This window comes from Betta splendens, chromosome 2 (assembly GCF_900634795.4).
Source record: "Betta splendens chromosome 2, fBetSpl5.4, whole genome shotgun sequence".
Classification (NCBI taxonomy): domain Eukaryota; kingdom Metazoa; phylum Chordata; class Actinopteri; order Anabantiformes; family Osphronemidae; genus Betta; species Betta splendens.
The window spans coordinates 23,698,448-23,770,536 of NC_040882.2; the positions used below are offsets into that span (position 1 = coordinate 23,698,448).

Below are 72,089 nucleotides of genomic sequence, written 5' to 3' on the forward strand. Positions count from 1 at the left end.
GGGAGGGCTGGCTTACAGGCTATAGAACCTGATGCAGTTTGAACGGTGCTCATGTTATAGTTACATAAGTAGCTAAAAGAAAGTGCTCCTGAATTGCTATGCTCTGCTTTTAATAAAGGGTCAAATGTCAAGCCTGTGCGTTTTCTCCTCAGAGCCATTCACAAACACTTTGAGAAATAAACACATTTTAATGAGATTCGATCCCGTGACCACTCCAACAAAACCAAGCCATACAGTAAGTCCACATACGAAACCACTGGGCCACAGGTGGATCTTCCATTGCTACATTACAATAAACGTATCTAACGTCTATGAGGTGATCTTGTGTAACACCAGCAGCCAAATTAACGTGCAACCACTTTGACTTGATTTTACGATAAATCCAGTGCTTTTATAAAGTGTCTACATTTGCTACAGTGGTGCCAGCAGTTGTTTTCGTGTCTCTGTTTTCACTGTGTTGTCAGATCACATCTTTGAAGACACTTTATAATGGACAAAAAAACAAACAAAGCTGTAAATTATTTGCATGAAAGCACCCAAGGTCTATTTCATCCTTATTAGAAAAAGGCTGGCCATCTTTAACTATGTCCAGTCTTCAAATCATCTCCACCAAGGCGCCATCCAGCTTCTGTTTTCTGGACACAGTGTAAAAGAAAGGTTGCTATATGCATATGATACACAACATCTACAATAAATAGACACACACACACACATACATATACAATATACACAGAACATATACGTTTATATTTAGCTCAGGATTCCCAATGCTGACAGGGTCACAGGTTTGCTGGGTCTGATAGTCATCATGCCTGGCACGCAAGTGTTGCAGCATAGATGATGTGTTGTTGCTCTTGTGTGCAGAGCAAAGACTGCACCCACAAGCAATTGTAATTGCAGAACCATTTAAAAATTAAAAATACAATTCAATTATGGAAAGATAAAATGTATGCCATAAACTGCATTATACCTTATTTGGTGCAATGAGAGCAAAATGATCCCAAACTTTAGAACGTCGCTTATTAGTGGTACTCGCCATGAAACTTGCCAAAACACTTTCACTCACATTCTCCAAATCTCTACCTCCTCACAACCCCATTTTGAAGCATAATGATGCATTTTATATAGCTGGTATGGCACCAAACCACTCAAATCCGTAAAACCTGTCAAGCTGTCATTGGCTCAGAATGCATTGAAACATCATGAGTCAAGTAGACACACTAAACAACTCTGAAACAACATTTTGAAGCGCAAAGTGAAACAGCAATGCCGTCCGAAGCTTCAAATGTCATCGGTCACGTGACACTAGTGTTTTGATACAAGCTCCGACGCAGCTTTTCGAATCTCTCCGCTTCATGTAGAGTGACACAAGCTCAAAAGCCTCAGTATCAATTGCCCATCACTATTATATACACACATACCGGGTTAGGCAAGATTAAAATCAATCCTTTTAATTTTCATGATTTTAGTGGTGAGGTTTATTTAATTTAATTTTTGAAATTAGTGAAAACATGTTGCTTTAACCTACCGTAGGATATTAAGTGAAGCCATTGAATTATAATAAATGTCTTTGGGTTGAATTAATAAGTTAATTATTGCACTGTTTTAAGAGAAGTAGTCTAGCAGATAAGTTGATGCTAATAGAGATTTTGAGTTAAATTAACATTACATGTAGCGTATTGAGCTCAAAATACACATTTTCTTGTTTTTTTGTTTTGGCATGACATATCATCTTAATTTAAACACTTTAATAATCTACATTTTTGTGTATGTATGATTTGACCAAATATGCTTGTCAGCCCACTGACCCAGTGTTTCTACAAACAGGTGGGTAAAAGTAAATAGGTGAAACAAGCTAAAACAAGTGTGAATTGCTGTATTCTGATTGCTGACGATTTGCGCTTATTCCAATACTAATCAGGAGTAATTAATGACGTACAGTAGCTACTACAGTTCATAGATGTTATTCAAGCAGTATAAGGGGAGGTGGTAAAGGTTCGATGTGTTTTTCAACTGAACATTCAGCCAAGGTGAGAATACATTATAGTATGATTGTGCCTGTCCATGGGGGAAGTGATGTAATGTTTCACTACACATCAGGGTAACAAACTCAGGCACACATCATGGGCTGATCTCAAAGTAAATACAAGTAAGACTGTGCACATGGGATAGAGATCTGATAGAGATCTGCATGCAAATGACTTACTTACAGTAAGACACATTTTCACTAGCATCTCAATGCATCACTAATTCTCTTGTCTCAGGCAAGTAAAATTTAAATAAAATTGAATAATTTCCTCCGGCCCACCTGACGATCTCTCACGGCACACTACAGTAGCGAGCTATGGTACACTGGTTGGAATAGTATGTATTTTGTACATCCTATTCAGTTATGTTAGCTACATGCCACATGTACTTTAAGGTGGAATAATTGATTTATTGTAAATAAATGCTTTTACATATTTTGTACAAGACATTATGGTGAAAATGAAATTAAGTAGTAATATGGATCTTTTAGATTAATATGATATTTTTCCTCTTTGGTTGGTTGACAGCACTAAGAAAGACTACAAGGAGGATTCAGAGAAACAGAAAGAGAATGTTGTAATTTGATAGATAACTAACTAGATATTGATACAGAAATTGTAGCTTTAGCAATTTAACAGCATCCAACTGTAGTATTTGAGCTTCTAAACAGTAAAGTTATATTCCCTTTCCAATTAGTCTAGTATTTAACTAAAGGAGATAGTATTTTACAAAGGAATTTAACTACTTTTGAATGTCAGAAGCAGTACTTTTAACAAAAAGCAAGAAGCAGTAAGGTTGCTGGTCAGGCGTTGGCAAGGATAGTGCAGATCTGTCAAACCATAGCCCTAAATTCTAACTGTAGTGATCAGTTTGTGGTGAATGACTGGCCAAAAAAAAATACAAAGAAAATAATTTCGTTTAAAACATAACATGCAAATTTCCCTCACTGTTATTATGAATTCCAAAACATTTAGTTAATTTTTATTGCCACAACAAAGAAATCGCAAATGGCACCTTTTTTAGAATAGAGTGTAACCTATCTTCACATTTTTATTACTGGACTGCTTTTTTTTATATAAAAGCATCTCTTACAGGCAATTAAGTATAACACAACAAAGTTTAACATGAATAATGATAACTATATTTTAAATAACATAATTGCAGTATTATGATGATGATGATAGTTCAGTTTGTGGTGTTTGTGGGTTTCTTCATTTATAGGTTTCACATATAGCAACATAACTTTTTTTTCATGTCAGTTTCTTAATTGCGATCTGAGATGAACATGAGCATTGACACTATTGTTGATTTGATAGCAGCCACGACAGAAGCACCAGGCAGGATGCAGTAATGATGCTGACCCTCTGGCTTATTCCACTTGACACTTCTGTAAATGTGGGAAAAACACTTAGTTTTAACAGACAACTCTGTAATGATAAATTAACATTTGATGAGGCAGTGTTCAACGATGCTTACGAGTGTTATCCACAAAAATGTATGTGATGTCAATGTTAAAGGAAGTGATGTTTGAAGCTGCTTTGATCAAAACTTCTCCAATTGCAGTGTCATTAGGAACAGATGCAGATGCAAAACGGAGTAATAGTCTGTTGTAAATGGAACCATTACTGCAAAAGAAATTATAAAATTAAAAAAATGCATTATTCATAGGCATTGTTAATATTTATAACAATTATTGAGTGAAATAACAAAGTACCTGAAATCAGTCACTTGGATGGACTTAAAGGAATCAAATGCTTTGTTGTAGAAAGGAGTAAGCTAAAGAAATACAAAACATGACATGTAAGTATATTCTGAGTATTGACTGCTGTTTTTGCATTTATTTTAATGATATAGCAGATTCAATATATTAATGTAATATTAAAGGACTACTTCACTGCAGATTTTCTCTGGTAGTGTAAAAAGTGGCATAATGCCTTAGCTAAAAGATTTAACATTAATTCTAAAGTTTTATGTTGTTTATAAATGTTAGTACTTTAGTAGTAGTGCTACACACAATATTCCTATTACTTGAGTTTAGGCAATAAAACCATATTATTTTTCTGTAACATGTTTACAGCTACTAATTAATAATTTATAGTTTCAGCCCCATAAATAATTTAATCACTGTTAGCTCTGGTTTATACAATTAATTAATACATAATACAATTACAGTAAAGGTGAATGCACCCCAAACTCTGTTATATGCATGTTGGACAGCAAAGTCTAATTTCTGACTCTTGGCCTATTTCTCATTTTCATCTGGCTTGCTTGGTTTTAATAATACCTTCAGGCTACATGGGATATCTGTCTGTAGGACAAACACAAGTTTAATGCCTATATTCGTAGTGTCATGTTGGTGAAAATAGTTCTGTATAACAGCGCTTTTTGTGCCAATTTGGGAGAAACACTGTGGAGGACTGTGTGCAAATATTTAATATTTATAGTTAAACTGAAGCTTTAAGCAGAGCATTTTCCTCAGCAAAAGAAATCCTGTTGCTTTTTTATGGTTCGTTTAGCCATAATTATTTAAAAATATATAAACACAAAACAAATTATGTTTCATTTTGAAGGATACTTACTGTTGTTGTTATCAGTGAGGCTCGATTTCTATATGCTACAGATGATGGATTATTTAAGTCACTAGTAAATGTTTCCTTAGATCTGAAAACAAGATTCTTTGTAGTAAGTGCTTCAGCAGAGGCAGTAGGACTCATAGTTCCAGATGTACCACTGGTGGCTGTATACACTTGTATGCTTGTGGTGCTGTTCAATGTAGGTGGCACTGTTGTCGCAGTTGATGTTACACCAGTTGCACTGTTCAGTGTAGGTGATACTGTTGTTGCGTTTGATGTTGCATTTAAATCTGTAAAAAACATTGGTTGACAAAATGGAAAGTTATGGAAAGGATTATGGTGGAAGTTTTTATTTATAGTTGCTCAGCCGTCTGTTGATACCACTGGGAGAGAACAGGCTTATTCTACAACCCTCTGTTATTTGTTTGTTGTTACTCTTTAACCTACAGTATTACACAAACTCACTAAAAGACACAATTTGTAGCATCTAACCATAATCGGTTTGTTTTTAATTAATAAAAAAAACACCGAAGGCGATCGCAAATCACTTACAAATACAGTACAGTATTTTCACGTCTATGGTGTGGATGAGTGTACTTACAAAGTGCTTGGACAGATGAGGGAACAACAGTAAGGTTGTAGGTGTTGTTGGGGTTGGACAAAGACATTACTAATAGGTTTGCCACATCAACAGCGGGTGGGACCTGGTCTACTCTGTTAGAGAAGTTAACTCCCACATCTGCTTCAGTATTAGCTGATTTGGTTGTGGTAACAGCTTCTCTGTTAAAACAAAACAAATAATTCCATTCAGTGACAATAAAAGACATTATTTGTATGTGTGCATGTGCTTGTATGTGTTACTAGAAACTAAAGCTTTGACTATTATAAAATTGCGTTACCTAAATTGTATGACATATGAACCTAGAAATGAAGCACCATATCTGGACCTTAGAATGACATTCCACTAAGGGATAAAAGAAAACAGTAAAATACATATACAATGAAAATGTGTTTTTAAACATAGCATTGTGTAAATAAAATATTTGCTTTATTAATTGTTTTGACATTGTACTCACAATTGTAACAACCTGTACTTCCAGAGTCTTAAATCCAATGCTGTTTCTGTCAGAGAGTTGTGGTGTAAATGGTACAACCAAAACTGCTGTGACAACTATAACTGCTGGGGGAGCCAGGGTTGTAGTGCTGGTAGTAGTAGTAGTAGTAGTAGTAGTAGTAGTACTAGTAGTAGTAGTGGCAGGAGGAGGAGAATGAGTTGTAGTAGTGGGAGTCGTAATGTCTGACTCTGTTGTTGTCACCCTATTCTCTGTTGTTGAAGCAGGTGTAGCACTGTGGGATGTTTGTTGAGTGGTGTCTGCAGTAGTGACGATGGGGGCTACAGTTGTTGGACTTGACATCACTTTCAGTACTGCCAAAGCACAAGTATGAAATCATGTAGATAGAGTGAAAGAAACAAACTGCAGTGGTCAGTAGATTTTATGTACAGTCTCTTTCAGTCGACTGGCAGTGACAGCAGATGCTTCACAATCAACTTTTGATAGTTACAGGCAATGAACCCATAGAACAAAATCTGTACTACGTAAACTGTCATAATGAAATAGAAATATGTTAGCTAGGGAATCAACAACAAAGGAAACACACTCACCACAAAGTGTCTGTGAGTGTTTTCATAATTGTTAAGGGTCTTGAGGTGAGATTTCAGGCAACAGTTCACTTACCAACTGCTTGAATGGAAGTGGACACAACAGTGAGATTGAAGGTGTTGTTGGGATTGGACACAGCACTTGCTAAAGCTGTTGCGACATCGCTAGCCTGTGGGGTTTCTCCAGGTGCAGCACGGTCATTGAACTCAATTGCCAGGTCTACTTTAGTAAGAGTTGTGTTTGATGTGACAAATGGGCTGCACAAAACAGAAGAACATTTCAATGACGTCATATTGATAGTCGTGAATCATATGTGCAACTGATCCATGAACTGGGTTCCTTTGCAATAAATCACTTATGATAGTGGTGAATAGCACAAAGAGAGAAAACCAAAGTCATTCAAGGGCAAGAACTCAAAGTCTTACCTGAATTCTATGACATAGGCATAGATGAAAGTAATATAGATGTGGCTGTAGACAGAGTCCACCTGAGGGAGGAAAGCAGACAGGAAATTAGAAACATATTAAAATGTTTCACTATTTACATTCAATAGTCAAGATTTTCATGTTGAAGTCATCCACTTGGCAAATATAAAGCCATTTGTCCGTTTTGACATTGTACTCACAATTCGTACAACTTCTCTTTGGAGATTCTGGAACTGAACGCTGTTGTTGTCATTGAGTTGTGATTCATATGCTGTATTCAGGACAGCTGAGAGAAGGAAAATTGTTGTGGTCCCTGAAGTGTTGAAATTAGCTGCTGTCGTCTCTGCTGTTGAAGCAGGTGTAGCACTGGCAGTTGTTTGTTCAGTGGTTTCTGTAGTTGTGACGACGGGGGCTTCAGTTGTTGGACTTGTCGTCCCATTCAGTACTGCCAAAGCACAAGTATAAAACCATGTAGATTGAGAGAAACAATAATATGTACAGTATTAGTCAGCAGATTTTATGTACAGTTGGCCTTGTCCATCGTTATGCGTCTGCACAGTCATTATTACCAATCCATAATTTCAGAAGGTGCCGGGAACAGAACCATTATTAACCTACTATGTACAGTAAACCTTTATAATGATACGAACTGGAGACTCAACAACAATGGAAACGCACAAAGAAACATTCTCACCACAGAGTGTCTGTGAGTGTTTTCATGTTTGTTAAGGGTCTTAGGGTGAGATTTCAGGCAACAGTTCACTTACCAACTACTTGAATGGAAGTGGACACAACAGTGAGATTGAAGGTGTTGTTGGGATTGGACACAGCACTTGCTAAAGCTGTTGCGACATCGCTAGCCTGTGGGGTTTCTCCAGGTGCAGCAAGGTCATTGAACTCAATTGCCAGGTCTACTTTAGTAAGAGTTGTGTTTGATGTGACAAATGGGCTGCACAGAACAGAAGAACATTTCAATGACATCATATTGATAGTCGTGAATCATATGTGCAACTGATCCATGAACTGGGTTCCTTTGCAATAAATCACTTATGATATTGGTGAATAGCACAAAGAGAGAAAACCAAAGTCATTCAAGGGCAAGAACTCAAAGTCTTACCTGAATTCTATGACATAGGCATAGATGAAAGTAATATAGATGTGGCTGTAGACAGAGTCCACCTGAGGGAGGAAAGCAGACAGGAAATTAGAAACATATTAAAATGTTTCACTATTTACATTCAATAGTCAAGATTTTCATGTTGAAGTCATCCACTTGGCAAATATAAAGCCATTTGTCCGTTTTGACATTGTACTCACAATTCGTACAACTTCTCTTTGGAGATTTTGGAACTGAACGCTGTTGTTGTCATTGAGTTGTGATTCATATGCTGTATTCAGGACAGCTGAGAGAAGGAAAATTGTTGTGGTCCCTGAAGTGTTGAAATTAGCTGCTGTCGTCTCTGCTGTTGAAGCAGGCGTAGCACTGGTGGTTGTTTGTTTAGTGGTTTCTGTAGTAGTGACGACGGGGGCTTCAGTTGTTGGACTTGTCGTCCCATTCAGTACTGCCAAAGCACAAGTATAAAACCATGTAGATTGAGAGAAACAATAATCTGTACAGTAGTAGTCAGCAGATTTTATGTACAGTTGGCCTTGTCCATCATTATGCGTCTGCACAGTCATTATTACCAATCCATAATTTCAGAAGGTGCCGGGAACAGAACCATTATTAACCTACTATGTACAGTAAACCTTTATAATGATACGAACTAGAGACTCAACAACAATGGAAACGCACAAAGAAACATTCTCACCACAGAGTGTCTGTGAGTGTTTTCATGTTTGTTAAGGGTCTTAGAGTGAGATTTCAGGCAACAGTTCACTTACCAACTACTTGAATGGAAGTGGACACAACAGTGAGATTGAAGGTGTTGTTGGGATTGGACACAGCACTTGCTAAAGCTGTTGCGACATCGCTAGCCTGTGGGGTTTCTCCAGGTGCAGCACGGTCATTGAACTCAATTGCCAGGTCTACTTTAGTAAGAGTTGTGTTTGATGTGACAAATGGGCTGCACAAAACAGAAGAACATTTCAATGACATCATATTGATAGTCGTGAATCATATGTGCAACTGATCCATGAACTGGGTTCCTTTGCAATAAATCACTTATGATAGTGGTGAATAGCACAAAGAGAGAAAACCAAAGTCATTCAAGGGCAAGAACTCAAAGTCTTACCTGAATTCTATGACATAGGCATAGATGAAAGTAATATAGATGTGGCTGTAGACAGAGTCCACCTGAGGGAGGAAAGCAGACAGGAAATTAGAAACATATTAAAATGTTTCACTATTTACATTCAATAGTCAAGATTTTCATGTTGAAGTCATCCACTTGGCAAATATAAAGCCATTTGTCCGTTTTGACATTGTACTCACAATTCGTACAACTTCTCTTTGGAGAGTCTGGAACTGAACGCTGTTGTTGTCATTGAGTTGTGATTCATATGTTGTATTCAGGACAGCTGAGAGAAGGAAAACTGTTGTGGTCCCTGAAGTGTTGAAATTAGCTGCTGTCGTCTCTGCTGTTGAAGCAGGTGTAGCACTGGTGGTTGTTTGTTCAGTGGTTTCTGTAGTAGTGACGACGGGGGCTTCAGTTGTTGGACTTGTCGTCCCATTCAGTACTGCCAAAGCACAAGTATAAAACCATGTAGATTGAGAGAAACAATAATCTGTACAGTAGTAGTCAGCAGATTTTATGTACAGTTGGCCTTGTCCATCATTATGCGTTTGCACAGTCATTATTACCAATCCATAATTTCAGAAAGTGCCGGGAACAGAACCATTATTAACCTACTATGTACAGTAAACCTTTATAATGATACGAACTGGAGACTCAACAACAATGGAAACGCACAAAGAAACATTCTCACCACAGAGTGTCTGTGAGTGTTTTCATGTTTGTTAAGGGTCTTAGGGTGAGATTTCAGGCAACAGTTCACTTACCAACTACTTGAATGGAAGTGGACACAACAGTGAGATTGAAGGTGTTGTTGGGATTGGACACAGCACTTGCTAAAGCTGTTGCGACATCGCTAGCCTGTGGGGTTTCTCCAGGTGCAGCACGGTCATTGAACTCAATTGCCAGGTCTACTTTAGTAAGAGTTGTGTTTGATGTGACAAATGGGCTGCACAGAACAGAAGAACATTTCAATGACATCATATTGATAGTCGTGAATCATATGTGCAACTGATCCATGAACTGGGTTCCTTTGCAATAAATCACTTATGATAGTGGTGAATAGCACAAAGAGAGAAAACCAAAGTCATTCAAGGGCAAGAACTCAAAGTCTTACCTGAATTCTATGACATAGGCATAGATGAAAGTAATATAGATGTGGCTGTAGACAGAGTCCACCTGAGGGAGGAAAGCAGACAGGAAATTAGAAACATATTAAAATGTTTCACTATTTACATTCAATAGTCAAGATTTTCATGTTGAAGTCATCCACTTGGCAAATATAAAGCCATTTGTCCGTTTTGACATTGTACTCACAATTCGTACAACTTCTCTTTGGAGAGTCTGGAACTGAACGCTGTTGTTGTCATTGAGTTGTGATTCATATGTTGTATTCAGGACAGCTGAGAGAAGGAAAACTGTTGTGGTCCCTGAAGTGTTGAAATTAGCTGCTGTCGTCTCTGCTGTTGAAGCAGGTGTAGCACTGGCGGTTGTTTGTTCAGTGGTTTCTGTAGTAGTGACGACGGGGGCTTCAGTTGTTGGACTTGTCGTCCCATTCAGTACTGCCAAAGCACAAGTATAAAACCATGTAGATTGAGAGAAACAATAATCTGTACAGTAGTAGTCAGCAGATTTTATGTACAGTTGGCCTTGTCCATCATTATGCGTCTGCACAGTCATTATTACCAATCCATAATTTCAGAAGGTGCCGGGAACAGAACCATTATTAACCTACTATGTACAGTAAACCTTTATAATGATACGAACTGGAGACTCAACAACAATGGAAACGCACAAAGAAACATTCTCACCACAGAGTGTCTGTGAGTGTTTTCATGTTTGTTAAGGGTCTTAGGGTGAGATTTCAGGCAACAGTTCACTTACCAACTACTTGAATGGAAGTGGACACAACAGTGAGATTGAAGGTGTTGTTGGGATTGGACACAGCACTTGCTAAAGCTGTTGCGACATCGCTAGCCTGTGGGGTTTCTCCAGGTGCAGCAAGGTCATTGAACTCAATTGCCAGGTCTACTTTAGTAAGAGTTGTGTTTGATGTGACAAATGGGCTGCACAGAACAGAAGAACATTTCAATGACATCATATTGATAGTCGTGAATCATATGTGCAACTGATCCATGAACTGGGTTCCTTTGCAATAAATCACTTATGATAGTGGTGAATAGCACAAAGAGAGAAAACCAAAGTCATTCAAGGGCAAGAACTCAAAGTCTTACCTGAATTCTATGACATAGGCATAGATGAAAGTAATATAGATGTGGCTGTAGACAGAGTCCACCTGAGGGAGGAAAGCAGACAGGAAATTAGAAACATATTAAAATGTTTCACTATTTACATTCAATAGTCAAGATTTTCATGTTGAAGTCATCCACTTGGCAAATATAAAGCCATTTGTCCTTTTTGACATTGTACTCACAATTCGTACAACTTCTCTTTGGAGATTCTGGAACTGAACGCTGTTGTTGTCATTGAGTTGTGATTCATATGTTGTATTCAGGACAGCTGAGAGAAGGAAAACTGTTGTGGTCCCTGAAGTGTTGAAATTAGCTGCTGTCGTCTCTGCTGTTGAAGCAGGTGTAGCACTGGCGGTTGTTTGTTCAGTGGTTTCTGTAGTAGTGACGACGGGGGCTTCAGTTGTTGGACTTGTCGTCCCATTCAGTACTGCCAAAGCACAAGTATAAAACCATGTAGATTGAGAGAAACAATAATCTGTACAGTAGTAGTCAGCAGATTTTATGTACAGTTGGCCTTGTCCATCATTATGCGTCTGCACAGTCATTATTACCAATCCATAATTTCAGAAGGTGCCGGGAACAGAACCATTATTAACCTACTATGTACAGTAAACCTTTATAATGATACGAACTGGAGACTCAACAACAATGGAAACGCACAAAGAAACATTCTCACCACAGAGTGTCTGTGAGTGTTTTCATGTTTGTTAAGGGTCTTAGAGTGAGATTTCAGGCAACAGTTCACTTACCAACTACTTGAATGGAAGTGGACACAACAGTGAGATTGAAGGTGTTGTTGGGATTGGACACAGCACTTGCTAAAGCTGTTGCGACATCGCTAGCCTGTGGGGTTTCTCCAGGTGCAGCAAGGTCATTGAACTCAATTGCCAGGTCTACTTTAGTAAGAGTTGTGTTTGATGTGACAAATGGGCTGCACAGAACAGAAGAACATTTCAATGACATCATATTGATAGTCGTGAATCATATGTGCAACTGATCCATGAACTGGGTTCCTTTGCAATAAATCACTTATGATAGTGGTGAATAGCACAAAGAGAGAAAACCAAAGTCATTCAAGGGCAAGAACTCAAAGTCTTACCTGAATTCTATGACATAGGCATAGATGAAAGTAATATAGATGTGGCTGTAGACAGAGTCCACCTGAGGGAGGAAAGCAGACAGGAAATTAGAAACATATTAAAATGTTTCACTATTTACATTCAATAGTCAAGATTTTCATGTTGAAGTCATCCACTTGGCAAATATAAAGCCATTTGTCCTTTTTGACATTGTACTCACAATTCGTACAACTTCTCTTTGGAGATTCTGGAACTGAACGCTGTTGTTGTCATTGAGTTGTGATTCATATGCTGTATTCAGGACAGCTGAGAGAAGGAAAACTGTTGTGGTCCCTGAAGTGTTGAAATTAGCTGCTGTCGTCTCTGCTGTTGAAGCAGGTGTAGCACTGGCGGTTGTTTGTTCAGTGGTTTCTGTAGTAGTGACGACGGGGGCTTCAGTTGTTGGACTTGTCGTCCCATTCAGTACTGCCAAAGCACAAGTATAAAACCATGTAGATTGAGAGAAACAATAATCTGTACAGTAGTAGTCAGCAGATTTTATGTACAGTTGGCCTTGTCCATCATTATGCGTTTGCACAGTCATTATTACCAATCCATAATTTCAGAAGGTGCCGGGAACAGAACCATTATTAACCTACTATGTACAGTAAACCTTTATAATGATACGAACTGGAGACTCAACAACAATGGAAACGCACAAAGAAACATTCTCACCACAGAGTGTCTGTGAGTGTTTTCATGTTTGTTAAGGGTCTTAGGGTGAGATTTCAGGCAACAGTTCACTTACCAACTACTTGAATGGAAGTGGACACAACAGTGAGATTGAAGGTGTTGTTGGGATTGGACACAGCACTTGCTAAAGCTGTTGCGACATCGCTAGCCTGTGGGGTTTCTCCAGGTGCAGCACGGTCATTGAACTCAATTGCCAGGTCTACTTTAGTAAGAGTTGTGTTTGATGTGACAAATGGGCTGCACAAAACAGAAGAACATTTCAATGACATCATATTGATAGTCGTGAATCATATGTGCAACTGATCCATGAACTGGGTTCCTTTGCAATAAATCACTTATGATAGTGGTGAATAGCACAAAGAGAGAAAACCAAAGTCATTCAAGGGCAAGAACTCAAAGTCTTACCTGAATTCTATGACATAGGCATAGATGAAAGTAATATAGATGTGGCTGTAGACAGAGTCCACCTGAGGGAGGAAAGCAGACAGGAAATTAGAAACATATTAAAATGTTTCACTATTTACATTCAATAGTCAAGATTTTCATGTTGAAGTCATCCACTTGGCAAATATAAAGCCATTTGTCCGTTTTGACATTGTACTCACAATTCGTACAACTTCTCTTTGGAGAGTCTGGAACTGAACGCTGTTGTTGTCATTGAGTTGTGATTCATATGTTGTATTCAGGACAGCTGAGAGAAGGAAAACTGTTGTGGTCCCTGAAGTGTTGAAATTAGCTGCTGTCGTCTCTGCTGTTGAAGCAGGTGTAGCACTGGTGGTTGTTTGTTCAGTGGTTTCTGTAGTAGTGACGACGGGGGCTTCAGTTGTTGGACTTGTCGTCCCATTCAGTACTGCCAAAGCACAAGTATAAAACCATGTAGATTGAGAGAAACAATAATCTGTACAGTAGTAGTCAGCAGATTTTATGTACAGTTGGCCTTGTCCATCATTATGCGTTTGCACAGTCATTATTACCAATCCATAATTTCAGAAAGTGCCGGGAACAGAACCATTATTAACCTACTATGTACAGTAAACCTTTATAATGATACGAACTGGAGACTCAACAACAATGGAAACGCACAAAGAAACATTCTCACCACAGAGTGTCTGTGAGTGTTTTCATGTTTGTTAAGGGTCTTAGGGTGAGATTTCAGGCAACAGTTCACTTACCAACTACTTGAATGGAAGTGGACACAACAGTGAGATTGAAGGTGTTGTTGGGATTGGACACAGCACTTGCTAAAGCTGTTGCGACATCGCTAGCCTGTGGGGTTTCTCCAGGTGCAGCAAGGTCATTGAACTCAATTGCCAGGGCTACTTTAGTAAGTGTTGTGTTTGATGTGACAAATGGGCTGCACAAAACAGAAGAACATTTCAATGACATCATATTGATAGTCGTGAATCATATGTGCAACTGATCCATGAACTGGGTTCCTTTGCAATAAATCACTTATGATAGTGGTGAATAGCACAAAGAGAGAAAACCAAAGTCATTCAAGGGCAAGAACTCAAAGTCTTACCTGAATTCTATGACATAGGCATAGATGAAAGTAATATAGATGTGGCTGTAGACAGAGTCCACCTGAGGGAGGAAAGCAGACAGGAAATTAGAAACATATTAAAATGTTTCACTATTTACATTCAATAGTCAAGATTTTCATGTTGAAGTCATCCACTTGGCAAATATAAAGCCATTTGTCCGTTTTGACATTGTACTCACAATTCGTACAACTTCTCTTTGGAGAGTCTGGAACTGAACGCTGTTGTTGTCATTGAGTTGTGATTCATATGTTGTATTCAGGACAGCTGAGAGAAGGAAAACTGTTGTGGTCCCTGAAGTGTTGAAATTAGCTGCTGTCGTCTCTGCTGTTGAAGCAGGTGTAGCACTGGTGGTTGTTTGTTCAGTGGTTTCTGTAGTAGTGACGACGGGGGCTTCAGTTGTTGGACTTGTCGTCCCATTCAGTACTGCCAAAGCACAAGTATAAAACCATGTAGATTGAGAGAAACAATAATCTGTACAGTAGTAGTCAGCAGATTTTATGTACAGTTGGCCTTGTCCATCATTATGCGTTTGCACAGTCATTATTACCAATCCATAATTTCAGAAGTGCCGGGAACAGAACCATTATTAACCTACTATGTACAGTAAACCTTTATAATGATACGAACTGGAGACTCAACAACAATGGAAACGCACAAAGAAACATTCTCACCACAGAGTGTCTGTGAGTGTTTTCATGTTTGTTAAGGGTCTTAGGGTGAGATTTCAGGCAACAGTTCACTTACCAACTACTTGAATGGAAGTGGACACAACAGTGAGATTGAAGGTGTTGTTGGGATTGGACACAGCACTTGCTAAAGCTGTTGCGACATCGCTAGCCTGTGGGGTTTCTCCAGGTGCAGCACGGTCATTGAACTCAATTGCCAGGTCTACTTTAGTAAGAGTTGTGTTTGATGTGACAAATGGGCTGCACAGAACAGAAGAACATTTCAATGACATCATATTGATAGTCGTGAATCATATGTGCAACTGATCCATGAACTGGGTTCCTTTGCAATAAATCACTTATGATAGTGGTGAATAGCACAAAGAGAGAAAACCAAAGTCATTCAAGGGCAAGAACTCAAAGTCTTACCTGAATTCTATGACATAGGCATAGATGAAAGTAATATAGATGTGGCTGTAGACAGAGTCCACCTGAGGGAGGAAAGCAGACAGGAAATTAGAAACATATTAAAATGTTTCACTATTTACATTCAATAGTCAAGATTTTCATGTTGAAGTCATCCACTTGGCAAATATAAAGCCATTTGTCCGTTTTGACATTGTACTCACAATTCGTACAACTTCTCTTTGGAGATTCTGGAACTGAACGCTGTTGTTGTCATTGAGTTGTGATTCATATGTTGTATTCAGGACAGCTGAGAGAAGGAAAACTGTTGTGGTCCCTGAAGTGTTGAAATTAGCTGCTGTCGTCTCTGCTGTTGAAGCAGGTGTAGCACTGGCGGTTGTTTGTTCAGTGGTTTCTGTAGTAGTGACGACGGGGGCTTCAGTTGTTGGACTTGTCGTCCCATTCAGTACTGCCAAAGCACAAGTATAAAACCATGTAGATTGAGAGAAACAATAATCTGTACAGTAGTAGTCAGCAGATTTTATGTACAGTTGGCCTTGTCCATCATTATGCGTCTGCACAGTCATTATTACCAATCCATAATTTCAGAAGGTGCCGGGAACAGAACCATTATTAACCTACTATGTACAGTAAACCTTTATAATGATACGAACTGGAGACTCAACAACAATGGAAACGCACAAAGAAACATTCTCACCACAGAGTGTCTGTGAGTGTTTTCATGTTTGTTAAGGGTCTTAGAGGTGAGATTTCAGGCAACAGTTCACTTACCAACTACTTGAATGGAAGTGGACACAACAGTGAGATTGAAGGTGTTGTTGGGATTGGACACAGCACTTGCTAAAGCTGTTGCGACATCGCTAGCCTGTGGGGTTTCTCCAGGTGCAGCAAGGTCATTGAACTCAATTGCCAGGTCTACTTTAGTAAGAGTTGTGTTTGATGTGACAAATGGGCTGCACAGAACAGAAGAACATTTCAATGACATCATATTGATAGTCGTGAATCATATGTGCAACTGATCCATGAACTGGGTTCCTTTGCAATAAATCACTTATGATAGTGGTGAATAGCACAAAGAGAGAAAACCAAAGTCATTCAAGGGCAAGAACTCAAAGTCTTACCTGAATTCTATGACATAGGCATAGATGAAAGTAATATAGATGTGGCTGTAGACAGAGTCCACCTGAGGGAGGAAAGCAGACAGGAAATTAGAAACATATTAAAATGTTTCACTATTTACATTCAATAGTCAAGATTTTCATGTTGAAGTCATCCACTTGGCAAATATAAAGCCATTTGTCCTTTTTGACATTGTACTCACAATTCGTACAACTTCTCTTTGGAGATTCTGGAACTGAACGCTGTTGTTGTCATTGAGTTGTGATTCATATGCTGTATTCAGGACAGCTGAGAGAAGGAAAACTGTTGTGGTCCCTGAAGTGTTGAAATTAGCTGCTGTCGTCTCTGCTGTTGAAGCAGGTGTAGCACTGGCGGTTGTTTGTTCAGTGGTTTCTGTAGTAGTGACGACGGGGGCTTCAGTTGTTGGACTTGTCGTCCCATTCAGTACTGCCAAAGCACAAGTATAAAACCATGTAGATTGAGAGAAACAATAATCTGTACAGTAGTAGTCAGCAGATTTTATGTACAGTTGGCCTTGTCCATCATTATGCGTTTGCACAGTCATTATTACCAATCCATAATTTCAGAAGGTGCCGGGAACAGAACCATTATTAACCTACTATGTACAGTAAACCTTTATAATGATACGAACTGGAGACTCAACAACAATGGAAACGCACAAAGAAACATTCTCACCACAGAGTGTCTGTGAGTGTTTTCATGTTTGTTAAGGGTCTTAGGGTGAGATTTCAGGCAACAGTTCACTTACCAACTACTTGAATGGAAGTGGACACAACAGTGAGATTGAAGGTGTTGTTGGGATTGGACACAGCACTTGCTAAAGCTGTTGCGACATCGCTAGCCTGTGGGGTTTCTCCAGGTGCAGCAAGGTCATTGAACTCAATTGCCAGGTCTACTTTAGTAAGAGTTGTGTTTGATGTGACAAATGGGCTGCACAGAACAGAAGAACATTTCAATGACATCATATTGATAGTCGTGAATCATATGTGCAACTGATCCATGAACTGGGTTCCTTTGCAATAAATCACTTATGATAGTGGTGAATAGCACAAAGAGAGAAAACCAAAGTCATTCAAGGGCAAGAACTCAAAGTCTTACCTGAATTCTATGACATAGGCATAGATGAAAGTAATATAGATGTGGCTGTAGACAGAGTCCACCTGAGGGAGGAAAGCAGACAGGAAATTAGAAACATATTAAAATGTTTCACTATTTACATTCAATAGTCAAGATTTTCATGTTGAAGTCATCCACTTGGCAAATATAAAGCCATTTGTCCGTTTTGACATTGTACTCACAATTCGTACAACTTCTCTTTGGAGATTCTGGAACTGAACGCTGTTGTTGTCATTGAGTTGTGATTCATATGTTGTATTCAGGACAGCTGAGAGAAGGAAAACTGTTGTGGTCCCTGAAGTGTTGAAATTAGCTGCTGTCGTCTCTGCTGTTGAAGCAGGTGTAGCACTGGCGGTTGTTTGTTCAGTGGTTTCTGTAGTAGTGACGACGGGGGCTTCAGTTGTTGGACTTGTCGTCCCATTCAGTACTGCCAAAGCACAAGTATAAAACCATGTAGATTGAGAGAAACAATAATCTGTACAGTAGTAGTCAGCAGATTTTATGTACAGTTGGCCTTGTCCATCATTATGCGTCTGCACAGTCATTATTACCAATCCATAATTTCAGAAGGTGCCGGGAACAGAACCATTATTAACCTACTATGTACAGTAAACCTTTATAATGATACGAACTGGAGACTCAACAACAATGGAAACGCACAAAGAAACATTCTCACCACAGAGTGTCTGTGAGTGTTTTCATGTTTGTTAAGGGTCTTAGAGTGAGATTTCAGGCAACAGTTCACTTACCAACTACTTGAATGGAAGTGGACACAACAGTGAGATTGAAGGTGTTGTTGGGATTGGACACAGCACTTGCTAAAGCTGTTGCGACATCGCTAGCCTGTGGGGTTTCTCCAGGTGCAGCAAGGTCATTGAACTCAATTGCCAGGTCTACTTTAGTAAGAGTTGTGTTTGATGTGACAAATGGGCTGCACAGAACAGAAGAACATTTCAATGACATCATATTGATAGTCGTGAATCATATGTGCAACTGATCCATGAACTGGGTTCCTTTGCAATAAATCACTTATGATAGTGGTGAATAGCACAAAGAGAGAAAACCAAAGTCATTCAAGGGCAAGAACTCAAAGTCTTACCTGAATTCTATGACATAGGCATAGATGAAAGTAATATAGATGTGGCTGTAGACAGAGTCCACCTGAGGGAGGAAAGCAGACAGGAAATTAGAAACATATTAAAATGTTTCACTATTTACATTCAATAGTCAAGATTTTCATGTTGAAGTCATCCACTTGGCAAATATAAAGCCATTTGTCCTTTTTGACATTGTACTCACAATTCGTACAACTTCTCTTTGGAGAGTCTGGAACTGAACGCTGTTGTTGTCATTGAGTTGTGATTCATATGCTTGTATTCAGGACAGCTGAGAGAAGGAAAACTGTTGTGGTCCCTGAAGTGTTGAAATTAGCTGCTGTCGTCTCTGCTGTTGAAGCAGGTGTAGCACTGGCGGTTGTTTGTTCAGTGGTTTCTGTAGTAGTGACGACGGGGGCTTCAGTTGTTGGACTTGTCGTCCCATTCAGTACTGCCAAAGCACAAGTATAAAACCATGTAGATTGAGAGAAACAATAATCTGTACAGTAGTAGTCAGCAGATTTTATGTACAGTTGGCCTTGTCCATCATTATGCGTTTGCACAGTCATTATTACCAATCCATAATTTCAGAAGGTGCCGGGAACAGAACCATTATTAACCTACTATGTACAGTAAACCTTTATAATGATACGAACTGGAGACTCAACAACAATGGAAACGCACAAAGAAACATTCTCACCACAGAGTGTCTGTGAGTGTTTTCATGTTTGTTAAGGGTCTTAGGGTGAGATTTCAGGCAACAGTTCACTTACCAACTACTTGAATGGAAGTGGACACAACAGTGAGATTGAAGGTGTTGTTGGGATTGGACACAGCACTTGCTAAAGCTGTTGCGACATCGCTAGCCTGTGGGGTTTCTCCAGGTGCAGCACGGTCATTGAACTCAATTGCCAGGTCTACTTTAGTAAGAGTTGTGTTTGATGTGACAAATGGGCTGCACAGAACAGAAGAACATTTCAATGACATCATATTGATAGTCGTGAATCATATGTGCAACTGATCCATGAACTGGGTTCCTTTGCAATAAATCACTTATGATAGTGGTGAATAGCACAAAGAGAGAAAACCAAAGTCATTCAAGGGCAAGAACTCAAAGTCTTACCTGAATTCTATGACATAGGCATAGATGAAAGTAATATAGATGTGGCTGTAGACAGAGTCCACCTGAGGGAGGAAAGCAGACAGGAAATTAGAAACATATTAAAATGTTTCACTATTTACATTCAATAGTCAAGATTTTCATGTTGAAGTCATCCACTTGGCAAATATAAAGCCATTTGTCCGTTTTGACATTGTACTCACAATTCGTACAACTTCTCTTTGGAGAGTCTGGAACTGAACGCTGTTGTTGTCATTGAGTTGTGATTCATATGTTGTATTCAGGACAGCTGAGAGAAGGAAAACTGTTGTGGTCCCTGAAGTGTTGAAATTAGCTGCTGTCGTCTCTGCTGTTGAAGCAGGTGTAGCACTGGCGGTTGTTTGTTCAGTGGTTTCTGTAGTAGTGACGACGGGGGCTTCAGTTGTTGGACTTGTCGTCCCATTCAGTACTGCCAAAGCACAAGTATAAAACCATGTAGATTGAGAGAAACAATAATCTGTACAGTAGTAGTCAGCAGATTTTATGTACAGTTGGCCTTGTCCATCATTATGCGTCTGCACAGTCATTACTACCAATCCATAATTTCAGAAGGTGCCGGGAACAGAACTATTATTAACCTACTATGTACAGTAAACCTTTATAATGATACGAACTGGAGACTCAACAACAATGGAAACGCACAAAGAAACATTCTCACCACAGAGTGTCTGTGAGTGTTTTCATGTTTGTTAAGGGTCTTAGGGTGAGATTTCAGGCAACAGTTCACTTACCAACTACTTGAATGGAAGTGGACACAACAGTGAGATTGAAGGTGTTGTTGGGATTGGACACAGCACTTGCTAAAGCTGTTGCGACATCGCTAGCCTGTGGGGTTTCTCCAGGTGCAGCACGGTCATTGAACTCAATTGCCAGGTCTACTTTAGTAAGAGTTGTGTTTGATGTGACAAATGGGCTGCACAGAACAGAAGAACATTTCAATGACATCATATTGATAGTCGTGAATCATATGTGCAACTGATCCATGAACTGGGTTCCTTTGCAATAAATCACTTATGATAGTGGTGAATAGCACAAAGAGAGAAAACCAAAGTCATTCAAGGGCAAGAACTCAAAGTCTTACCTGAATTCTATGACATAGGCATAGATGAAAGTAATATAGATGTGGCTGTAGACAGAGTCCACCTGAGGGAGGAAAGCAGACAGGAAATTAGAAACATATTAAAATGTTTCACTATTTACATTCAATAGTCAAGATTTTCATGTTGAAGTCATCCACTTGGCAAATATAAAGCCATTTGTCCGTTTTGACATTGTACTCACAATTCGTACAACTTCTCTTTGGAGATTCTGGAACTGAACGCTGTTGTTGTCATTGAGTTGTGATTCATATGTTGTATTCAGGACAGCTGAGAGAAGGAAAACTGTTGTGGTCCCTGAAGTGTTGAAATTAGCTGCTGTCGTCTCTGCTGTTGAAGCAGGTGTAGCACTGGCGGTTGTTTGTTCAGTGGTTTCTGTAGTAGTGACGACGGGGGCTTCAGTTGTTGGACTTGTCGTCCCATTCAGTACTGCCAAAGCACAAGTATAAAACCATGTAGATTGAGAGAAACAATAATCTGTACAGTAGTAGTCAGCAGATTTTATGTACAGTTGGCCTTGTCCATCATTATGCGTTTGCACAGTCATTATTACCAATCCATAATTTCAGAAAGGTGCCGGGAACAGAACCATTATTAACCTACTATGTACAGTAAACCTTTATAATGATACGAACTGGAGACTCAACAACAATGGAAACGCACAAAGAAACATTCTCACCACAGAGTGTCTGTGAGTGTTTTCATGTTTGTTAAGGGTCTTAGGGTGAGATTTCAGGCAACAGTTCACTTACCAACTACTTGAATGGAAGTGGACACAACAGTGAGATTGAAGGTGTTGTTGGGATTGGACACAGCACTTGCTAAAGCTGTTGCGACATCGCTAGCCTGTGGGGTTTCTCCAGGTGCAGCAAGGTCATTGAACTCAATTGCCAGGTCTACTTTAGTAAGATGTTGTGTTTGATGTGACAAATGGGCTGCACAAAACAGAAGAACATTTCAATGACATCATATTGATAGTCGTGAATCATATGTGCAACTGATCCATGAACTGGGTTCCTTTGCAATAAATCACTTATGATAGTGGTGAATAGCACAAAGAGAGAAAACCAAAGTCATTCAAGGGCAAGAACTCAAAGTCTTACCTGAATTCTATGACATAGGCATAGATGAAAGTAATATAGATGTGGCTGTAGACAGAGTCCACCTGAGGGAGGAAAGCAGACAGGAAATTAGAAACATATTAAAATGTTTCACTATTTACATTCAATAGTCAAGATTTTCATGTTGAAGTCATCCACTTGGCAAATATAAAGCCATTTGTCCGTTTTGACATTGTACTCACAATTCGTACAACTTCTCTTTGGAGAGTCTGGAACTGAACGCTGTTGTTGTCATTGAGTTGTGATTCATATGTTGTATTCAGGACAGCTGAGAGAAGGAAAACTGTTGTGGTCCCTGAAGTGTTGAAATTAGCTGCTGTCGTCTCTGCTGTTGAAGCAGGTGTAGCACTGGCGGTTGTTTGTTCAGTGGTTTCTGTAGTAGTGACGACGGGGGCTTCAGTTGTTGGACTTGTCGTCCCATTCAGTACTGCCAAAGCACAAGTATAAAACCATGTAGATTGAGAGAAACAATAATCTGTACAGTAGTAGTCAGCAGATTTTATGTACAGTTGGCCTTGTCCATCATTATGCGTCTGCACAGTCATTATTACCAATCCATAATTTCAGAAGGTGCCGGGAACAGAACCATTATTAACCTACTATGTACAGTAAACCTTTATAATGATACGAACTGGAGACTCAACAACAATGGAAACGCACAAAGAAACATTCTCACCACAGAGTGTCTGTGAGTGTTTTCATGTTTGTTAAGGGTCTTAGGGTGAGATTTCAGGCAACAGTTCACTTACCAACTACTTGAATGGAAGTGGACACAACAGTGAGATTGAAGGTGTTGTTGGGATTGGACACAGCACTTGCTAAAGCTGTTGCGACATCGCTAGCCTGTGGGGTTTCTCCAGGTGCAGCACGGTCATTGAACTCAATTGCCAGGTCTACTTTAGTAAGAGTTGTGTTTGATGTGACAAATGGGCTGCACAGAACAGAAGAACATTTCAATGACATCATATTGATAGTCGTGAATCATATGTGCAACTGATCCATGAACTGGGTTCCTTTGCAATAAATCACTTATGATAGTGGTGAATAGCACAAAGAGAGAAAACCAAAGTCATTCAAGGGCAAGAACTCAAAGTCTTACCTGAATTCTATGACATAGGCATAGATGAAAGTAATATAGATGTGGCTGTAGACAGAGTCCACCTGAGGGAGGAAAGCAGACAGGAAATTAGAAACATATTAAAATGTTTCACTATTTACATTCAATAGTCAAGATTTTCATGTTGAAGTCATCCACTTGGCAAATATAAAGCCATTTGTCCGTTTTGACATTGTACTCACAATTCGTACAACTTCTCTTTGGAGATTCTGGAACTGAACGCTGTTGTTGTCATTGAGTTGTGATTCATATGTTGTATTCAGGACAGCTGAGAGAAGGAAAACTGTTGTGGTCCCTGAAGTGTTGAAATTAGCTGCTGTCGTCTCTGCTGTTGAAGCAGGTGTAGCACTGGCGGTTGTTTGTTCAGTGGTTTCTGTAGTAGTGACGACGGGGGGCTTCAGTTGTTGGACTTGTCGTCCCATTCAGTACTGCCAAAGCACAAGTATAAAACCATGTAGATTGAGAGAAACAATAATCTGTACAGTAGTAGTCAGCAGATTTTATGTACAGTTGGCCTTGTCCATCATTATGCGTCTGCACAGTCATTATTACCAATCCATAATTTCAGAAGGTGCCGGGAACAGAACCATTATTAACCTACTATGTACAGTAAACCTTTATAATGATACGAACTGGAGACTCAACAACAATGGAAACGCACAAAGAAACATTCTCACCACAGAGTGTCTGTGAGTGTTTTCATGTTTGTTAAGGGTCTTAGAGTGAGATTTCAGGCAACAGTTCACTTACCAACTACTTGAATGGAAGTGGACACAACAGTGAGATTGAAGGTGTTGTTGGGATTGGACACAGCACTTGCTAAAGCTGTTGCGACATCGCTAGCCTGTGGGGTTTCTCCAGGTGCAGCAAGGTCATTGAACTCAATTGCCAGGTCTACTTTAGTAAGAGTTGTGTTTGATGTGACAAATGGGCTGCACAGAACAGAAGAACATTTCAATGACATCATATTGATAGTCGTGAATCATATGTGCAACTGATCCATGAACTGGGTTCCTTTGCAATAAATCACTTATGATAGTGGTGAATAGCACAAAGAGAGAAAACCAAAGTCATTCAAGGGCAAGAACTCAAAGTCTTACCTGAATTCTATGACATAGGCATAGATGAAAGTAATATAGATGTGGCTGTAGACAGAGTCCACCTGAGGGAGGAAAGCAGACAGGAAATTAGAAACATATTAAAATGTTTCACTATTTACATTCAATAGTCAAGATTTTCATGTTGAAGTCATCCACTTGGCAAATATAAAGCCATTTGTCCTTTTTGACATTGTACTCACAATTCGTACAACTTCTCTTTGGAGATTCTGGAACTGAACGCTGTTGTTGTCATTGAGTTGTGATTCATATGCTGTATTCAGGACAGCTGAGAGAAGGAAAACTGTTGTGGTCCCTGAAGTGTTGAAATTAGCTGCTGTCGTCTCTGCTGTTGAAGCAGGTGTAGCACTGGCGGTTGTTTGTTCAGTGGTTTCTGTAGTAGTGACGACGGGGGCTTCAGTTGTTGGACTTGTCGTCCCATTCAGTACTGCCAAAGCACAAGTATAAAACCATGTAGATTGAGAGAAACAATAATCTGTACAGTAGTAGTCAGCAGATTTTATGTACAGTTGGCCTTGTCCATCATTATGCGTCTGCACAGTCATTATTACCAATCCATAATTTCAGAAGGTGCCGGGAACAGAACCATTATTAACCTACTATGTACAGTAAACCTTTATAATGATACGAACTGGAGACTCAACAACAATGGAAACGCACAAAGAAACATTCTCACCACAGAGTGTCTGTGAGTGTTTTCATGTTTGTTAAGGGTCTTAGGGTGAGATTTCAGGCAACAGTTCACTTACCAACTACTTGAATGGAAGTGGACACAACAGTGAGATTGAAGGTGTTGTTGGGATTGGACACAGCACTTGCTAAAGCTGTTGCGACATCGCTAGCCTGTGGGGTTTCTCCAGGTGCAGCAAGGTCATTGAACTCAATTGCCAGGTCTACTTTAGTAAGAGTTGTGTTTGATGTGACAAATGGGCTGCACAGAACAGAAGAACATTTCAATGACATCATATTGATAGTCGTGAATCATATGTGCAACTGATCCATGAACTGGGTTCCTTTGCAATAAATCACTTATGATAGTGGTGAATAGCACAAAGAGAGAAAACCAAAGTCATTCAAGGGCAAGAACTCAAAGTCTTACCTGAATTCTATGACATAGGCATAGATGAAAGTAATATAGATGTGGCTGTAGACAGAGTCCACCTGAGGGAGGAAAGCAGACAGGAAATTAGAAACATATTAAAATGTTTCACTATTTACATTCAATAGTCAAGATTTTCATGTTGAAGTCATCCACTTGGCAAATATAAAGCCATTTGTCCGTTTTGACATTGTACTCACAATTCGTACAACTTCTCTTTGGAGAGTCTGGAACTGAACGCTGTTGTTGTCATTGAGTTGTGATTCATATGTTGTATTCAGGACAGCTGAGAGAAGGAAAACTGTTGTGGTCCCTGAAGTGTTGAAATTAGCTGCTGTCGTCTCTGCTGTTGAAGCAGGTGTAGCACTGGCGGTTGTTTGTTCAGTGGTTTCTGTAGTAGTGACGACGGGGGCTTCAGTTGTTGGACTTGTCGTCCCATTCAGTACTGCCAAAGCACAAGTATAAAACCATGTAGATTGAGAGAAACAATAATCTGTACAGTAGTAGTCAGCAGATTTTATGTACAGTTGGCCTTGTCCATCATTATGCGTCTGCACAGTCATTATTACCAATCCATAATTTCAGAAGGTGCCGGGAACAGAACCATTATTAACCTACTATGTACAGTAAACCTTTATAATGATACGAACTGGAGACTCAACAACAATGGAAACGCACAAAGAAACATTCTCACCACAGAGTGTCTGTGAGTGTTTTCATGTTTGTTAAGGGTCTTAGGGTGAGATTTCAGGCAACAGTTCACTTACCAACTACTTGAATGGAAGTGGACACAACAGTGAGATTGAAGGTGTTGTTGGGATTGGACACAGCACTTGCTAAAGCTGTTGCGACATCGCTAGCCTGTGGGGTTTCTCCAGGTGCAGCAAGGTCATTGAACTCAATTGCCAGGTCTACTTTAGTAAGAGTTGTGTTTGATGTGACAAATGGGCTGCACAGAACAGAAGAACATTTCAATGACATCATATTGATAGTCGTGAATCATATGTGCAACTGATCCATGAACTGGGTTCCTTTGCAATAAATCACTTATGATAGTGGTGAATAGCACAAAGAGAGAAAACCAAAGTCATTCAAGGGCAAGAACTCAAAGTCTTACCTGAATTCTATGACATAGGCATAGATGAAAGTAATATAGATGTGGCTGTAGACAGAGTCCACCTGAGGGAGGAAAGCAGACAGGAAATTAGAAACATATTAAAATGTTTCACTATTTACATTCAATAGTCAAGATTTTCATGTTGAAGTCATCCACTTGGCAAATATAAAGCCATTTGTCCGTTTTGACATTGTACTCACAATTCGTACAACTTCTCTTTGGAGAGTCTGGAACTGAACGCTGTTGTTGTCATTGAGTTGTGATTCATATGCTGTATTCAGGACAGCTGAGAGAAGGAAAACTGTTGTGGTCCCTGAAGTGTTGAAATTAGCTGCTGTCGTCTCTGCTGTTGAAGCAGGTGTAGCACTGGCGGTTGTTTGTTCAGTGGTTTCTGTAGTAGTGACGACGGGGGCTTCAGTTGTTGGACTTGTCGTCCCATTCAGTACTGCCAAAGCACAAGTATAAAACCATGTAGATTGAGAGAAACAATAATCTGTACAGTAGTAGTCAGCAGATTTTATGTACAGTTGGCCTTGTCCATCATTATGCGTCTGCACAGTCATTATTACCAATCCATAATTTCAGAAGGTGCCGGGAACAGAACCATTATTAACCTACTATGTACAGTAAACCTTTATAATGATACGAACTGGAGACTCAACAACAATGGAAACGCACAAAGAAACATTCTCACCACAGAGTGTCTGTGAGTGTTTTCATGTTTGTTAAGGGTCTTAGGGTGAGATTTCAGGCAACAGTTCACTTACCAACTACTTGAATGGAAGTGGACACAACAGTGAGATTGAAGGTGTTGTTGGGATTGGACACAGCACTTGCTAAAGCTGTTGCGACATCGCTAGCCTGTGGGGTTTCTCCAGGTGCAGCACGGTCATTGAACTCAATTGCCAGGTCTACTTTAGTAAGAGTTGTGTTTGATGTGACAAATGGGCTGCACAGAACAGAAGAACATTTCAATGACATCATATTGATAGTCGTGAATCATATGTGCAACTGATCCATGAACTGGGTTCCTTTGCAATAAATCACTTATGATAGTGGTGAATAGCACAAAGAGAGAAAACCAAAGTCATTCAAGGGCAAGAACTCAAAGTCTTACCTGAATTCTATGACATAGGCATAGATGAAAGTAATATAGATGTGGCTGTAGACAGAGTCCACCTGAGGGAGGAAAGCAGACAGGAAATTAGAAACATATTAAAATGTTTCACTATTTACATTCAATAGTCAAGATTTTCATGTTGAAGTCATCCACTTGGCAAATATAAAGCCATTTGTCCGTTTTGACATTGTACTCACAATTCGTACAACTTCTCTTTGGAGAGTCTGGAACTGAACGCTGTTGTTGTCATTGAGTTGTGATTCATATGTTGTATTCAGGACAGCTGAGAGAAGGAAAACTGTTGTGGTCCCTGAAGTGTTGAAATTAGCTGCTGTCGTCTCTGCTGTTGAAGCAGGTGTAGCACTGGTGGTTGTTTGTTCAGTGGTTTCTGTAGTAGTGACGACGGGGGCTTCAGTTGTTGGACTTGTCGTCCCATTCAGTACTGCCAAAGCACAAGTATAAAACCATGTAGATTGAGAGAAACAATAATCTGTACAGTAGTAGTCAGCAGATTTTATGTACAGTTGGCCTTGTCCATCATTATGCGTCTGCACAGTCATTATTACCAATCCATAATTTCAGAAGGTGCCGGGAACAGAACCATTATTAACCTACTATGTACAGTAAACCTTTATAATGATACGAACTGGAGACTCAACAACAATGGAAACGCACAAAGAAACATTCTCACCACAGAGTGTCTGTGAGTGTTTTCATGTTTGTTAAGGGTCTTAGGGTGAGATTTCAGGCAACAGTTCACTTACCAACTACTTGAATGGAAGTGGACACAACAGTGAGATTGAAGGTGTTGTTGGGATTGGACACAGCACTTGCTAAAGCTGTTGCGACATCGCTAGCCTGTGGGGTTTCTCCAGGTGCAGCAAGGTCATTGAACTCAATTGCCAGGTCTACTTTAGTAAGAGTTGTGTTTGATGTGACAAATGGGCTGCACAGAACAGAAGAACATTTCAATGACATCATATTGATAGTCGTGAATCATATGTGCAACTGATCCATGAACTGGGTTCCTTTGCAATAAATCACTTATGATAGTGGTGAATAGCACAAAGAGAGAAAACCAAAGTCATTCAAGGGCAAGAACTCAAAGTCTTACCTGAATTCTATGACATAGGCATAGATGAAAGTAATATAGATGTGGCTGTAGACAGAGTCCACCTGAGGGAGGAAAGCAGACAGGAAATTAGAAACATATTAAAATGTTTCACTATTTACATTCAATAGTCAAGATTTTCATGTTGAAGTCATCCACTTGGCAAATATAAAGCCATTTGTCCGTTTTGACATTGTACTCACAATTCGTACAACTTCTCTTTGGAGATTCTGGAACTGAACGCTGTTGTTGTCATTGAGTTGTGATTCATATGTTGTATTCAGGACAGCTGAGAGAAGGAAAACTGTTGTGGTCCCTGAAGTGTTGAAATTAGCTGCTGTCGTCTCTGCTGTTGAAGCAGGTGTAGCACTGGCGGTTGTTTGTTCAGTGGTTTCTGTAGTAGTGACGACGGGGGCTTCAGTTGTTGGACTTGTCGTCCCATTCAGTACTGCCAAAGCACAAGTATAAAACCATGTAGATTGAGAGAAACAATAATCTGTACAGTAGTAGTCAGCAGATTTTATGTACAGTTGGCCTTGTCCATCATTATGCGTCTGCACAGTCATTATTACCAATCCATAATTTCAGAAGGTGCCGGGAACAGAACCATTATTAACCTACTATGTACAGTAAACCTTTATAATGATACGAACTGGAGACTCAACAACAATGGAAACGCACAAAGAAACATTCTCACCACAGAGTGTCTGTGAGTGTTTTCATGTTTGTTAAGGGTCTTAGGGTGAGATTTCAGGCAACAGTTCACTTACCAACTACTTGAATGGAAGTGGACACAACAGTGAGATTGAAGGTGTTGTTGGGATTGGACACAGCACTTGCTAAAGCTGTTGCGACATCGCTAGCCTGTGGGGTTTCTCCAGGTGCAGCAAGGTCATTGAACTCAATTGCCAGGTCTACTTTAGTAAGAGTTGTGTTTGATGTGACAAATGGGCTGCACAAAACAGAAGAACATTTCAATGACATCATATTGATAGTCGTGAATCATATGTGCAACTGATCCATGAACTGGGTTCCTTTGCAATAAATCACTTATGATAGTGGTGAATAGCACAAAGAGAGAAAACCAAAGTCATTCAAGGGCAAGAACTCAAAGTCTTACCTGAATTCTATGACATAGGCATAGATGAAAGTAATATAGATGTGGCTGTAGACAGAGTCCACCTGAGGGAGGAAAGCAGACAGGAAATTAGAAACATATTAAAATGTTTCACTATTTACATTCAATAGTCAAGATTTTCATGTTGAAGTCATCCACTTGGCAAATATAAAGCCATTTGTCCGTTTTGACATTGTACTCACAATTCGTACAACTTCTCTTTGGAGAGTCTGGAACTGAACGCTGTTGTTGTCATTGAGTTGTGATTCATATGTTGTATTCAGGACAGCTGAGAGAAGGAAAACTGTTGTGGTCCCTGAAGTGTTGAAATTAGCTGCTGTCGTCTCTGCTGTTGAAGCAGGTGTAGCACTGGCGGTTGTTTGTTCAGTGGTTTCTGTAGTAGTGACGACGGGGGCTTCAGTTGTTGGACTTGTCGTCCCATTCAGTACTGCCAAAGCACAAGTATAAAACCATGTAGATTGAGAGAAACAATAATCTGTACAGTAGTAGTCAGCAGATTTTATGTACAGTTGGCCTTGTCCATCATTATGCGTCTGCACAGTCATTATTACCAATCCATAATTTCAGAAGGTGCCGGGAACAGAACCATTATTAACCTACTATGTACAGTAAACCTTTATAATGATACGAACTGGAGACTCAACAACAATGGAAACGCACAAAGAAACATTCTCACCACAGAGTGTCTGTGAGTGTTTTCATGTTTGTTAAGGGTCTTAGGGTGAGATTTCAGGCAACAGTTCACTTACCAACTACTTGAATGGAAGTGGACACAACAGTGAGATTGAAGGTGTTGTTGGGATTGGACACAGCACTTGCTAAAGCTGTTGCGACATCGCTAGCCTGTGGGGTTTCTCCAGGTGCAGCAAGGTCATTGAACTCAATTGCCAGGTCTACTTTAGTAAGAGTTGTGTTTGATGTGACAAATGGGCTGCACAAAACAGAAGAACATTTCAATGACATCATATTGATAGTCGTGAATCATATGTGCAACTGATCCATGAACTGGGTTCCTTTGCAATAAATCACTTATGATAGTGGTGAATAGCACAAAGAGAGAAAACCAAAGTCATTCAAGGGCAAGAACTCAAAGTCTTACCTGAATTCTATGACATAGGCATAGATGAAAGTAATATAGATGTGGCTGTAGACAGAGTCCACCTGAGGGAGGAAAGCAGACAGGAAATTAGAAACATATTAAAATGTTTCACTATTTACATTCAATAGTCAAGATTTTCATGTTGAAGTCATCCACTTGGCAAATATAAAGCCATTTGTCCGTTTTGACATTGTACTCACAATTCGTACAACTTCTCTTTGGAGAGTCTGGAACTGAACGCTGTTGTTGTCATTGAGTTGTGATTCATATGTTGTATTCAGGACAGCTGAGAGAAGGAAAAACTGTTGTGGTCCCTGAAGTGTTGAAATTAGCTGCTGTCGTCTCTGCTGTTGAAGCAGGTGTAGCACTGGCTGGTTGTTTGTTCAGTGGTTTCTGTAGTAGTGACGACGGGGGCTTCAGTTGTTGGACTTGTCGTCCCATTCAGTACTGCCAAAGCACAAGTATAAAACCATGTAGATTGAGAGAAACAATAATCTGTACAGTAGTAGTCAGCAGATTTTATGTACAGTTGGCCTTGTCCATCATTATGCGTCTGCACAGTCATTATTACCAATCCATAATTTCAGAAGGTGCCGGGAACAGAACCATTATTAACCTACTATGTACAGTAAACCTTTATAATGATACGAACTGGAGACTCAACAACAATGGAAACGCACAAAGAAACATTCTCACCACAGAGTGTCTGTGAGTGTTTTCATGTTTGTTAAGGGTCTTAGGGTGAGATTTCAGGCAACAGTTCACTTACCAACTACTTGAATGGAAGTGGACACAACAGTGAGATTGAAGGTGTTGTTGGGATTGGACACAGCACTTGCTAAAGCTGTTGCGACATCGCTAGCCTGTGGGGTTTCTCCAGGTGCAGCAAGGTCATTGAACTCAATTGCCAGGTCTACTTTAGTAAGAGTTGTGTTTGATGTGACAAATGGGCTGCACAAAACAGAAGAACATTTCAATGACATCATATTGATAGTCGTGAATCATATGTGCAACTGATCCATGAACTGGGTTCCTTTGCAATAAATCACTTATGATAGTGGTGAATAGCACAAAGAGAGAAAACCAAAGTCATTCAAGGGCAAGAACTCAAAGTCTTACCTGAATTCTATGACATAGGCATAGATGAAAGTAATATAGATGTGGCTGTAGACAGAGTCCACCTGAGGGAGGAAAGCAGACAGGAAATTAGAAACATATTAAAATGTTTCACTATTTACATTCAATAGTCAAGATTTTCATGTTGAAGTCATCCACTTGGCAAATATAAAGCCATTTGTCCGTTTTGACATTGTACTCACAATTCGTACAACTTCTCTTTGGAGAGTCTGGAACTGAACGCTGTTGTTGTCATTGAGTTGTGATTCATATGTTGTATTCAGGACAGCTGAGAGAAGGAAAACTGTTGTGGTCCCTGAAGTGTTGAAATTAGCTGCTGTCGTCTCTGCTGTTGAAGCAGGTGTAGCACTGGCGGTTGTTTGTTCAGTGGTTTCTGTAGTAGTGACGACGGGGGCTTCAGTTGTTGGACTTGTCGTCCCATTCAGTACTGCCAAAGCACAAGTATAAAACCATGTAGATTGAGAGAAACAATAATCTGTACAGTAGTAGTCAGCAGATTTTATGTACAGTTGGCCTTGTCCATCATTATGCGTCTGCACAGTCATTACTTACCAATCCATAATTTCAGAAGGTGCCGGGAACAGAACCTATTATTAACCTACTATGTACAGTAAACCTTTATAATGATACGAACTGGAGACTCAACAACAATGGAAACGCACAAAGAAACATTCTCACCACAGAGTGTCTGTGAGTGTTTTCATGTTTGTTAAGGGTCTTAGGGTGAGATTTCAGGCAACAGTTCACTTACCAACTACTTGAATGGAAGTGGACACAACAGTGAGATTGAAGGTGTTGTTGGGATTGGACACAGCACTTGCTAAAGCTGTTGCGACATCGCTAGCCTGTGGGGTTTCTCCAGGTGCAGCACGGTCATTGAACTCAATTGCCAGGTCTACTTTAGTAAGAGTTGTGTTTGATGTGACAAATGGGCTGCACAGAACAGAAGAACATTTCAATGACATCATATTGATAGTCGTGAATCATATGTGCAACTGATCCATGAACTGGGTTCCTTTGCAATAAATCACTTATGATAGTGGTGAATAGCACAAAGAGAGAAAACCAAAGTCATTCAAGGGCAAGAACTCAAAGTCTTACCTGAATTCTATGACATAGGCATAGATGAAAGTAATATAGATGTGGCTGTAGACAGAGTCCACCTGAGGGAGGAAAGCAGACAGGAAATTAGAAACATATTAAAATGTTTCACTATTTACATTCAATAGTCAAGATTTTCATGTTGAAGTCATCCACTTGGCAAATATAAAGCCATTTGTCCGTTTTGACATTGTACTCACAATTCGTACAACTTCTCTTTGGAGATTCTGGAACTGAACGCTGTTGTTGTCATTGAGTTGTGATTCATATGCTGTATTCAGGACAGCTGAGAGAAGGAAAACTGTTGTGGTCCCTGAAGTGTTGAAATTAGCTGCTGTCGTCTCTGCTGTTGAAGCAGGTGTAGCACTGGCGGTTGTTTGTTCAGTGGTTTCTGTAGTAGTGACGACGGGGGCTTCAGTTGTTGGACTTGTCGTCCCATTCAGTACTGCCAAAGCACAAGTATAAAACCATGTAGATTGAGAGAAACAATAATATGTACAGTATTAGTCAGCAGATTTTATGTACAGTTGGCCTTGTCCATCGTTATGCGTCTGCACAGTCATTATTACCAATCCATAATTTCAGAAGGTGCCGGGAACAGAACCATTATTAACCTACTATGTACAGTAAACCTTTATAATGATACGAACTGGAGACTCAACAACAATGGAAACGCACAAAGAAACATTCTCACCACAGAGTGTCTGTGAGTGTTTTCATGTTTGTTAAGGGTCTTAGGGTGAGATTTCAGGCAACAGTTCACTTACCAACTACTTGAATGGAAGTGGACACAACAGTGAGATTGAAGGTGTTGTTGGGATTGGACACAGCACTTGCTAAAGCTGTTGCGACATCGCTAGCCTGTGGGGTTTCTCCAGGTGCAGCAAGGTCATTGAACTCAATTGCCAGGGCTACTTTAGTAAGTGTTGTGTTTGATGTGACAAATGGGCTGCACAAAACAGAAGAACATTTCAATGACATCATATTGATAGTCGTGAATCATATGTGCAACTGATCCATGAACTGGGTTCCTTTGCAATAAATCACTTATGATAGTGGTGAATAGCACAAAGAGAGAAAACCAAAGTCATTCAAGGGCAAGAACTCAAAGTCTTACCTGAATTCTATGACATAGGCATAGATGAAAGTAATATAGATGTGGCTGTAGACAGAGTCCACCTGAGGGAGGAAAGCAGACAGGAAATTAGAAACATATTAAAATGTTTCACTATTTACATTCAATAGTCAAGATTTTCATGTTGAAGTCATCCACTTGGCAAATATAAAGCCATTTGTCCGTTTTGACATTGTACTCACAATTCGTACAACTTCTCTTTGGAGATTCTGGAACTGAACGCTGTTGTTGTCATTGAGTTGTGATTCATATGCTGTATTCAGGACAGCTGAGAGAAGGAAAACTGTTGTGGTCCCTGAAGTGTTGAAATTAGCTGCTGTCGTCTCTGCTGTTGAAGCAGGTGTAGCACTGGCGGTTGTTTGTTCAGTGGTTTCTGTAGTAGTGACGACGGGGGCTTCAGTTGTTGGACTTGTCGTCCCATTCAGTACTGCCAAAGCACAAGTATAAAACCATGTAGATTGAGAGAAACAATAATATGTACAGTATTAGTCAGCAGATTTTATGTACAGTTGGCCTTGTCCATCGTTATGCGTCTGCACAGTCATTATTACCAATCCATAATTTCAGAAGGTGCCGGGAACAGAACCATTATTAACCTACTATGTACAGTAAACCTTTATAATGATACGAACTGGAGACTCAACAACAATGGAAACGCACAAAGAAACATTCTCACCACAGAGTGTCTGTGAGTGTTTTCATGTTTGTTAAGGGTCTTAGGGTGAGATTTCAGGCAACAGTTCACTTACCAACTACTTGAATGGAAGTGGACACAACAGTGAGATTGAAGGTGTTGTTGGGATTGGACACAGCACTTGCTAAAGCTGTTGCGACATCGCTAGCCTGTGGGGTTTCTCCAGGTGCAGCAAGGTCATTGAACTCAATTGCCAGGTCTACTTTAGTAAGAGTTGTGTTTGATGTGACAAATGGGCTGCACAGAACAGAAGAACATTTCAATGACATCATATTGATAGTCGTGAATCATATGTGCAACTGATCCATGAACTGGGTTCCTTTGCAATAAATCACTTATGATAGTGGTGAATAGCACAAAGAGAGAAAACCAAAGTCATTCAAGGGCAAGAACTCAAAGTCTTACCTGAATTCTATGACATAGGCATAGATGAAAGTAATATAGATGTGGCTGTAGACAGAGTCCACCTGAGGGAGGAAAGCAGACAGGAAATTAGAAACATATTAAAATGTTTCACTATTTACATTCAATAGTCAAGATTTTCATGTTGAAGTCATCCACTTGGCAAATATAAAGCCATTTGTCCGTTTTGACATTGTACTCACAATTCGTACAACTTCTCTTTGGAGATTCTGGAACTGAACGCTGTTGTTGTCATTGAGTTGTGATTCATATGCTGTATTCAGGACAGCTGAGAGAAGGAAAACTGTTGTGGTCCCTGAAGTGTTGAAATTAGCTGCTGTCGTCTCTGCTGTTGAAGCAGGTGTAGCACTGGTGGTTGTTTGTTCAGTGGTTTCTGTAGTAGTGACGACGGGGGCTTCAGTTGTTGGACTTGTCGTCCCATTCAGTACTGCCAAAGCACAAGTATAAAACCATGTAGATTGAGAGAAACAATAATCTGTACAGTAGTAGTCAGCAGATTTTATGTACAGTTGGCCTTGTCCATCATTATGTGTCTGCACAGTCATTATTACCAATCCATAATTTCAGAAGGTGCCGAGAACAGAACCATTATTAACCTACTATGTACAGTAAACCTTTATAATGATACGAACTGGAGACTCAACAACAATGGAAACGCACAAAGAAACATTCTCACCACAGAGTGTCTGTGAGTGTTTTCATGTTTGTTAAGGGTCTTAGGGTGAGATTTCAGGCAACAGTTCACTTACCAACTACTTGAATGGAAGTGGACACAACAGTGAGATTGAAGGTGTTGTTGGGATTGGACACAGCACTTGCTAAAGCTGTTGCGACATCGCTAGCCTGTGGGGTTTCTCCAGGTGCAGCACGGTCATTGAACTCAATTGCCAGGTCTACTTTGGTAAGAGTTGTGTTTGATGTGACAAATGGGCTGCACAAAACAGAAGAACATTTCAATGACATCATATTGATAGTCGTGAATCATATGTGCAACTGATCCATGAACTGGGTTCCTTTGCAATAAATCACTTATGATAGTGGTGAATAGCACAAAGAGAGAAAACCAAAGTCATTCAAGGGCAAGAACTCAAAGTCTTACCTGAATTCTATGACATAGGCATAGATGAAAGTAATATAGATGTGGCTGTAGACAGAGTCCACCTGAGGGAGGAAGGCAGACAGGAAATTAGAAACATATTAAAATGTTTCACTATTTACATTCAATAGTCAAGATTTTCATGTTGAAGTCATCCACTTGGCAAATATAAAGCCATTTGTCCGTTTTGACATTGTACTCACAATTCGTACAACTTCTCTTTGGAGAGTCTGGAACTGAACGCTGTTGTTGTCATTGAGTTGTGATTCATATGTTGTATTCAGGACAGCTGAGAGAAGGAAAACTGTTGTGGTCCCTGAAGTGTTGAAATTAGCTGCTGTCGTCTCTGCTGTTGAAGCAGGTGTAGCACTGGCGGTTGTTTGTTCAGTGGTTTCTGTAGTAGTGACGACGGGGGCTTCAGTTGTTGGACTTGTCGTCCCATTCAGTACTGCCAAAGCACAAGTATAAAACCATGTAGATTGAGAGAAACAATAATCTGTACAGTAGTAGTCAGCAGATTTTATGTACAGTTGGCCTTGTCCATCATTATGCGTCTGCACAGTCATTATTACCAATCCATAATTTCAGAAGGTGCCGGGAACAGAACCATTATTAACCTACTATGTACAGTAAACCTTATAATGATACGAACTGGAGACTCAACAACAATGGAAACGCACAAAGAAACATTCTCACCACAGAGTGTCTGTGAGTGTTTTCATGTTTGTTAAGGGTCTTAGGGTGAGATTTCAGGCAACAGTTCACTTACCAACTACTTGAATGGAAGTGGACACAACAGTGAGATTGAAGGTGTTGTTGGGATTGGACACAGCACTTGCTAAAGCTGTTGCGACATCGCTAGCCTGTGGGGTTTCTCCAGGTGCAGCACGGTCATTGAACTCAATTGCCAGGTCTACTTTAGTAAGAGTTGTGTTTGATGTGACAAATGGGCTGCACAGAACAGAAGAACATTTCAATGACATCATATTGATAGTCGTGAATCATATGTGCAACTGATCCATGAACTGGGTTCCTTTGCAATAAATCACTTATGATAGTGGTGAATAGCACAAAGAGAGAAAACCAAAGTCATTCAAGGGCAAGAACTCAAAGTCTTACCTGAATTCTATGACATAGGCATAGATGAAAGTAATATAGATGTGGCTGTAGACAGAGTCCACCTGAGGGAGGAAGGCAGACAGGAAATTAGAAACATATTAAAATGTTTCACTATTTACATTCAATAGTCAAGATTTTCATGTTGAAGTCATCCACTTGGCAAATATAAAGCCATTTGTCCGTTTTGACATTGTACTCACAATTCGTACAACTTCTCTTTGGAGAGTCTGGAACTGAACGCTGTTGTTGTCATTGAGTTGTGATTCATATGTTGTATTCAGGACAGCTGAGAGAAGGAAAACTGTTGTGGTCCCTGAAGTGTTGAAATTAGCTGCTGTCGTCTCTGCTGTTGAAGCAGGTGTAGCACTGGCGGTTGTTTGTTCAGTGGTTTCTGTAGTAGTGACGACGGGGGCTTCAGTTGTTGGACTTGTCGTCCCATTCAGTACTGCCAAAGCACAAGTATAAAACCATGTAGATTGAGAGAAACAATAATCTGTACAGTAGTAGTCAGCAGATTTTATGTACAGTTGGCCTTGTCCATCATTATGCGTCTGCACAGTCATTATTACCAATCCATAATTTCAGAAGGTGCCGGGAACAGAACCATTATTAACCTACTATGTACAGTAAACCTTTATAATGATACGAACTGGAGACTCAACAACAATGGAAACGCACAAAGAAACATTCTCACCACAGAGTGTCTGTGAGTGTTTTCATGTTTGTTAAGGGTCTTAGGGTGAGATTTCAGGCAACAGTTCACTTACCAACTACTTGAATGGAAGTGGACACAACAGTGAGATTGAAGGTGTTGTTGGGATTGGACACAGCACTTGCTAAAGCTGTTGCGACATCGCTAGCCTGTGGGGTTTCTCCAGGTGCAGCACGGTCATTGAACTCAATTGCCAGGTCTACTTTAGTAAGAGTTGTGTTTGATGTGACAATTGGGCTGCACAGAACAGAAGAACATTTCAATGACATCATTTTGATAGTCGTGAATCATATGTGCAACTGATCCATGAACTGGGTTCCTTTGCAATAAATCACTTATGATAGTGGTGAATAGCACAAATAGAGAAAACCAAAGTCATTCAAGGGCAAGAACTCAAAGTCTTACCTGAATTCTATGACATAGGCATAGATGAAAGTAATATAGATCTGGCTGTAGACAGAGTCCACCTGAGGGAGGAAAGCAGACAGGAAATTAGAAACATATTAAAATGTTTCACTATTTACATTCAATAGTCAAGATTTTCATGTTGAAGTCATCCACTTGGCAAATATAAAGCCATTTGTCCGTTTTGACATTGTACTCACAATTCGTACAACTTCTCTTTGGAGATTCTGGAACTGAACGCTGTTGTTGTCATTGAGTTGTGATTCATATGCTGTATTCAGGACAGCTGAGAGAAGGAAAACTGTTGTGGTCCCTGAAGTGTTGAAATTAGCTGCTGTCGTCTCTGCTGTTGAAGCAGGTGTAGCACTGGTGGTTGTTTGTTCAGTGGTTTCTGTAGTAGTGACAACGGGGGCTTCAGTTGTTGGACTTGTCGTCCCATTCAGTACTGCCAAAGCACAAGTATAAAACCATGTAGATTGAGAGAAACAATAATCTGTACAGTAGTAGTCAGCAGATTTTATGTACAGTTGGCCTTGTCCATCATTATGTGTCTGCACAGTCATTATTACCAATCCATAATTTCAGAAGGTGCCGGGAACAGAACCATTATTAACCTACTATGTACAGTAAACCTTTATAATGATACGAACTGGAGACTCAACAACAATGGAAACGCACAAAGAAACATTCTCACCACAGAGTGTCTGTGAGTGTTTTCATGTTTGTTAAGGGTCTTAGGGTGAGATTTCAGGCAACAGTTCACTTACCAACTACTTGAATGGAAGTGGACACAACAGTGAGATTGAAGGTGTTGTTGGGATTGGACACAGCACTTGCTAAAGCTGTTGCGACATCGCTAGCCTGTGGGGTTTCTCCAGGTGCAGCACGGTCATTGAACTCAATTGCCAGGTCTACTTTAGTAAGAGTTGTGTTTGATGGGACAAATGGGCTGCACAGAACAGAAGAACATTTCAATGACATCATATTGATAGTCGTGAATCATATGTGCAACTGATCCATGAACTGGGTTCCTTTGCAATAAATCACTTATGATAGTGGTGAATAGCACAAAGAGAGAAAACCAAAGTCATTCAAGGGCAAGAACTCAAAGTCTTACCTGAATTCTATGACATAGGCATAGATGAAAGTAATATAGATGTGGCTGTAGACAGAGTCCACCTGAGGGAGGAAAGCAGACAGGAAATTAGGAACATATTAAAATGTTTCACTATTTACATTCAATAGTCAAGATTTTCATGTTGAAGTCATCCACTTGGCAAATATAAAGCCATTTGTCCGTTTTGACATTGTACTCACAATTCGTACAACTTCTCTTTGGAGATTCTGGAACTGAACGCTGTTGTTGTCATTGAGTTGTGATTCATATGCTGTATTCAGGACAGCTGAGAGAAGGAAAACTGTTGTGGTCCCCGAAGTGTTGAAATTAGCTGCTGTCGTCTCTGCTGTTGAAGCAGGTGTAGCACTGGCGGTTGTTTGTTCAGTGGTTTCTGTAGTAGTGACGACGGGGGCTTCAGTTGTTGGACTTGTCGTCCCATTCAGTACTGCCAAAGCACAAGTATAAAACCATGTAGATTGAGAGAAACAATAATCTGTACAGTAGTAGTCAGCAGAGTTTATGTACAGTTGGCCTTGTCCATCATTATGCGTCTGCACAGTCATTATTACCAATCCATAATTTCAGAAGGTGCCGGGAACAGAACCATTATTAACCTACTATGTACAGTAAACCTTTATAATGATACGAACTGGAGACTCAACAACAATGGAAACGCATAAAGAAACATTCTCACCACAGAGTGTCTGTGAGTGTTTTCATGTTTGTTAAGGGTCTTAGGGTGAGATTTCAGGCAACAGTTCACTTACCAACTACTTGAATGGAAGTGGACACAACAGTGAGATTGAAGGTGTTGTTGGGATTGGACACAGCACTTGCTAAAGCTGTTGCGACATCGCTAGCCTGTGGGGTTTCTCCAGGTGCAGCACGGTCATTGAACTCAATTGCCAGGTCTACTTTAGTAAGAGTTGTGTTTGATGTGACAAATGGGCTGCACAGAACAGAAGAACATTTCAATGACATCATATTGATAGTCGTGAATCATATGTGCAACTGATCCATGAACTGGGTTCCTTTGCAATAAATCACTTATGATAGTGGTGAATAGCACAAAGAGAGAAAACCAAAGTCATTCAAGGGCAAGAACTCAAAGTCTTACCTGAATTCTATGACATAGGCATAGATGAAAGTAATATAGATGTGGCTGTAGACAGAGTCCACCTGAGGGAGGAAAGCAGACAGGAAATTAGAAACATATTAAAATGTTTCACTATTTACATTCAATAGTCAAGATTTTCATGTTGAAGTCATCCACTTGGCAAATATAAAGCCATTTGTCCGTTTTGACATTGTACTCACAATTCGTACAACTTCTCTTTGGAGAGTCTGGAACTGAACACTGTTGTTGTCATTGAGTTGTGATTCATATGTTGTATTCAGGACAGCTGAGAGAAGGAAAACTGTTGTGGTCCCTGAAGTGTTGAAATTAGCTGCTGTCGTCTCTGCTGTTGAAGCAGGTATAGCACTGGGTGTTGTTTGTTCAGTGGTTTCTGTAGTAGTAAAGTTGGGGGCTGCAGTTGATGAACCTATTGTCAGATTCAATACTGCAAAAAGCACAAGGATCAAACCATGTACTGTAGATTTAGAGGAATGTTATGTTCAGTTGCCTAAAGTTTTGCTTATTCTTGGCATCTTGGACTCTTTTATAATGCAGTACAAGCATTGCCTCTGTTGAACATGTTACGGTATGCTGAACAAATCACTCTGCTGTTGGACCAGTCTGGTAAATTCTGATTTTCAATTTCAAATAGAATAAAACAAAATTACATTTATTTTGAGTGTCTTTTGAGTTTTATTGATTTCAGTGGTCAGGTTTACTACATTTAATTTTTGAATTAGAGATAAATTGTTGCTTTGACTTAGCTTAAGATAAGTAAAGCCACTGAATTCTTATAAATGTTTTTCAATAAGGTAATTATTGCACTAAATGTAATGTTAAGTTTTAAATTCAGTTGTCTAGCATATAAGTTGATGCTAATAAGGATTTTGAGTTAACTGAACATTGCATGTAGTGTATTGAACTCAAATACACATAATACGTTTGACCAAATTTGCTTGACGGCTCACTGAACTAGTGTTTCTGCATACAGTTGGGTAAAACTAAATAAGTGAAACAAACTAAAACAAATATTTCGCTGTATTCTGACTGTAGATGATTTGCTCTTATTCCAATAATAATCACAGGTAATTAATGAAATTGCTTCTGCAGTTCATAGATATTAGTCAAGGGGGGTTCGTAAAGGTTTGATGTGTTTTTTATGTTCATGCTGTGATAGGAAAATGGCTTATTTGCAACATCTGATCCCTCAAATTACCCTCAATGCAGCGGAGCGTCTGTTATGACATGCCCCGGCTTCAGCTTATCCATTCGTTTCCTAATGGCCCACCAAAACACGAGCACCAGCTCTAACAGACACTCTCTTTCCCTTTACTTTAAAAACTGACATATGACATATAAATGACTGATTTTTTGATTATGTGATATTGTGTCGTGGGCAAAATGACAATAATGAGATACCAACATTGTTTTTTCAGAAATTAAAATTGAAAGACTGCCCCCATGGAGACAAAAGCAGTGTGAGGTGTGTAGCACCTTTCACTTATTTATTGTTTTAAAGCCACATAGGAGGTGTCTCATGCCTTTCCCCATGGTTACGTATACATAATATGTAAATGCTTATTTCCCACCTTGGCTGCACCAGCCAAAGAGACTGTTAAGAACATCTGATTCATTTTTATGAATTGCAGTAGAAAACATCATGGAATGCGAATGCACATGGCTACTGTACATTTAGCACCTTGTCCAACAGCTGCTTATTTCGGTTTTAAACTGTCATAACTTGTAAATACTACTATACTAAATACTATAATCGTCTGCCACAGTTGACCAGCATTTCAAAGTCTTTGGGATCCATGTAACATGTTGATGTTGTCTTGTGGGCGAAATGATTATAACGAGACGCTGTCTTGCCAAAAGGTAAAATAAAATTGACTGCTCCCACCCAGACTCGAATCCGGGTCAAAAAGCTTTAAGGCCAGGTGTGTTAAACACTACACCACCCAAGTCTTGATCAGCAGCCATTCTAGAAGAGCCCATATAACACAGTTAACTACAGTGTTTTAGGACCTGACATTACGTTGTTCTACGAATACTGGAGTTCATCCAAAACTGCTATGACAACAACAAATGTGGATTTTCCTGTTGTAGTTGATGCTCCAATTTCTGTTGTCAATCAGTTTTGACAAACCAGTTGTACTTGAATCTTGTGCTCTTGGCCTACAGTAGCTGTTGTTAATTTGCCTGAAATTCTGCTTTGGGTAACATCTACGTATAGCAGCAAGCTCATTTTTTAAACAGAATAATGCAATGCATTTAAGCCTAAAATAATTTCAATGACAAACTTACCAAAAATCATCAGCAAAATTGAGAAGACTGATCCAGTAGCCATTCTCTGTTATTAAACATATAATATTTGATAATACAGTTAGTTTTTAACATATACAGACAAAGATCAAACATTCATTTATATGTAATACTTGGTTGTATATTAAAAATTACTTATTATTTAATTAGACTTTAAACATGATGGTGATATATGGTATGACCATCCTATATTGGATGCATATATGGACACAATATATAGTGTATGATTTCAGCTTTAACCTTTCATTCAACATTAAGTTGGGGTTGCTTGTTCGAAGGAGTATGAGGAGGGGCTGGCTCACGACCAGGACCCCTAAACTTGAACAGACCTGTTCCTGTAGAAAGAAAATGAATCACCAAGTGTATATAAGTATCACACTTATGTCAAGGGTGACACAAAATCTGCCTTTGGACCTTGAGACCTCTTCATACCAAACATCCTACAAATGAGATAGATCTGAAGCTTTTCTGTAAGAATCAATGTCTATAAGAAGCAATATGCTTACAATGACATATCAGATCTCATTCCCAGTTACCACAAACGATGGGTTGCACTTGTTTCACTTTTTCTACAAGTACTCTGTTTTAATAGATAAAAAAATGTTAGTACATAGATGTCCCTGATAATCTAACAAATTCGCAAATGTTTCTACATTTACAGTCTATGGAAATGTCATACTGCAGTATATATCTCCATTAAACATATGCCTTAGCACATTTATTGCCTAGAGCAATAATAACAACAATTGCAGTCCAAAGTCTGCTTAAGCAGGAAAATGGGTTAGTGGTGTCAGTCATCAACTTTATTTATCCTATACCTCGCTGGTCAGAGATCATCTTCACTGTCATTAATTAACATTAAATATTTTTCAATCATTTTAAATTGTGCTATCTAACCTGTGTTTGGAGCAAACCAAAAATTGCTTATTGTAACATCATTGTGCAGTCACATCTTGACAATGTTTCTATAGGACTGTAGACACAGTAAAAGTGAGTTTTAAGAAACGTAAGTAAGTAAGTAAGTAAGTAAGTAGCCGTGATATAGACGTCCAGGACAAAGATTTGGTTTGCAAAGAAAAAGCTTGATTTCCTGGTGACCTATTACTTCACTTGTTTTTATTACAGGTAAATATAGATTTACCTTATCATTTGTTAAGGTTCAGTTACATATCACAGTAGTATTTTTTCTAGATTTTGTATGCTGGTCATGGCTAAAAGTAGGATGATGGTAGGATGGAAGTCAGGTAATTAATGACCTAGACCTTTTGGAAAATACATGTCAAGGAAGTCAAGGAAATACATAGCAGCATTATATTCCCATACATGGAGGACAGTGGTTATTCAAGTTGGAAAACCAAGGTCCATAGTCCTTTTATGTTGTGTTCTTAACACTATATAACACTATATGCACCTGGTAGGTTAAGATTTCACAAAAAATATATCTTTAGATAAGAGAGAAATCGCAATACTTTAACTTTAACTACAGTTTTATTATAAATAAATTTAATTTGAACAAAACACACTCACCCTAGAAAATAGTTTTTAAAAAAAGTTCTTCAGGTCTGCAGTACTTAAGAACATCCTTTTGTGCTCCAGCTCACTGCACATCTAATGCAGTGTCACATATTATGACTATATTTTGCTGCAGGTAAAATCATGTGACCCGATAATCAGTAAGTCAGTCAGAAAAGACAACGCCCAGTCAGGTGCAGATTCAATGACTTTATTGGGTCTATTCCAAGGCATACTTGACTGCTGCTCTAAAACACTAGCTGACACATTGGCTCAGAGACACATAATTGTGCATCAGTACTTGGCTAATAAAAATTTGGAGATTGCTAGTACCAACAATTGAACAATTACATCAAATTATTCCCACCATAATGCGCAAAAATGTCAACACAAGAGTTTTGGGGTTTTGTTTAACCAGAGCACAAAACACATCCAAATATTTTTTTCTGTGATACAATACATTGATGGTTACTGCTACTGTACTGATGTATTACTTAAATAAATATTGGCACACTGTATACTGTACATTTCCAGCTTTGGTATTTAGATGCATTGCTGGTTTTTGTAAAACAAACATTTTCTATATGTTATTCGGTAGTACATATACAGTGCAGGCCATTGTTTTTTTCTCTCTATTATAATTTTTCCATTGGCAGCTGACAAAGCACTTGTTTAAAACATTATAATTAAAGACATTAAAAGCCAATGAACAATGTCAAGCACCCTGTGGGCGTCATCAAGTAAAATTCCTTTCTGTTAGGTAACTTCAGGCCACACACTTTTTTTGCAACTATAATGACACTACCAAAGAACTCCAGAAAATGTGATTTGACACAACAGAAATATACTCACATACAGTATTACCATGATTTCTAAACAGCTCGACCTTATAGACAACAACAATACAAATAACAGCATATGTAGCATTTTCCACATTGATCCACTGCATTACTTTTGTGTGACTGCATGCAACACTAATGATAAATAAGATGTTGGGTTCTTATGTACAGTAATTGTCGTTAGGGTTCTGGTCCTTTTATTTATACTTTAAAATAATGTAACTTTTATACTGTAGCAATTGTTTCAGTATTTTTAAGAAAGGCTAGATCAGTGGTGGTGCTGTAGATGTACACAAACATCTATAACTACTTTAATGAATTGCAGCATTCATCAAAGTTTTTTTTATTTATTTTATTCAAACATGTAAAAGCAGTTTAAACGCATAATTTCACACACATACTGTACAAGAAAATGCTAATCATCTGGCGAAGAAGGTTAGACTTATCTACAGTAATCCTACCCCATGACATCACATTTTAATCATTGGTTTGTAATCAATATCTATACAGTATTATTCACACACATCACAAAGTATTATAAGAATATTACAGAATGTTAATTTTCGTACACTCACACAATGTTCTATCTAATTAATCATGAGCCTGTATTTGCCTGTATCTTGATTGATATATGCCCTTATATTTATGTTTAAACACATCAATTCTATAACAGTATTTATGTTATCACTTAATTTATTCCATAGATTTACACCACTTAAAGAAATACAAAATCATTTTTTGGATTTTTAAAATTGACTGTCCCCTTAAATTATAGCTTATATTTTAACAAATTAGACTGGTAGCATCCCTATATCCTACCTTATGCACAATTGTTGAAGTGTGATTTTGTATGTATTTCCCTAGATATTTCAAACCCTTGCCAATATACAATAGATATATTTTTGGCCATTTTGTTTTGTATATATCTGATATGAGATTTCCAGGAGAATTTATAATCCACTATGACACCTAATTTGATTTCATATACTCTTTCTATATAAGCTCCCCCAATTTTCAATTGAAGGTAGTTATCTAGTCTACAATTCCCAAATACCATTAATTTAGTTTTATTCAAACTCAAGTTCCTGTGAAACCAGTCCAGAGAGTTGCTGTAAGTTTAGAGGTATGAACAGGAAGTCCTTTCAGAGTAAAACAGGAAACAGTACGGATCGTGACATCAGTAATGGCTAATGATGTTGATCTGTTTGACCTAAAACCATATTGGCAATCAGAGAGGCTTTTATATTTGTCAATATATGAATCTAATCTAACATTTAAGAGTTTCTTTTGATTTTTGAAAATAGTGATAACAGAGAAACCAGTCTGTAATTTGTGAAGTTGTGCGTGTAACCAGATTTATACAGCCTAGCTGCTAGCAGTCCCTTTGGCAGGCTCTGAGCATCCGTGTCATGACTGGGTAACGGCTCGCAAGAAACGTAGTTTTAGGCAGTTGCCCACGGTTTACCACCAAATCTGTTTCAAACAGTTTTCCTCCATTCAGTGACACACCCGCTGAGAAACCCACTCTCATCATTGGTGACTCCATAGTCCAAAGCGTGAAGGTAGAGAAATCATAGTTAAGTCATAGTTAAGTGTTTGCCTGGGGCAAACACTTAACTATGAGAGGGGGGCGAAGTCAGCCTGCTGGAGTGCAACTGCTCTGTCCGTCATTGTTTTTCCTCGCATAAGCATGCAAAAGTAATATTCAATGGGCGAATGTCCCACTGTAGATTTTATTAAGAAGGCAGTGAGTTCTACAGCACAGTCTGATATTCTTGGTTAGTTGTACTGTCATGCACAATTAAATTTGTATTACTTATTTTATTTAATTTTTTTTGCACAATTTATTTTTCTTAATTTTTCCTGTCAAATTGCTGCTAAAAAAGTGTCCTCATCTTAACCTATCCTATCCTATTCTAAGGGCGCATACAGCTCTATACCCCTCCCACCACTTGGTTGCCCTGATTACAATCTGTTACATTTGCTCCGGCATGTCCCCAGTGGCATTTGTGCATGTTCAATACCACAGCAATGAGTGGGGCCTGACCACCATATCCAGTCCAGCAGTTGGTAACAAGAAACTTAGTAACAGGGAAGCCCAGGCTCTGGAGGGCAACATAGCACATAGAAGTGCACTCAAAACCCAAGAGAGAGTTGCATTAGGCACACAAAAGCAGGGAACAGCAAGACAGGTACCCAGGAGTCATCCCACCCCGCTCGAATGTGGGGGTGTGGTACTAGAAAACATTAAAACTGGAGGAAATGTTCAGGAGAACCACTGCTGGCTGGCGAGGCCAAAGAAGCCCAGTTTAACATGTACTGTAATACTCTCTTGAGTTTTGAAGTTAATTGACTTTAATTGACTGCCAGTAAACTGAGAGGCAGACAATGGTAAAAGGGAGAGTTGCCAAGTTTCATTTCATTTGTATATAATAGCTTTACTTAGAATGTATTTTAGTTAGTTGCCAACCATAATTTCAAAACTTTGCCAATCATGCAAAGGTTAGTCACTCTGGCTCATGTACGAATCAATCTGCAGTTTCCGAGACTACACGTCATCTTTTGTAACACACCCAACTCATTGTTTGTCAACTAAATTAATTCTTAAAAGTAATAACGGTTGGGTATTTGCCAGTACTGACTAAAGGCCTACAAATCCACTATTTAGTCAACCGGCTTACTTTATTTAAACTGTCTGGCCTCTATAAAAGGCTAAATATATTCCCATCCACCCAGTTTAACAATATATACCCTATTTATTCTACCTACCTGTATTTTTTTAAACTCCCTGGGCTAATACACATCACATCAAACATTAGGAGAAAGTAGTCTTAAGTCCTTATTCAAAAAGAAAAGTGTAACCTGCAAGTTATTCAAAACTGCTTGTGTGACTTAGAAATTTTACAGTAATACACAAGCATTAGAAAATGACACACTGGTGTCATAGATGTAGCCCCAGTAACCGCAGCTGTGAAGACAGGAGAGTTTCCATGTGAAAAAAAATTTGTTCACTGACGTGAAGACAGTAGATTCTGTTTTGTTGCAAATTGCGGGTCTTGTGGTCTTCTGCTCCCCAAACCAACGCTCTACCACTGAGACAACAATAGTTTAAAAAATGCTCAGCTTTATGTTAAATTTAAATTTTAGTTTATAAAGTTTTAGTAATCTACATTTTTAGAATTATTGGCTTTCTAATGCAAAGAAACCCTTCCTCATACCTATGACATTTGTGGATATCTCACTGTCCTCCACACTGACACTATTGTTCAGTTGGCAACAGCCAGGACAGCAGCACCAGGCAGAATGCAGTGAGGAAACTCATTATGTGGTGTTCTCCACTTGACGCTTCTGTAACTGCAGTGAATAAAAACCCATCTGTAATACTATGAATACTGGTATTTGAAGAAGCTGCTATTCATTAATAGTGATAACTATTTTCTAGTACCTATTTGAGACGTAGAAGCCAAATAAAAAAGGGTACGTTGCTAAATATTAAATATAGTCAAATTCAATTTAAAATGTAAGTTTTTTCGGAAATAATATACACATGATCCAGGGTGGAAACTGGGTATTTTAGTATTACGTTTCTGTGGCCTTTACAAGAATTTTGCAGGCTTAATAACTATAACCCTTGCCTTGTCTAAAATTACAGTGGGTTTTAGTCCTGGGTTTGGCCAGGCACCTTTCTCTGTAGAAATTGATTTTGTATTCATCAGTTCTACAGCCTACTACCATTATATTGGTATCAAGTAAATAAGTGTTACAGTGAAAACTATGCATATAAAATTCTTCCATTCACCTCTATTTATAAAAGAGAGATTGTGGTCAAAATCAAGACTTTTAATATTGAACAACAAGACAATTCTCCACTGATCTTTCATCCATTATTTGTGTTTGTATTTAAGCAACAAGTTTCTTCTGCCGGTCTGGAAGTTCATTGCATTTGGATTCTTTTAGCGCTGATGTTGCTTAAAATAAAGGTTTTCGTGTCAGATTTGAAGCGTTAAGAGTCACTCCTCTTAGCATTGAATGATGAAATATTTGTACCCCTTAAATAGAATAAAACTAATTACTGTATGCTGTATACTGTGTCAATGACATCTAATGGCTGGCATTCGTTTCCTCCATTGTTGAGCTAGCTCTTCTCATCTTTTTTTTCTTTTACTTTTCAATTCTTTATTGTTGCATTACAGTATACTGCATAATACATAGTTAATACAAGAATACACAATGTATGTTAGTGACTGACCTTCATTTCCTAAAGTGTTGAGGAGCTGTGCAATGGCTATTGACCCACCCTTTCTCTGCAACACAACTTGTAAGGCAAGAAATGTTGTGTAACCTTCTGTATTAATAAACAGTCAATGCAACATTCAAGATTCAAAAACAAAAAAACTTTATTAATCCAAGAGGAAATTATTTTGCACACTTTGATCGCCGTCACAGATGGAGATACAAACAAGAAGGCAGAGGGATTAAAAATACAAATGCTAACACATCTACACACACTGACATCAAGTCTAGTTACTATTGTCTAATTACATGTAATTACTATAAAGTTTTATTTTACATGTTATTACATGGATGAAGATCAACCCTTACAGAGTGAGGAGGAGTTGTACAGACTGATGGCAACGATAGGAAAGATCTCCGGTGTCGTTGTGTGGAGCACCTAATACTGAAGGTGCTCCTCTGTCCAGCCAGCACACTGTGTGGGGGGTGGAGGTGTTGTCTAGGGTAGAGAGGAGTTGGACCAGCATCCTCCTCTCAGCTACAGCATGTAGGGGTCCAGCTCCACCCCCAGAACAGAACCAGCCATCCTGATCAGTTTGTCCAGTCTGTTACTGTCTGCTCCATTCATGCTGCTGCCCCACAGACCACAGCGTAAAACACTGGACCCACAGACTCATAGAACATCCTCAGCATGGAGCTGCACACGTTAAAGGACCTGAGCCTCCTCAGGAAGTACATCCTGCTCTGAGCCTTCTTGTTCACAGATGAGGAGTTCTTTTTCCAGGCCAGTTTATTGTCCAAGTACATTCCCAGGTATTTGTACCACCTCCACCTCTTCATTTTCAATAGTAAGAGGGGTCACAGCACTCACAGGTTTCCTGAAGTCAATCACCAGCTCCTTAGTTTTACTGATGTTCAGTTGGAGGTGGTTCTGTCCACACCAGTCCACAAAGCTTTCCACCACTCCCTGATACTCTGTGATGTCTCCACCCTGGATACAACCTACAATAGCAGAGTCATTAGAGAACTTCTGGGGATGACAGGACTCAGACACGGATTGAATCTTCTCACTTTCTCTTTGCGCAGCGCCTTTCTTCTGTCTTTGTTCCCTCCAGGAACTGTTTTGCCTCCTCTGCATCCCCTCGTTTTCCTCCTTATTTCTTCAATGAAGCTTGGCATTTCTGGCAGATGTGTTTTGTGGCCGATCTTAGTGAGATCAGCTGATCAAAGGTGTAAACAAAGTTTGCGTGGCGTCAGGTCTGTTCTTGTGCACCAGCTTTACGGATGAGGGAAAGCATAAATCCAAGCGAAAAAACGTACCAAAAACTCTCTCGAACAACATGATCAAAGAGGGTGCACCTTAAATACTAAGACTAATTAAAGAAAATCACACGCAGTACATAAAAAGTAAGGAAAAATACAGAAAAGACAACACAGTGTCACAGAACGATCAGAGCAGGCTGCAGCAGGGCTGCACGCTGGCACATAATTTAATTCTGCTCTGTAATATATTTTTAATGAGAATAAAATTAAATTAAACCATGTCTTTGTCAAGATGCTAAATTTGTTTTTTTATTGTATTTTATTTTATAAACTTCCAATAGAACAGGCTTTGTGGTACTTTGCCAAGGGAAACATTTGAGTCACATGTTTGTGTCGTGTGCAAGGTGAGTGTGCTATGGTAGTCCAAATATGTGAGTGAGTCAATCTGGGAGTGGAAGTTTTATGCAGATTATAGATTATAGAGATTATAGTAGTGTTTAATTTGCCAGGATGGCATTAAAGGTTGTTTTTTAGCTTTTTTATATATAGGAATCTTGAAGTGTTGAATTCATATGCATTGGAGATTGAAGCTTTGGTTTTATAAAAAAACGCCATGTTAAGGGCAGAAATATGGAGAAAATAGGGGAAAAAAACAAGAAACAAAAATTTATGGGAACATGTTTTTACAGTTTTTCTGAACTGCTAAAACACAATAATCAGATGTTTACAGTTTTTTTTTATTGCTTTGACGCAGCCGTCAATGAAAGTCCACATTCTCTAAACAGTTCACACACAGATCTTAACAGCAGCTCCAATGTCAAAATGAGACATTTGTTTGCAAAAGCCTCTTAACTGTCTCAAAACATTTGAAATATGCAACAAACGCCAATTTTGCCTTCAAACAACACAACTTGCAAACAAGTATATAAACATGTCCAATCAGTCATAACACAGTGGACAGCAAAATACAAGAAACTGATCTCAGTATGAATCAATGTTTCATTGATTGCTATTATAGCCGTTTTGCTATTTGTGGTCTATTTGACAATACAGTCAAACCTTTCAGAGGATAAGTCACAGCCAATATTGATACTCAGTCCCTGCCTTAGACCTGCTCCATTCACCCTGGCAAAGAACAACACAGACCTGGAACCTTTTTTAAAGCCTAAAGACTGATTGCAAATTCAGTGATTTGTCAAACAGGTGCTACTGTATGGCGATTTCGTACTGGTCGGAATAGACTGGTTAGGAATAGGCGGTTTCTGTTTTGTTACCAAAGCTAAAACAATAGAGTTTAGAATGACATTAACTGTAAATTAAATGTTAACTATTTTAAAGGGAGGAGAAAATGTGTCAATCCAATGAGAACGAGTTTACATTTGCTAGATTTGTTTGATACTCAAGACTGAGTGGAACCTACTGTAGTTTTGTAAAACAGGTCAAATATGTAAATAAAAGTAAAAAGTTTGTGATTGATGTCAAACACACATCAGTCACTTACTTAGATAAAAGTGCTCAAATGACTTCTTACACATTTGGAGCAATGGATCTACTGAGAGATGAAAGAATAGGCCAAAGAGAAAGGGGAGAACAGCATCAGTGAAGGAAAAGTAAAAAAGCAGTTTGTTTACCAGATTTGACTCGTGTCAAAGCAGAGAACAGTGTTTATACAGTAGTTCAGTAAAACTGAAGTTCTTCTTTAAAAATAGCATTAAAGTTTTAAAATTTTAGTTTAAAGGCTTATGAAGAAAAACTGAAATAAAAACGAACACATACTAATGTTTTTAACATGTCTCTTTTGTCATTTTAATATCTTCAGTTCGTTAGACTTGGGTTATGACTTACAGTTATGTCAGAAACATAAGATAGCATAAGAATACAACTGCTGCAAAACATACTGAGAAGAGAGACAAGCCTTTCCTTCAATGTCACCACCTTGTCTTTTGGCTGTGTTCCATTGGCAAAGAAACTGAAATCTTATCTTGAACTTTGTAAATTGTAAAAAAGAGTAGGAATAGCCAGGTAATAAAAATAACATATCCACATAGAATATGACAGAAACATTTTTTCCATTACACAACTCAGGACGGTTTCAGTGACAGACCATTAGAGCTGACTTTTAAAAGTATATTTTAACACTTTGCAGTTCCAGCCCATAGATGTTCCTGGACACTGTGCCAGCCACTTGGTTCTGTATTTTCATGTATGCCTTTGCAGCTGGAATTCTACATTCCTCCTAAAGGCCTGGATCAGAATGTGCTCTAAATAACAGCCAAGGCATGTTGTATGGTGTTTTTGTGGTTTGTGTTAAATATAGAATGCAACACGTTGTTAAAACTTGGTGTGTGACATCTTCTACCTTGGGTGTGTCCAGCTTGGCTGTTCTTTGACTTAGTCAGCAGTGTTCAGAGATGTGGGAAATTAGTGCACAGATGTCAAAGCGCCATGACTGGTAACTGCTGTATGTACGTCATTTCAAATGCCTACACCCATGCTTTAGAGTAAATACACTAAATCAATACAAATAATAGTAATAATTGAAACTTTATTGATGCCAGATTGGGGAAATTTATCTCTGGATATGACCAATCATCTGGGGGAGCAGTGGGCAGCACCATAGTGATTAGTGATTGATTAGTCTGGTTGTTTCACAGCAAGAAGGAACTGATTTTGAATCTCTAAGTTGTCAAGGTGACATGTGCAGTTGTTGCAGACACACAGTTACATTAGGCTAATCAGTCATACAGTACATTAGTCATACATACAATTGGCCATTGTTAATTTAAATTATAGTTTATATTTTCTTACACAAAGCCAGGTAAGCATGGGTTATCCTGTACTAGTTAGACTATACTATAGACTATACTACTATAGCATTTACCACATCGATAACTCGTAGGTTTTGGACTAAAACTAAATAAACCTGGACTGAAATTAAAAAGACAATTTATCAGTGTGAATTTGTAACCAGTGGGAACTAAAAGTTAGTTTAGTTTAATCCAGATCAGAGTAATTTCATCTGAGCACTGAACAAGCAAGTACCTTTGAGTTAAGACAGCTCAAAGGAGCATTTTAGTCAGGGTTTGGGCTTAAACCTTGTTTATGAAACCAGCCAAAAGAATTTTAAAAATAAGTTGTATACTATAAGATTTACACCAACAGATGGTGTCATTGTTCTACCTGAGTGGTTAGGGCTGTACTTTTAGAGTAGATGGTTTCAGTAGTTTTAGTTTTTTGCGGGTTAGGTCCAGTATATAAGATTACCATTAAAAATTGAGTCTAATAGTGAAAAAAAGGTAGAGGCAAATGTCAATATGTATTTGTGTATTCACTATGACTGATGATAATGACCTAGGGAGATTAATTTAATAACAGATTTAGATGATAAAGTTTTAAATATTTAATAGTTTAATGTAAATTTGATGGACTTGGTAATATTTTACCAAGGAGTTTGTTGTCTTTGTTTTTGAGGTTCAAGTAGCCACTCCTTTTTCACTGATTGTTGATTACAGTTTTTATTGGTTGCTTTGACAAAGCTGCAACAACACATTTTCTTAACAGTTCAAACAAAGGTCTAAACAGCTGCTCCTCCAGCTTTATGTCAAATGTACCTTCTATGCAAAGATTTTTATCCAGATGAAGAAATGCTTGATTTATTGAATCCATTCTTTTTTCAAACTGTGGTAGAAAACTGAAATATTGTAAATATTACAGAAAATACATGTAAGCCAAAATGTAGTCAAACCTATTGGAGAATGAGACACAGCCACTGTTACTCAGTCTCTGCTTTAGACCTCCTCCATCCATGCTGGAAAAGAACAACACACACCTGGTACCATTTTTAAGGCACTGTAGTTTTGTGCCAAATTCCTCTCAATTAATCACAACAGCCAACAGCTTCTAAGGCGTGTTCAAACCCAACTTGACTAGTCACATTATTCTGGTTAGTTGAACTTTCAGAAAGCCAAGTGCAGTACACAAGGTTAACTAAAAAAAACTGGCACATGACACAAATAATGGAGATTCCTGGTCAAAAGTCTTTATTTGTACCACACCTAACCCTACCACATTCCCCTACACCATATGTTACTTGAGTTGACTATAATATACTGTATGAAATAAGGACCCATTTTATATACAGTGTGTACCACTCTATTCTCACCCTCCGTGGGTGGTCTCATCCACTTTCCAAGCTTGGGTCCTCTACCAGAGGCCAGGGAGCTTGAGGGTTCTGCGCAGTATCCTTGCTGTTCCTAGGACTGCACTTTTCTGGACTGAGATGTCGGATGTTTTTCCAGGGATCTGTTGTAGCCACTCCTCCAATTTGGGGGTCACTGCCTACAGTGCTCCGATCACCACAGGCACCACTGTGGCCTTCACCTTCCAAGCCTTCTCCAGTTTTTCTCTGAGCCCTTGGTATTTCTCTAGTTTCTCATGTTCCTTTTTCCTGATGTTGCCATCGCTTGGTATTGCCACATCCACCACTACGGCTTTCCTCTGCTCTTTATCCACCACCACAATGTCTGGTTGGTTTGCCTTTGCCATTCTGTCTGTCTGTACCTGGAAGGCCCACAGGATCTTGGCTCGCTCGTCCTCTAGAACCTTGGGAGGTGTTTCCCACTTTTGACCTTGGTTTCCAGTCCATACTCTGCGCAGATGTTCCTGTATACTATGCCAGCCACTTGGTTATGGCGTTCCATGTATGCTTTCCCTGCCAGCATCTTACACCCTGCAGTTATGTGCTGGACCGTCTCAGGGGCCTCTTTGCACAGTCTACACCTTGGGTCTTGTCTGGTGTGGTAGATCTGGGCCTCTATGGCTCTGGTGCTCAGGGCCTGCTCCTGTGCGGCCAGGATGAGTGCCTCTGTGCTGTCCTTCAGCCCAGCCCTTTCAAGCCATTGGTAGGATTTGTTGAGATCAGCCACTTCAGTTATGTTTCGGTGGTACATCCCGTGTAAGGGCTTGTCCTCCCATGATGGTCCCTCTTCCAGCATCTCATCCTCTCTTCTCCACTGCCTGAGACATTCACTCAGCACGTCATCTGTCGGGGCCTTATCCTTGATGTACAGTGGCAGCGGTTCAAAGTGACTAGGGTTTTTACTGCAGTACCGCCGCGTCGCCACGGCGCAGCGAGTGCGTCGCTGACTAAAGATTTTTAATCCTGCAGCCGGCTGGAAAAAATCAGGACGCTAGTCCCATTTTCACCACCAGGTGGCGCAGCGTTGATTAGAAGCCTCCAAAGCACTACAGCGTAACTGAGGTCCGACTGTTCATTTCTACCTGTAACACACATATATTACACCAGACCTATTTTACTATTAAGTATCTGTTGTGTGCTAAAACATGGGGAGTATGAAGGGCAACAACTTGTTGATGGCTTAGTTATTTTCTGTTCACTGCGAAGTTATAATCATTCTGTGTGGTTTAAAACAGGCAGCGCCACAGCAGCAACACATTCTTGTTTTTATTCTCCTCAGCTTTTTCGTGTCTTTAAATAGAAGGCGTCTCTTAAAAATATGTACACACCCACCGCTCTAACATCCGATACAACACATGGATTTCACATAATACCATGATTATGCGTCGCGGTTTATTTAATATAATTTGAATGCGCAAGTAAAGACGTAGAGCGCAGTCCATCTGCGACTACAGCCGCTTATTTAGGTTTTAAACTTCCACAACTTGTTAATGAATGTTTTCCAATAGTCGTAGATTTTACGTAAATAACCGTAATAATCATAGGAATTTGTTTTACAGCAGTTGTCGGTCGTAATTTTGACAGGACGCCAGAAATCAGCAGATCTACAGCGACGCATTACAGCAACATGTTTGTTCCTACGCGTTTACTGTGTCTGCAGAACTGCAGTTTGACTTGTTTTGACTGTGCGTGTCATTGTAACTGAGGCTGAGAGACTTATTCGAACAGTGTACTTTTCAACATTTTCATTTCCCATCCGTCCATCCAGCCACTTTCACCGGCGTTTTCGTTTCTCTTTCGTTGAGCTGCAAACGGATTTTAATCAAAGCACCGCCTTACAAACCAATAAAACAGGGAAAAATACTTGTTTTTTACAAAAAGACACGGAATTGGAGTTAATATGTTTTATTGTTTAGAGACAAACGGAAAACAAAAAGTCGTTCTCTCGTTACCTCTGCATATAATTTGGTGGAGACATCAATCTCTTACACAAACACGTGACGTGTTTCGGAGTCATGTGTCCAGACAGAGTGACCAATACACAAATGTGTGGATGTGCAAATGCGGGCTACGAGAGGAACGGGGCAGTGGTGCACTAGATGTAGCGAGAATTTGTTTTGACTGTGCGTGTCCTTGTAACTGAATGAGTGGCTGATGTGACTTATTCGGCCCGTGTATGTTTCAAAACTTTGATTTCCCATCCGTCTATCTATCCCGAATAAAAGCACCGCATTACAAACCAATAAACCGAACAAAAATATTTTTTAACAAAAACACACGGACTTGAATTTTAAGCTGTTTTTTTCGTTTAGAGAAAAACGAAAAACAAACTGCTAAAACTGCTTTTAATTTTTAATGGAAGCTCATCCGTGGACGGGTCGCGGGGCAGCAGTCGTAGCAGAGAGCTCCAGACTGCCGCTCGAATGAAACACGAGATTGAATGATATGTGATGTGTTTCGTACTCAGATGACTTGGATCTGAGTTCGACCAAGCTTTTGTTTGTCTTATGTTTGCTCACAGTCGCAAAGGAAATCTACACACCCCTCCCCCTCCTTCGTAGAGGCGCATAGACATGCTAATGTGTTGCTGCTACTCGATCAGCAGATGAGAAATACCTCAGCTCCGGGACAAAGCTCTGTGAGAGACTGGGCAGCATCGGGCAGCGTAATCAGCTGCAGGTCTAAGAGTCATTAATGCAGCAAGTAGTTTGTTCTACATGTTTACTCTGCAAAAAAAAAAAAACGTATGTATTTATCGTAGCTTTCTGGTCTAAGTTATTTGTAGCACTTCGACATTCGTTTAAAATATGCAGTGCTTTTTAAAATTAAAATACTAATATTATTATTTATTACCTTTATTGTAAACACAGTATTAATTGCACAATTTGGACTGGCGAAGATTTGCGCTTCTTTCATAATAATCATGGATAATCAAGGAAGAAACTGCAGTTCATATTTGTTATTCAGGGCGGGTTAATAAAGATTCAGTGTGGTTTTTAACTGAACTGTCAGCCAATATACGTGCATTATCAAATGAATGCGCCTGTCAGCGGGGAAGACATCAACTCTATTCAGTCGCTCTTCCGTCGCTGTTGCCGTCTCCTCCCCAGTTCACACACCTTAACACTAGGACTACTGGGTTTTCTAAATATACCAGTTCCTACTACAAGGTGTTCCTACGAAGTTAACCAGCTGTTTATTTCGTTGTTACTGCTTTCACCTGTACCACATAAAGTCATTGCAGAGCTACAGCCATGTTCCCACAAAGTTAACCAGCTGTTTATTTCGTTATTCCCTCTTTCATGTCCGTCTGTTGAATGGAAGTGCAGGTTTGAACAGGGCAAACATTATTTTTATTTATAAAAAAAATTAATACGTTTACAGATTGACCGGTGATGCCGCACGGGTTGCTCTCAGTTAAAACAGCTGTTTGAAGCAGGGAAAAGCGAGTTAGCTGTCCTTGTCGATGCCTTGACAATGTTTTATCATCGGCTAGATCTCTGAGCCCCGACTTTTATGTCTTCTTTGGATTAAAAAACAAATGTTGAATGTTCTCAAATAATATAATATTGCCGCCCTCCGCGGCTCCCAGTGTTTGTTTTTTTCATTTAAAACGTGGGTGTTACTGGTGGCAGACCTCTGGTCTAGATCATCCTTATTCACTCTCTTATAAGAGCGGCGTAAAGAAAAAAGTGTACATGTGCCGTACTGTCTTGCCGTGTGGTGCATTAAAGAAGCATTCCACGTAAAGAAAATTGCCCGTACCAACAGCAAGAAATCAGGGTTACAGTAGCTTGTCTGCCACAAATCGAACGCTGCACGCGGGAGGGCGCACCGTTCAGCTTCCTATTTTCGGTTTTAAACTGCCATAATTTGCTATAATTTACTTACGTTCATAACTTCATACTATAATGCGACCAGCGGTTCATGGTCTTGGCGATACATGCACTAAGTAATACAACGTTGTCATCTCGTGATCACATGATGATGATGAGACGCTGTTTTTCCAATAATTAAAATAAAAAAAAACTGCTTCCACCCAGACTCGAACCCCGGACAAAAAAAAGCATTGTGGCCATGCACGTTAACCACTAGGCCACCAAAGACCTGATCATTGGTCGTTCTACAAGAGGCTATATGACGGAAGCAACTACGATGTTTTAGGACCAAAAGTGGGAGTCAATCGCCACCTACAGGCCAGAAGGACGTAACACACTCCTCCCACAGTACAAACCCGGCACTGACGCGGCAAATTTGAAACCCAAACACGGTGGGGGTAGACACTTTTACCGGCTGCCTCTGTACTTATGGATCTTGGATGTTTCATCCTGGATAGTGGCTCTCACGCTCACTACTGTAGTCCTCGGCCTCCTTCCTTGCGTCTAGCGTACAGTCTCAGGGTGCTGGATTTGGGGTGGAACCCTCCATGCATGGTGAGGAGCTTTTGTATCTTAACATCTGTGGTCTGTATCTCTTCCTTTGGCCACCTTATCATTCCCGCAAGGTATCTGATCACTGCCAGGGCGTAGCTGTTTATTGCCCGGGATTTGTTCTTGCCATTGAGCAGGCTTCTTAGGACTTGCCTTACTCATTGGAGGTATTTGGCTGTTGCTGCATTCCTTGTTGCCTGTTCAAGGTTGCCGTTCACCTGTGGTATTCCAAGGTACTTGTAATTGTCCTCAATGTCTGCTATTGTTCCTTCTGGGAGTGAGACCCCTTCTGTGTGGATTACCTTGCCTCTCTTTGTCACCATCCTCCCACATTTCTCAAGCCCAAATGACATCCCGATGTCCGAGCTTTAGATCCTGGTGGTGTGGATCAGCGAGTCGATGTCTCACTCACTCTTGGCGTACAGCTTGATGTCATCCATGTAGAGGAGGTGACTTATGGTGGCCCCGTTCCTGAGTCGATATCCATAGCCAGTCTTGTTTATTATTTGGCTGAGGGGGTTCAGACTTATGCAGAACAGCAGTGGGGACAGTGCATCTCTTTGGTATATGCCACACTTGATGGATACTTGGGCAAGTGGCTTCCCATTGGCTTCAAGGGTTCTCTACAACCTCATCGAGTTTGCAATGAAGGCCCTTAGAGTTCTGTTGATGTTGTACAGCTCCAAGCATTCAGTGATCCATGTGTGTGGCATTGAGTCATAGGCTTTCTTGTAGTCGATCCAGGCTGTGCACAGGTTGGTGTGTCGCACTCTGCAGTCTTCGGCGACTGTTCTGTCTACCAGGAGTTGGTGTTTGGCTCCTCTGGTATCCTTACCAATGCCCTTCTGTGCTTTGCTCATGTATTGACTCATGTGCCCACTTATCTTAGCTGTGATGATGCCTGACATGAGCTTCCATGTTGTGGAGAGACAGGTTATTGGTCGGTAGTTGGATGGGACTGTACCCTTTGAGGGATCCTTCATTATCAGGGTCGTTCGCCCTTCGGTTAGCCATTCAGGGTGAGTCCCCTCCCTTAGCAGCTGGTTCATTTATGCTGCCAGGCGCTCATGGATTGCAGTGAGCCTCTTAGCCAGTAGGCATGGATCATGTCAGGGCCGGGTGCTGTCCAGATTTTCATACCCGAGACTCTTTGTTGAATGTCTGCCACTGTGATAGTCACTAAGTTCTGTTCAGGGAGGTTGCTGTGTCCTTTCAAGTAAAATTTTGTTTTTGTGCATTGTTGGTCCTCCCTGATTGCCTTGTTAGCTTCTAGTATATACAGTAGTCAAGTTTGGTATTTACCAGTGTGGGATTGTTACTGTAGATTGGTCCATCTGGCCTGGGCTTTGAGGGAGCCTAGTAAATGTGCAGCCAGTATTTGCTTACACTAATACTGATACTAACATTAATGTATTTTACTAATATTGGAAAGAATTTGTAGCAATAACCATGTTGAAAAGATTTTATGGTTGCCCTCCATGGAAACTGAGTTAGTTTTAATTGTGATTGCTAACTTTTTGAATCAGGAGGAATTTCTAGGGGGCCGGAGGGGGTCTGGTTTGGGGACCACAGGATAGCATCTCTGCTTTTTGCAGATGATGTTGTCCTGTTGGCTTCATCGGGCCAGCACCTCCAGCGTGCGCTGGTGCGGTTTGCAGCTGAGTGTGAAGCGGCTGGGATGAGAATCAGCTCCTTCAAATCTGAGGCCATGGTTCTCTCGGAAAAAGGTGGTTTGCTCTCTCCAGGTTGGAGAAGAGTTCCTGCCTCAAGTGGAGGAGTTTAAGTATCTTGGGGTCTTGTTCACGAGTGAGGAAAGGAAGGAGCGTGAGTTTGACAGACGGATCGGTGCGGCGGCTGCAGTAATGCGGTCGGTGTATCGGTCCGTCGTGGTGAAGAGGGAGCTGAGCCGAAAGGCAAAGCTCTCAATTTACCGGTCAATCTACGTTCCTACCCTCACCTATGGTCATGAGCTTTGGGTCATGACCGAAAGGGCAAGGTCACGGATACAAGCGGCTGAAATGAGCTTCCTCCGCAGGGTGGGTGGGCGCTCCCTTAGAGATAAGGTGAGGAGCTCTGTCACCCGGGAGGAGCTCGGAGTAGAGTCGCTGCTCCTCCACATCGAGAGGAGCCAGTTGAGGTGGCTCGGGCATCTAGTTCGGATGCCTCCTGGACGCCTCCCTGGGGAGGTGTTCCGGGCATGTCCCACCGGTAGGAGGCCCCGAGGAAGACCCAGGACCCGCTGGAGAGACTACGTCTCTCGGCTGGCCTGGGAACGTCTTGGGGTCCCACCGGAAGAGCTGGAGGAAGTGTCCGGGGAGAGGGAAGTCTGGAACTCTCTGCTTAGACTGCTGCCCCCGCGACCCGGCCCCGGATAAGCGGATGAAAATGGATGGATGGATGGATGGTGATGTTTTTGACTGAATTAATGAGAGAAGTTTAAATCTGATTGTTGCTGGGAGAAATTTCAGATTTAAATAACTATCCACATTGTTGAGGACTGTTCCATTCCTTCAGAAGAAATTTGCAATATTTAAAGGCATTATTGATCAATATTATTGAGACACCTTTAAAAGAGCAACAGAAAAATACATTTTATATAGATCAGAGTAGTGACAAATGAACAAGGTGGCCAAATAAACTCCTTTACAAAAGGAAATATTGCTTACTTAGAGCTTGTGGTTTAACAAGCTAACGATGAAAATGAGACACAAATCTATGCACACACACCGAACATACTAATTTAAGAATGTATTTAATTCAGGATAACGAGACAGCATACAATTCAATTAAATTCAGTTTTATCTATATAGCACCCAATAACATCATAGTTATCACAAGGCACTTTACAAGTTAAGACTTTGCACAACTAAACCCAACAAATCCCACATACAGCATGCCATTGTAATTAATTAAAATTTGACAACAACAGTGGAAAAGCTCGCTCTCCGATGAAGAGAAAACCTCCAACAGAACCAGGCTAAATGTGGGCGGCCATCGGCCTCGACCGGTTGGGATGAGGGGATAGAGAAAGAGAAAAGCACAACAAGCAACAACAGAAGAAAGGCAGGATAACTGGATCCACAACTGCCCATCACAGACACAAAGCTCTGAGTCCAATGATACCTGTAGGTGAGGACAGAGTGGGGGAGAGAGAGAGAGCGGGGGAGAAGCACACCTACTGGAGGGAAAGAGACAAGGTTAGTTAAACATGCAACAATGATGGGAGGTTATTGGATAGAAGAGATAGACAGAAACAGAGGAGTTCAGTGTATAAACTAGAAAAAGTAATTTCTCGAGAAATTACGTGGGAGAGCTGATCTGCTGCCGCAACGATGACAAACGCTGATTAAGCTGCTGACGTCAAAAAGTTGACTACGGCAAAACGATGAAAACGATGAAAACGATGAAAACGAGAAAACGTTGACAAAGATTAAAACGATGACAAAAGATGGCGATTAAAAAGATGATGATTAAAAAGATGACCAAGGTCATACTATGACAATATTAAAGAGATGACAATGATTCAAAAGTTGACCACGTTTAAAATATTAAAAAGTTGACCAAGGTGCATTGTTGACAATCATAAATAAGCTGACTATCTTTTTGATTTGAAGAAAGTATTTGTAAATAATTACCTGTGTAATAGTTTAATAACTAGTAGAAATTTACCAGTCAGAAACAAAAATCTTGCCATTTAAGGTAATGAATTACATTGGTGCTTTTATTTTGAAAGGATTTAGAGGTTGTGTGTGGGCGATTACTAAACTATAAAATAGTCATTAGATAGTCATAGTTTATCATTCAATAGCAAGAATAGCCCTATTAAAGCAAAAGATTTAGATTTAGCCCTTTCAGAATAAAAGCACCCTAATAAGTTTGAGTGTCTATTTACTGAACTCTAAAGTAGTCCCATTAACGATTGGTAAGTATTCAGAACCACAAATTTTTTAATCAATCTTGCCATTAAAGGTAATAAATTGTAATTGGTGCTTTTATTTTGAAAGGATTTAGAGGAAATGTGTGGGGGTAATAGCATAACTGTCAGTTAGTCTTTAATTACCCATTAATAATCATAATTACCAAAGGCAAAAACAGTGCAGTTAAAGCTAATAATTGGCATTGGTGCTTTTATTTTGAAAGGATGTAGAGGAAGCACGTGTGGGTAATTACTAAACTGTTAATCTATCTTTAAATAGTCATAATTACCCATCTAAAAGTTGAAATATTGCTATTAAAGCTAATTATTTGGCTTGGTGCTTTTATTTTGAAAGGATTTAGAGGAAGTGTGTGCTTAATTACTACACAATCCAATAGTGTAGTTGAGTAATCAGTAATAAGCATGGAACTGCTGTCTACACTGAGCATCAGCAGTTTGACCTGTCAGTGAAATCTGCAGCTGCGCCGTCGCCATGGAGACGAAAGGTGGGAAAATCAGGCTCACTCTGCTCTGTAAAAGCAGAGTTTCACCCTGTATAAACAGGCTTGTTCCAGCTAAACCATGATAGTTATCACAAAAATTATTTCATTCTACGAGTCCCAAGGCTTCAATGAGCAAATGGTGTGAATTTTATGTTTGAGGATAAAAGCTTGTAGCCACAGTGGCAATTTCAAAATATGTCTCCTCTGTTTTTCTCCCCAGACGTCTGCCGAAAATTATCATTAGAGTCAATGGGAGAATTTCGGGATCTCTCTGCGCTTTGAGGTTGATAGCGACTAAAGTATAGGTCTGAGGGTATATCCAGACACAACATTAGAAAGAAGACAAGTATGACTACGATTTAGTGAAGTAATTACGTTGATAGAGTAAAAATTGTGGCTGTAGTGACGAGTTAGAGACAGAAGTTCTGTCTTAAAAAAGCGCACCTTCTCACTGTAGCTGTGACATCACGCACTCTAACTGACCCAATACACACTAATGGAAAAGCTGAAAATTTAACAAAAACCACACCATATTTAAACGCTCACAAGTTGAAAACTATAAAAGATACGAGGACGCTGATTTACACGGAGAACGCTGAAAGATGATAGACGCTTTTGACGTTGAAATGACGTTTCTACGCCAAAGTATGACGATGACAGAAGCTGACGAAAAGAGGCAAGTTGACAAAAAGTTGAACGATCATTCCCATAGACGACCATTATAAAAAAACGACGAAAAACGTTGAATAACGTTAAAAGTTGAAAAGCTGAAAACGTGAAAAGTAATAGCCCCCATCCCCTAAAGACGACACACGTTTAGAAAGTTGAACGGCGATTCTACGACGAAGCGTTGAGACGATGAAAGCGACCGAAAAACGGGGCGAAATAAGAAGAAAAATAAAGAGCGAAGATATCAATAGTGTGAGAGCTGTTCAGCTCTCCCACTAATAAAGACCGAAGATATCAATAGTGTGAGAGCTGTTCAGCTCTCCCACTAATTAAGTCCCCCAGCTGTCTACGTCTATTGTAGCTTAACTAAGAGATGGTTCCTGTGACTAACAAGCATTGTCAGTGACCTGAACCATCTCTAACTATAAGCTTTATCAAAAAGGAAGGTTTTAAGCCTGATCTTAAAGGTGGAGAGTGTGTCAGCTTCTCAAACCTGAACAGGGAGCTGCTTCCACAGGAGAGGAGCTTGGTAGCTAAAAGTTCTGCCTACTGTTTTAGATTTAAAGACTCTAGGAACCACAAGTAGCCCAGCGCTCTGAGAACGAAGTGTTCTGCTGGGAGCATAAGGAACTATGAGGTCTTTAAGATGAAAAGGAGCTTTATTATAAGGTGCTTTGTAGGTGAGTAGGAGAATTGTTAAATTTTAAAACGATGCACAATGCTGAGGGGAGCCACTAACTTATGGGGGAAAAGCAGAGGTCTTGATAAATTTAAAGTTGTTGGATCTAGACAGTTATTCCTGTCATTTGGAGGAAAAAGCTGATGAATGTCTTTTTTAATAGTGATAATTTTATTAGTAAAGTAGTTCATACTGTCATCGCTGCTGAGTTTTACAGTAAGGGGATAGTAGGCTCAGCACAGCTATGACTCTTAGTCAGCCTGGCTACAGTGCTGAAAAGAAACCTGGGGTTGTTTTTGTTTTTTTCAATTAAGGAGGAATAATACAGTATGTTTTTCTAGCAGAACAATGTACTTTTGAAATATTTTATTAGACTGCCTTTCCATGCAATGTGTTTTACATTTATTTTGTTGGAACATCAATGCCTTTCTAGTTGTCAGGTCCTGTGACTCCTGTGAAACTAGTAATGAATAACTAACAAATATCTAAAGGACCAAATACTAACAGAAGCTCACTGATTTGCAGGACACTAGATCAAACATCAAAGGAAGAAATAAAATTATCTGCTATGCAGGACAAACTACTTTTTAAGTGCAATAAAAAAGGTACATACAGCCTGACACAGAGAAACGGGAAATTTTGTCAATCGAATTCAACGTTCCCATTTTCTGTGTCACCCTATACATAAAATTCCAAACCTAATAACATGACACACAGCAAATAACACACAGCGAATAACCCAAAAAACCTGAAAAAAACGAACCACGTCAGCATGACATCTTAGTCAAACAAACCAACGAAGACCAAACAAAAGTGACACCTAAATACTAAGGAAACACAAGTGAACCTAATGATACTAAGTACAAGATAAAGACCAAACAGGGAGTGACATCACAACACAAGCAACACAAAACTAAACAGAAACCAGACCACCTCCCTCCACCTCCTGGAGGGACCAACTGTCACATTTTTTTGTCTATGTATTTTTTATACTGTCTAATACTGTATAATTAGTTATTATAGATATTTCTTTTTTTAGAAAAAAATGTCCCTTGGATGAGACAGATATTGATTGTGCTGTCATACATACTGTTTCTTCATTGCCTTTAATAAAAGCATTTTTATTAAACAGTGATATACACAACCATTTAAATCAAGCTGGAATACATACGTGAGTCTAAGATTTTCCTTCTTATATTCAATATATTATAGAATATATAGTTTAGAGTTAGAGTTTTAGTTTTTTATTACAGTAGGTAATGATGCAAAACAATCAGTACATACAGTTTTCATACCTACACCTAATTACACAATAATATAATTTTAGATTTTGTTTGATTTGTGATTACCTTTGTTTTCTAAGTGGATGGGATTCATGGGACATCACAGAGAAACAAGCAACCTTTGTAATGAACATCTGTGTCAGCTAAATGTGCAGTTGCTATTCAACCTTGTGTGTCATCATCCCAAATTTGAATAGGCCAGTAATTCTTGGATTTTATATGGAGAGTAGAACTGGCACTATTGCTGGTTTGATAGCAGCCATGATAGCAGCATCATGAAGGATGCAGTGATGAGACTGGTCTCGTAGCTTACTCCACTTGACACTTCTGTAACAAAGCAAAATAGGACATTGTTTTAAGAAATATTTCTAAGTATTTGATATAGTCGTATTAAAAATAGCTTACGAGTGCCATTGAAGAAAATTGCAGTGATGTTAAACTCTGTGATGTTTTTAGCTGCAGTAATCAGAAAAGCTTTAAACGCAGCATTACTGGGAGGGTTTGAAGTTAGGAAAAATGCCTTCACATAATTGTCTATGGATCCATTTCTGTAAAAATATTTACAAAAAACATGCATTATTTATTATTATTGAGCAACACACGTTTTTGAATCTTGAATCTTGAAAGATGCTACATGTACCAACATCGCAAAAAACAATTACCTGAATTCAGTTACTTCCAAATCACGAAATGAGGGAAAGTTACTTCTGAGCAAAGGGTCAAACTGCAAAAAATGCCCAAAAAGTTTAAATATATTTATATAATTCACTTTTTTTGTAATTATTTTATTATAATTTGCACATTGTTGTGACAGTGTTTCTACTTTTTATTCTGTTGAATTTTTTTTGTATAGTGTGAGTTTCATATTTTTCAATTAGAACAGTTTTATTAGTCACTAGAGTTGTTAAAATCACACACTGAAATAGTCTATTAAATGTGTTTGGAATAATCTATATTTATAGTCAATTTAAATAATAAATACTTTGTATACAGTAGCTCGTCTTTTGTCCATTGTTTGTCACTGACGCTGTGATAATTTGTAAAATAATATGCAATCAAAATAAAATAAACATTGTTTATTGTCCGGCTATTTGTAATGCCTCTTAATCTTTTTAACGGGTACTTACTGTGCTGTTCACTTTTTTGGATCGAGCTTTAAATCCTGGAGATGATGAATTCTTCAAATCTGGGGTGAAGTTCTCATTGGTTTTAAATGTGAAATCATTGGAAGTGAGTGGCTCAGCAGTAGTGGATGTGGTTCCTGCAGCAGTTGTTGTGGTTCCAGAAGCAATTGTTCTTCCAGCAGTTGTTTCTGTCAGAGTTGTTGTGGTTCCTGCTGAAGTTGTTGTTGTTCCTGTAGCAGTTGCTGTTCCTGTAGCAGTTGTTGTGGTTCCAGTAGTAGTTGCTGTCCCTGCAGTTGTTGCTCCTGTAGCAGTTGCTGTTGTTGTTCCAGCAGTTGCTGTTGTTGTTCCAGCAGTTGTTGTTCCTGCAGCAGTTGCTATGGTTCCTGTAGCACTTGTTGTTGTGGTTCCAGTAGTACTTGTTGTTCCAGCAGTTGTTGCTCCTGTAGAAGTTGCTGTTGTTGTTCCAGCAGTTGTTGTTCCTGTAGCAGTCGCTATGGTTCCTGCAGGAGTTGTTGTTGTGGTTCCAGTTGCAGTTGTTGCTCCTGTAGCAGTTGCTGTGGTTGTTCCAGCAGTTGTTGCTCCTGTAGCAGTTGCTGTGGTTGTTCCAGCAGTTGTTGCTCCTGGAGCAGTTGCTGTGGTTGTTCCAGCAGTTGTTGCTCCTGTAGCAGTTGCTGTGGTTGTTCCAGCAGTTGTTGCTCCTGTAGCAGTTGCTGTGGTTGTTCCAGCAGTTGTTGCTCCTGTAGCAGTCGCTATGGTTCCTGCAGGAGTTGTTGTTGTGGTTCCAGCTGCAGTTGTTGTTCCAGCAGTTGCTGTTCCTGTAGCAGTTGTTGTTGTGGTTCCAGTAGTAGTTGCTGTTCCAGCAGTTTTTGCTCCTGTAGCAGTTGCTGTTGTTGTTCCAGCAGTTGTTGCTCCAGTCGCAGTTGTTGTTGTGGTTCCAGTAGTAGTTGTTGTGTCAGCAGTTGTTGCTCCTGTAGCAGTTGCTGTTGTTGTTCCAGCAGTTGTTGTTTCTGTAGCAGTCACTATGGTTCCTGCAGTAGCTGTTGTTGACCCTTCAGTTGTTGTTGTTACATAGTCAGTTGATGTTGACCACTCAGTTATTAAATAGTCAGTTGACGTCGACCCCTCAGTTGTTGTTGTTAAATAGTCAGTTGATGTTGACCCCTCAGTTGTTGTTGGACCTTCCATTGTTGTCTCAGTCATGGTTGAATTACCAGATGTTACAGTCACAAGCTCTATGGCCACTATTATTAAAAGAAGACTGACATGTTAAAAATTTTTTAGGGAACACCCTTATAAATCATCATCAACATCAACAGCATACTTACCTGTTAGTATCAGCAAACTTGATAGCGCATGTGCAAAAGACATTGTGTCTGTTCTTGAACCTACAATATTTTGACAGTATAACAATTAAATCCAAGTTTGTAAACAACTAATTTCTGTTATCTGTTATGTTTTATATTACATAGTTCAGGGATTTTGCCCCTTGATTTATACTCTGTACACATTTGATTTTATAGTACATTACATTTACATTTACATTACTTTTAAAGTGCCATGTGCATAGCCATTAACATGTAGCACAATTACTGTAACATGCACTGTTTATGTTGCTGTTTGAATGATGCATTTGTTGCTATTGTACATGTAAATAAGCTTACTTAACTCATACTGACTGTTCAAAAAATGTTTATTTATTTATCTAACTGGGGTAATTATTAAACAAATGCATATACTGTAGATTTGTTTCTAACTTGGAAATGTAAACCCCTTTGCAGATTATAGTTTTCTTTAAAATTACATTTCCTGTTTTCTGAACAGAAGATGGTATGGAGTCAAATTACTGTAGGGTCAGATTAGATTTGTGCATGTGTAAACCAATCTGTGCTTGCATAACCAGATGCGTGCATGCATGCGTAAACAAATCTGTGCATGCGTAACCAAATTTGTACCTGTAAACTTAGTGGGGCTATACCACGTCACACTTATAATTTGGGACATTAAAATTATGCACAAATCGTGGCTACATTTACAAGTATTGGAGTGGCAATAGCGCATTTGGTAGGAAGGTCATCCTCTAACCATTGATATGTCGAAGTGTCCTTGGGCAACACACTAAACCCCATGTTGCCCCTGGTGTTTCGAGCGAGCGAGAGTGAATGGGTGAACAATGCACAAGGAAGTTGTCGCAGTCCTTTGATGTGGCACAGCAGATCCTGAAAGCTCCTCAAGCAATACACAGCAACAAGCTAGTCCACTGACTGATGACGTTAACTATATTAAATGATCAGACAGACATGATGGCTCATATTCATGTGTATGAAGTGTGACGTTACTCTCGTGATTTGCGGAGGTGATGCAGTTGCGTGAACGTTAAACGTTTTGATCAGAGGTTAATGTAGCATGTTAAGGGAACAGGCTATTACAGGCTATGCAACGGATGAAGCAACAGTTATGACAAGCACAAAGAATTGGCCTCTTTGGTGTGCGCCAAGGTGCAGGTTAAAATACATTGTATCATCCACCAAGAGGCACTCTAAACAGTGATGAACACTGTTGGGAAACGGTAAGCTTAATTCGAGTACAAGCACTCTGCAACAAAGAATTTCAAACGTTCTTAACTGATTTTACTGAACCAACACTCAACAAAAATATATAAGACCAACTTGTACTTGTACTGCTACAGTACTTAATGCACACATGACAATTGCGAAGCTCCGACTGTTTGAGCCACAGTTGTGCACCTTCAGTGTTGTGTATTTCCCTACACCGTTTGAAATCAGATCTGCATTTCCAAAGGCAGATTTTATTGATAAAAAGGGGAAATATGTGTCTGATTACACCTCATGATGAAACTATTGGAATTGTTCTACGATTGAGAACGATATCAAGCTCTTGGCGCCTTCCCTTTCATTTTCTCTGATGACGCTTAACCAAAGCAGATTAAGAACCAAAATGACAAACTACCATCTCTTTGAGGTAATTCGCCTCTCAACCACAAAACTGACTCAGAACCTGCCACTGGCAGTAATCCTGCAGGCCAAGACGCAACTTCATTGTTCCTACTGAGCACAAACTGAGTTCGAAATATATTACATGTATATGTGTTATTAAGCTCTATTACTTACTGTAATAAATGTAATTATTTTATGTTTATAGCATTTTAAACAAATATTAGTTATGTTAACAATCCAAACTTATTTGCATAAGAATCTTGAATTCATTCAATTCATCATTTACATTCCACACTGGAGTAATAGTACCACTGCTATTTTCTCTACTATTACTACTAGAATTTTAAATACACCATGCCATTGTACACACACTGCCCCTCCTATCCTGTTTTTTTTAATTGAATGTAATCAGGGATAAAAATAGGTTGCATTGTGAGTAAACTAGTTTTACATGTAAAATGTTTTCTATTAAAAAGTAATTAAAATTATAACACACATGCCTCAGCAGAGGCATGTGTCTGACAAAACCTACCAGCATAGTTTTCTATATTATATCACAATGTCAATGTAGGCTACAGGATCGAAGAAGTTTAAATAAAATAAGGTGGTATCTTGTAGTAAATAAATTAGGATTTTACAAAAAAATGTACATAACAGCCAATGAGTACCTTAACTGGCATGTTTAAATGACATATATTTATATGTACAATAAAGCAACATGTCATGTAAAACATATTTAATAATTGTCTTGAGACATATTGACGTCTTATTCACATAGAAGAGCAAAAAGAATTTAGATGAACATATGTCTTACCCAAATGGTTTGTTCTTTCAAGATCT

The 72,089-nt window shown here is 39.4% G+C and overlaps 2 protein-coding genes and 1 long non-coding RNA gene across 4 annotated transcripts in view; all 3 read right to left on the minus strand.

The window, feature by feature from the left end:
- Positions 1-3,053: 3,053 nt before the first annotated feature.
- Positions 3,054-6,504, minus strand: LOC114851391 (integumentary mucin C.1-like). The gene is made up of 8 exons (XM_029143251.3): positions 6,338-6,504; positions 5,678-6,027; positions 5,501-5,565; positions 5,203-5,381; positions 4,608-4,891; positions 3,743-3,804; positions 3,505-3,653; positions 3,054-3,415 (listed from the first exon to the last, which is right to left on the minus strand). Exons 2-8 carry the CDS (start codon positions 6,014-6,016, stop codon positions 3,327-3,329), a joined length of 1,167 nt encoding a protein of 388 aa, XP_028999084.1. The 5' UTR covers positions 6,017-6,027; positions 6,338-6,504; the 3' UTR covers positions 3,054-3,326.
- Positions 6,505-41,538: 35,034 nt separating this feature from the next.
- On the minus strand, positions 41,539-45,287 carry LOC129603497 (uncharacterized). Its single transcript, XR_008693397.1, has 4 exons — positions 45,174-45,287; positions 43,887-43,981; positions 43,629-43,674; positions 41,539-41,766 (listed from the first exon to the last, which is right to left on the minus strand). It is a non-coding gene; the product is annotated as an uncharacterized LOC129603497 (long non-coding RNA).
- Positions 45,288-65,321: 20,034 nt separating this feature from the next.
- The window catches only part of LOC114851362 (mucin-22-like), a 7,213-nt gene continuing 445 nt past the window's right edge, over positions 65,322-72,089 (minus strand). The window contains exons 1-6 of one of the 2 annotated variants that reach the window (XM_029143148.3): positions 72,064-72,089; positions 69,621-69,680; positions 68,299-69,536; positions 67,834-67,895; positions 67,577-67,719; positions 65,322-67,498 (exon numbers count right to left, since the gene is read on the minus strand). The exon at positions 72,064-72,089 is cut by the window's right edge and continues 406 nt beyond it. In XM_029143148.3, the coding sequence (XP_028998981.1) occupies positions 67,410-67,498; positions 67,577-67,719; positions 67,834-67,895; positions 68,299-69,536; positions 69,621-69,663 (1,575 nt within the window). In that variant the 5' untranslated portion in view covers positions 69,664-69,680; positions 72,064-72,089 and the 3' untranslated portion in view covers positions 65,322-67,409. The remainder of the gene's footprint in view (positions 67,499-67,576; positions 67,720-67,833; positions 67,896-68,298; positions 69,537-69,620; positions 69,681-72,063) is intronic. The other variant, XM_029143149.3, reaches the window with a different exon arrangement.

What these genes read in the sequence shown, in the direction of transcription:
- LOC114851391 (XM_029143251.3), bottom strand. Translation starts at nt 6,016, where the DNA reads ATGTCAAGTCCAACAACTGTAGCCCCCATCGTCACTACTGCAGACACC. An exon ending in ATCCAAGTGACTGATTTCAG is followed by an intron (nt 3,654 to 3,742) that starts GTACTTTGTTAT and finishes TTTCTTTTGCAG; the next exon opens with TAATGGTTCCATTTACAACA. An exon ending in CATTTTTGTGGATAACACTC is followed by an intron (nt 3,416 to 3,504) that starts GTAAGCATCGTT and finishes CCACATTTACAG; the next exon opens with AAGTGTCAAGTGGAATAAGC.